General features: G+C 31.5%; 3 protein-coding genes and 2 long non-coding RNA genes across 6 annotated transcripts; all 5 read left to right on the forward strand.

Moving 5' to 3' along the window:
* The first annotated feature begins 26,321 nt into the window (after window positions 1-26,321).
* On the forward strand, window positions 26,322-27,802 carry LOC132753367 (uncharacterized). The gene is made up of 3 exons (XR_009628944.1): window positions 26,322-26,409; window positions 26,915-26,977; window positions 27,500-27,802. It is a non-coding gene; the product is annotated as an uncharacterized LOC132753367 (long non-coding RNA).
* A 4,514-nt stretch (window positions 27,803-32,316) lies between these two features.
* LOC132753363 (nephrin-like) lies at window positions 32,317-47,902 on the forward strand. Its single transcript, XM_060743822.1, has 13 exons — window positions 32,317-32,392; window positions 38,845-38,970; window positions 39,627-39,947; window positions 40,185-40,484; window positions 40,768-41,058; window positions 42,505-42,780; window positions 43,006-43,296; window positions 43,768-44,070; window positions 44,648-44,944; window positions 45,110-45,221; window positions 45,485-45,537; window positions 45,945-46,043; window positions 46,309-47,902. The coding sequence occupies exons 1-13, from the start codon at window positions 32,317-32,319 to the stop codon at window positions 46,503-46,505; spliced, it is 2,742 nt and encodes a 913-aa protein (XP_060599805.1). The 3' UTR covers window positions 46,506-47,902.
* A 5,491-nt stretch (window positions 47,903-53,393) lies between these two features.
* On the forward strand, window positions 53,394-54,515 carry LOC132753368 (uncharacterized). 2 transcript variants are annotated; one of them, XR_009628946.1, is made up of 3 exons: window positions 53,394-53,642; window positions 53,962-54,082; window positions 54,263-54,515. It is a non-coding gene; the product is annotated as an uncharacterized LOC132753368 (long non-coding RNA). The 2 variants fall into 2 exon arrangements; XR_009628945.1 differs by having other exon boundaries at window positions 53,978-54,082.
* A 7,296-nt stretch (window positions 54,516-61,811) lies between these two features.
* LOC132753364 (uncharacterized) lies at window positions 61,812-64,283 on the forward strand. The gene is made up of 3 exons (XM_060743824.1): window positions 61,812-61,818; window positions 62,914-63,252; window positions 63,943-64,283. Exons 1-3 carry the CDS (start codon window positions 61,812-61,814, stop codon window positions 64,281-64,283), a joined length of 687 nt encoding a protein of 228 aa, XP_060599807.1.
* A 2,127-nt stretch (window positions 64,284-66,410) lies between these two features.
* Window positions 66,411-70,973, forward strand: LOC132753365 (hemicentin-1-like). The gene is made up of 5 exons (XM_060743825.1): window positions 66,411-66,703; window positions 66,966-67,256; window positions 67,445-67,735; window positions 68,063-68,377; window positions 69,115-70,973. The coding sequence occupies exons 1-5, from the start codon at window positions 66,445-66,447 to the stop codon at window positions 69,450-69,452; spliced, it is 1,494 nt and encodes a 497-aa protein (XP_060599808.1). The 5' UTR covers window positions 66,411-66,444; the 3' UTR covers window positions 69,453-70,973.
* The last annotated feature ends 1,116 nt before the right edge of the window (window positions 70,974-72,089 follow it).

The raw sequence follows: 72,089 nt of genomic DNA on the forward strand, positions 1-72,089 counted from the left end.
GGGAGCATATAGTCGTTGGGTTGTCCGTCCGTCCGTCCGTCCGTGATTGGTGATGATCAGCAGATGACCCCTATTGATTTTGGGGTCAAGGGGTCAAAGGTCAAGGTCTCATTGACCTTGTAGGTAAAAACGGTTTCCGATCAATAACTAAAGAATGCTTAGGCCAAGGAACTTCAAACTTGGTATGGTGATTGGTCAGGACCAGCAGATGACCCCTATTGATTTTGAGGTCAAGGGGTCAAAGGTCAAGATCACATTGACCTTGTAGGTAAAAACGGTTTCCGGTCAATAACTAAAGAATGCTTAGGTCTAGGAACTTCAAACTTGGTATGATGATTGGTCATGACTAGCAGATGACCCCTATTGATTTTGGGGTCAAGGGGTCGAAGGTCAAGGTCACATTGACCTTGTAGGTAAAAACGGTTTCCGATCAAAAACTAAAGAACGCTTAGGCCTATGAACTTCAAACTTGACATGGTGATTGGTCATTGGAGCATATAATCGTCGGGTTGTTCGTCCGTCAGTCCTTCCGTCTGCTCGTCCGTCAGTCCGTCCGTATGTACGTCCCGAATTCGTGTCCGGCCCATAACTTTGTTATTTGAAGTCGGATTTTAAAACTATTTCTCAGAAATGATCACCATATTGAGACAATGTGTCGTGCACAACATTTGGGTTGTTTTTACACTTTGAACTTTGTCTGTGACATAACTCTGACACTACAAGAGGTATACCTTCCTGTGTCCAAAACCTATTCGGGGAGCATCACCCGGTTCAACCGGCTCTTGTTTTATATATCTATAACATTACAAATTTTGTTTTAAAGGTATGACATTACAAGAAGTAAAGCTTGAACCAGAAATTATTAATGTGATGAAAAATTCAAATGTTACATTGACATGCACAACACAATCTTCAGTATCTAGTTGGACAAATTTTGATAGCCACGCTATTTGGCCATTTATATTTCTTCGCGATGGACAATGCGTTGTGTCTTGGTTCCTCAATAATTCTTTATTATACTCATGGATTTGCCATGGAAATGGAAGTTTTTCGTAAACGATACTGAAAGAAAACGAAACACATCATAATCAGTCTTGAATGCGCAGGGATATTAACTCCAATCTCATTAGTAATGCAGTAGTTGTGAACATTCAAGGTATACTTTTTGTCATTTGCTAAAGGCATTTCTCGTTATCAATAAATTTTAATATTATTTGGTTTATAAGCTCGCATATGCTTGCGTGTTTATCATTTTTATCGGACTTTGAACAATAATTATTACTCTTATAATTAGACACATCAGAAATTCGTCATTCTATATACTAACATAACATATTTTTAAGATGAACGAGTCTCGTTTACTTTATCAGAACGGAGTTCATAGCTGAGTTACATTTTTGATGTTACATACAAGAACTTGTTTGATATACGCTTGAGGATTAGGTTAAATATATTAACATGCGAACATGTCATGATCATAAGTAAAAGCAAAAAACGAAAATTTTCCCTGGAATGGCCGATTAAACAATGGCTTTTGTGTTGTTTTGTCTTTAAAAAAGCTCTTAAGAAGTATTTACAAAGTAGGCACAGTTGTATAAGTAAGCATGTTCCGTTTCTTATAAGTATGTTAAACTACTTATTGGCAAGATATTTGGAATTTTCCAATATTGAGCTGCCAGAATTACGAATCTCAAATTACATCCTTAAAATGCTTAAAATATAATTAAAACAAGGTTGTGTTGTACAACTACATTTTCCTTACAAATATTGTCATTTCTCACTGGCCCTTTACATTAATTAATAATATAGTAATTTCTTAGAAAACCCTCTGGCAAATAGGTGATCAATAAAACAATAACCCTCTGGCAGCGAAAGGGTTAAATTAAATATAATTATTATCATTATTTGTTATTAGTATTATAATAATTATACATGTTTCCAAATATGCTAGTATAATAATAATTATTGTCGATGGTATAATTTTCTTTATTTTTATAATTATTTTTATTATTAATTTATTATTATTATTATGATTATTATAGAAACGGCAAAAGCCGTCCATATGGCAAATACGCCGAAAATAACAGGGAAAGGCAGTGATAGGGTTAAGGGCTCAGACAGCGTGTTCATCGGAAATACATTGACATTTTGCAAACGTTAAGTTGTAAAAGACACTGTAAATGGTCATTCCAGTTCATTATCTCGCAATTTCTCGTACTCGGATTTTTACATCAATATGGCCGTGACTCAACCAAAACTCGCTTTTATAACTTATATGACAATACATTGTGAAATAAATTGCACAGAGTTTACTGTGCCTACTTGACAAAAAAGTGTTCCGATTCCTATGTCTGCTTTGGCTGTCTTGCTACCTTCAAACATCAAATGAATTCCGATGTACTATACTTAAAACTACTCAAGACTATAATTTTTCTCAGTATGGGGAATATTTTGATAGGAAACTATTTTATATTGTTGTTTATTTAGCATTAAACATGTTTATAACTCTCAGTTGTAAACTTTGATAACAAGTTGCTTGGTGATTTATAAAGTATGAAAAACGATTTCGTGCTGATTTTTTTCTAAAGTTGAAAGCTTAATAGAAATGATCATTTATTAGTCCCGACTTTAGACTAACCCTCTGTCCTCCTGCCTGTCCGTTTGTCAATCCGTTCGTCCATCCGTCAAAAATACCCGATCCCGTGATAGCGCAAAAGTACAAAAAACATTTTAATGAAACTTATTTATGTGTAGACGGCAGTCAGGAAATAATGCGCGTCTTTTTGTTTCCTTCCTAGTATGTTAACACAGTTGGTTGCGAGGGCAACACATAGAATTTAAGTATGGCAAATATAACACGCAATCTTGATCCCGTGATAACGCAAAAAGTAATGAAAAAGTTTTATGAAACTTGAAATATGAGTGGATGGCAGTCTCGAAAATATGCATTTTTTCTTCCTGTGTTGAAAAAAATCGTTTGCTATTTATTTTTTTATTTTATTTTTTTATTCTAGACTATAATTATCTCTCATTTCTTCATGGAGTTACTTCAAATTTCAAATGTGTTTCTATGACAACTTTCATTCTGAATTTGGAATTTAATTGAAAATTGTTAAATATTGTTTTGTGTTCATATTCTTCTTTGTTACAGTACTATGAATGATATATATTAAATTATTAAACAAAGGAAATAATAAACAAAAACGTTATTTTATCAAGTTTTCAAGTAAAAAATACGTCTTAGAATGGATTCACTGTTGTACAGCGTCCACCGGATATAGCCCCTAAAAACACCGGAAACGAAAGTAGAAAGCTTTATACTGAGTACACCCAAGGTAATGTTTTAACTTATTTCTTCATCATAACTTCATCGATTTTTCCAAACTAAACATGTTTGTGAAGCTAAATGTTTCTGGTTTTAGAGCAATATTTGCTTTTGTCTGCAAATTGCATTGTGTTTACATCAGTGCCTAGTTAATCATGCTTGTATGTTTGAAATGACGTCAGCGTTTATGAATAAGTTTTATACTTAGGATGACGTTAATACGCTGCTTACGGATTGGCGCCGTTTTGTCAAAATATTTATTAACTGTTATGGATCCAATCTGAGGTGTAAATGTATGTGAGATATTATTTCTGCATCAGTATTCTAACACTCCTCTTGATTTTGTCACTATAGACAAAGAAGGAAAATACTGTGTTAAACTGCCAATAAACACTTGTTAGGGAATACTTGTATATGCGACTGTTATGTTTTCTCTCTCGATTATATAGTTTACAAAGCCTTTTAAAGCAACAATACAAAAGCTTTTTTAATTTATATTTTCAGTTCTTTTAATGTTAATGGGGGCGTCCGTGGCCGAGTGGTTAAGGTCGTTGACTTCAAATCATTTGCCCCTCACCTCTGTGGGTTCGAATCCCGACAGGGACTTTGGATTCTTTCACGTGAGGAAGCTATCCAGCTAGCTTACGGAACGTCGTTGGTTCTACTCAGGTACCCGTTCGTGCCTGAAATAATGCACGGAAGGGCACCTGAGGTCTTCCTCCACCAGTAAAGCTGGAACGTCGCGATATGACCTATACTGTGTCGATGTGACGTAAAACCCAAAACAAACAAACAAAAAACTTTTAATGTTTTCTTTTCATACAATACCGAAATTACATCACACATACACTAAATCACATATTTGATCCATATCAGTTAATAAATATTTTGACAAAACGGCGCTACTCCGTAAGCAGCGAAATGACGTCATCCTAAGTATACAACACATTCATAAAAGCTGACGTCATTCCACACAAACATACATGATGTTAACACTATACAATCCATTCAAAGACGTAAGTTTTTATTCTTAGAAACTTTTTTAAATAACTTTTTGTCTTATCATTTCTTTTGTTAATAATTACTATAGCTTAGCAACAGTAGGGCGCGAAATCAAACAGCATTATACGAAAATCGGCACCAGAAGTTATTTCCGATTAAAAAAATAACATTCGTGATCTTCCTCATTTTATCTTGTTAGAAACGAAATAATATCGGTCTGAGCTGTGTTTATCGGCTATTTTACACCGGTTTAGTCATTTTGATGCAAAAATAATAACCACTGATGTATACTGGCTTCATGGTCAATTTCTACGCATACAAACTCAAAACCGATGTTAAATAGCCAACAAACACCACTGAGACCGATATTATTCTTTAAATGTATGAAAAGAAATTTAAACATTATAAGAACTAAAACAGCCGCATATTCAAGTAATCCTTAACCAGTATTTATTGGCATTTTTATACCGGGTTTTTCTTCTTTGTCAAAAGTGACAAAATCACGAGTTTTAGAATTGAAAATGTAATACTTTTAACTTTTGTCTTTGTGATATGAAATTGTATCTTCCTATATCTTAAGATAATTGTTCTCTGTGACCACTCACATCATGTTTGACAATGTTCATAATTCAAGAGTCATCACCTCAGTCTGGTCGTCTCTGACAAAAAAAACTGTTTCTGGATATTACTTTTAAAGACTTTGAAAAGCAAATTCACTTAAAATAAAGGTTGAAACATTAGCTCTAAATATACATCCTGATACAATTGGATATTTTGATTATCTGTTGTTTAAACATAGTTTCCTTATTTTCTTTAAGAGTGAAAACTTAACCCGCTACTATGATACAGACAAACTGAAAGCTTAGAAGATTCATTGCCAATCAATGTCTTCCGCAATGACATAATTGAATTGCCACGTCCCTTTAGAATGTTGCTTGGGTTCTAACCGGTATTGGACCTTTGTATTGCTTGCAATACATTTATAATTTCGTGTTGAATATAACGCTTATACATGTATATCTTTATGCTGTTGTTAAGGAAGTTACATATACATTGTCCCGTTTTTGATTTCAACTGTAAACACTGTATAATGTTATATTTGGAAAATCTTGAGTAAAGATATATGTTTGAAATGGAAGTTTAAATTATATACATTGTCCATTTAAATAATTACCTATATATCATTTAGATACTGTGTTATGTTAGTAAAATTACAACAACGGTTATTTGTTTTCATCAACTAAGCTTCTGTACATGTATAATGTGGTTATAAACTATTAATCCGTATGACTGAGTTAAATTGTATTTCTATTGTCCCAATTTAACAAGCAGTGGCGTACTGTGACGAGGTGGTCGGTTTGTCCGACCGTTGGCATTCAATGTTGTAATCCTTGTAAAATTAGAATTTGAGAAAGTATAGCCAAAGCCAAACATAATACCTATCACCAGTAAATGACTTCTATTAAGTTTTGGGCAATAAGTTCAAACATCAAGGTCACTATGCCGTTTGGTTAAACTTAGAAAGGCCATTGTAAATGACAAGTAAAATAACCTTGTTTAGTTTAAGGTCATTAGGCTAAAAAGATAACAGTTTAAAAACAAAAAAACAAACAAACAAACAAAACAACAACAAAACATTTTCTTATCAGTTACTTGTAAGGTAACAAACTAGGTCTGTTAAACTTCATACAATTCCTATCGGCAGGAAAAAAATATCAGTGATTGTCGCTTACTTCCAGCTTTAGTATTATGGGTTAAGTAACTCAAAGTAATCTGTCTCAACCAATCTCAATCACCCAACTTATATAAAAAAATTCTGAAATATGAAACATAAAACGAGTATTTAATCGAGTTCATTTTAGATAATGTTGAGGGATATTTAATTCTTGTTTATTACGTTGCGTTATGAAAGAACAAAGTCAGGTGAATTCAATGCTTTCGTTCGTAGTAATAAATAATGTCTGTTTGTCTCTGCAAAGATTTTGTTTCACATTACATGTAAAATATTTAAATGTGCTTATTTTCCTTCCTGTCTGTTTTGTAAGAGTCACCTGCTTAACTAACTATAATAGATATCCAGAAAAGCGTCACATGAAGGGATCACGCAATCGTTTATAACATTTTGAAGATACAGTCTGACCCCGGTTATTCGACAACCTTTTATTCGAATACCCGGCATTATCCCAAGTAGATAGGCGGTCCCGTTTTTATCTCCATATAAATCAATATAAATACGAGCGTATTATCCGAAATGCATTATCCGAATACCTCCTATTTTTCGAAGTAAAATTTCGGTCCCGATTTTACAATTATGAAAGAATTTCACACCTATTATTCGAAGCCAGCCTGAATATTATTCGAAACCAGTCTAATTGGCGCAGATCCACTCGATGACCAACAGTCATGCGTGTGTTTAGACAATCATGATAATAACTCTTTGTGTGTTCTTTAATCAACTTTAATTACCGAAAATGAAAAGCAATGCACCGTGTCCGATTTTGTTACTGTTATTGCGTGAAGATGACAGCAATAATTTTCATACATACCGTATAATTATGTAAATTTGTCAAAACATCCAAAACATTTTTTTCCTTAATTGTAACGCTCATGAGAGCCTTTATCCTAATTCAAAACACCAGAGTTTAACTGTAAATATCGTAGTGACAACAAGGCCATTACCAAGGCTTTGCGCGAAACGAAACGATACATAATGACTGAATGTAGAATAAAATGCAAGTATTTATGTCTTCAATGTCAATACAATAATTCTTACGCATCTTTTCTTTAATATTTATTTTGCTCAATTGATTACAGGAAGTAAGTGTGTTGTAAAAGGTAGTTTTGCTATGATTGGTCAAAGTGGAGTAGTTTTCGTCTATAACAATATTCCAGTCCAAGGCACTTCGAATATACGGGGTTGGACTGTAATTATATCGGCCAAGAGTGCACAGAGGCAGTTGGAAATTCAACCATTGTATTACATGAGATACAAAGCAATATTTGAATACACATTTTGTAAAAAATCGCATGCTTATTACTGAGACAAAAGAAAAAAACCTCTATGATTATTAAAAATACAAAAAACGAGCATTTAAGTAGGAATATGCTATTTTTTCAACCATAAATTTAATGACAGCTAGCATTTTCTATCAAGCAAATGAAGATCAGTGTTTTAATTTTTTTATATTAATTACACTTGGTTATCTATGATAAACTGACACTATATCTGAGGATCTCTCTTCTTCAATTGAAGATCTCAAACCTGAGTAGACCTTCTTAAATAGCTTCTTTACATAGTGTAACGTGTACCGAGCGGATGTACAACGAATATATTATAAATGTTTCTTAGGGCTACCTGCCGCTTGATTAGATACAAATGATTATGAAATTATCATATATCATAAACAATCAGCTTGAATCAATACTCCGAAATACACTATTAAATCATCAAAAGTCACAAAACAGTAAATATGTTTACAATATAACACTATGAAATAATTCAAAAGCTATAGATATCACGCTGTAACCCGATAATTTCATATAGTCCAGCACCTACCTCTCTATCTATGAAGCGAGGCTTCTATTTAGATAAAAAGTTAAGGTGCTGGTAGGGATTTACAACAAAGTCCCAACTATACAAAGCTTATTCGTTTTAAATCTACCTCTGGATTTTTAATACCTATATGTTACCAATTCCCTGATAGCGAGGCTTTCAGAAAATGTGGAGGTCTATAAGTACCCAGAGTCAAATGCAATTTCACAAACTTTAATCTATCGACACTATATCCATGAAGCGAGGCTTCAATTGGAATTATTTAATTTGGCCAATTATTCTTTTATACATATGAAGCTAGGCTTCAATTATATATACCTCTATGTTCGAAGCGAGGCTTCTGTTACCTAGAATAACCTGGTCCTGGTGAATTCCTCTGCAGACTGAGTTATTTTGCTGAAATCGCCGTATTTATACTTATTACCCCTCACTTTTTTCGTAATGTTAATTTCCCATAGACCCCTGGGAGTTATTCTTACTATTAATGCAAGACTTTAGTGTACTACGTGACTAAGAATTTTGTACTGTTACATAGGTAACAGTATTTTTTAACAGTATAAAATCTGGTCACGTGGTCTATTTTCTAAATAAAATGAAATAAAATGGCCGACAGGGCATCGCCGAAGTAACTTTTACTCTCATAAAATTTAGTTCTTTGCACCCTAGAGTTCTTTTCGCGTATAAGATATCTTTTTGTTGAGTAGGCAAAAGTTAACATCCGTTTTCATCTAATTGTAATGTGAATAATTTTGTGTGCAGACGATTAAAGCATACAACAAAGGATTATTTAACAATGTTAACCAGTGAAACGTTACAGACAGAGTTGGTGGACAGACATCTTGATATCATCGTTATTTTCTAAATGCACTTTGTCAAAAACCATGCGAAGAATATTCTGGATGCAGAAGGATCATATTTCACAGATCAAAACCTTATAAATGGGTTAGTGTTTTGTTTTCTTAATAAAATACAGCTTATTTTATGTTTATGACTGGTAGATACAGTAGGGTGAACGTTTCGGTTGTCAAAAATAGCGTTTTTCGTGCGTCCGTTTTTCGTGTAACGTGCGTGCGTATATCGTGCAACGTGCGTTTGCTGAAACGCTTTCTCAAGCGTGCATCGTTTACAAGCGTTTAACTTTTATCATTTTGCGTGTATCGTTTTTCGTTTATCGTGCGTTTGAAAGCGTGCGTTTCATATCCCCAGAAACGTTTAGCGTGCGTCTGCGTTCGTCTAAACGTTTAAGTACCGTGTTTTGTGTCTGTTACTATTCAGAGCTTAAAAATATCTTAAACAGATCTGTTTTGTAAATTTCGGGTTTCTTAAAGGTGTTCAGTGTCTCTTTCGAAGAATTAAAATATTATTATTATAGAGAAATATCATTAATTGTGATATTTTCATTTTTAAAAGTTTGTGACCTCATGGTGAATACCGGATTTCGACGCGCTTTACGCCGAAGTTTAGTTTGAATCCTTTTTGCATACGCTTAGGATTTAATTACTATTTAATTGCAACATATTTGATAGTCAATTCAGCAAACATATGTCTATATGCGTACCAATTTATCCGACATCAGGTTCATCAGACATTATATGATGGTAATCAGACTAGTCCGCCCCCTACCCCTTTACCAGTTCATCTTCTGACATTTTCACACAGACTGCCCAAATCCTATTTAGGGTGATATTAAATGTAGACGATTCATTACCATTGTCATATTTCGTTTTCTTATTTACAGATTTTTATTGATATGTAACAGCCTGGCAGGGACTCGAAGCCCTGGCACTGGAATACATGTACATTTGCCATTCCGCGGCTCTTCCCGCTGAGGTATTCGGCCGCTTACACTTTATTCCTCTAAATACTGAACAGTTCTATTTAAACCGTAAAATACTTCCCTGCTATATATGCAAATATTTTCTTGAAATTTCCCAGGGTTACTGAGCATTGTGAATTAAAGTCTAGGCCATATGGCAGTCAAAGGGACCCGAACTCGTGACCCTCAGATTACCTTACCGCTCTCTACCGACTGAGCTGTCCGGCCGCTTACAACTTTTATGTGCTTAAAAGTGAACACCTCTTACCCATGACAGATACTGTTAGATAGCTTTAAAGAAATAGGTAAATTAATTCTCAATTAGCACGCATTGAAGAAAAAAAAAACAATATACATGCACACATTCTTTTGACAAAATTTACAATTACACTTATATTACGAGTATTACAATATATATTTTTTACTGAAACGGGATGAGACGTTTATTGATAGTTCCATTATTTATACATGTATAGTTAAAACTTAACTAATACATTGTACCATTTCTATATATTTGTACAAATAAAATAGTACATAATTCTACGGTGGCTGATTTGTGCCATGTTGTACTTTTGCTTTGGTAGGCACCAGACGAAAACTCAAAAATACGACTAAGTAGTTTGGTTGTATTTTTGCCCGGCGCCCATGGCACTTTGTTGTTTTTCCATGTCTTCGTAAAAAATAATGATATACATGAATATAACAAAAATTGATATTTTAAACTGGTCCGATACATCCCATAGAAAGGTTTAAAGTGTCTAAATGATTGGTCCAAAGTGTCCAATGTATGGGCCGAAGTGTCCAAATATCCGGTTCGAAATGTCCCGAAAACTGTTCTGAAGTGTCCCAAAATCTGGTTTGATGTGTCTGGTAAGAAATGTCTATTGTCTGAAATGTTCCATTACCAACTCAGCCACAATAAAATTTAGTTATGTTATTCAAGATTGCAATAAAACACCTACTCTATTTAAAGTCTGTAGTGGGATTGATTCTGTTTTAGAACTGAATAATGACACCAGTGTGCCTCCATAATATAAAAAAGACATAACTAAATTCTTTAAGTAAATCTGTTCCAAAGTTAGACATGTAATCACAATATATAGGTTTAGCCAACCTTAACAATATTCCCATGACTCTATAATAGAAAAAAAATATAAGCCAGCTCAGACTTGGTTTATACTTATAATTTGGTTGTCAAATTAAGCCATTAAAGCTCCATTTACACTGTCCCGGTAATGGCCACATTATTGCTACGGTGTCTTAAACCGTTGAACCGAAATGTTCCGTGGTGTTTTTTCTGAAAAATCAAATTGAGTTTACACATCTCCGACAAAGCCCAGGCCAGGTGCATTCCTGTTTTAAGTACCCAATATAACACTGGCTATATACGGGTAAGTGCTGATGCTAACCCGGTGTATTCCTGGTTGATTCCTTGGAGACCCGTCTACACATGGTTTCATCACCACGGTTGAGCTACGAGTGATGCCGGTATTGTCCCGAGGACGCCCCAGTAATTCGCCGAAGCTTCCCTGTTCAAGTTTATTAAAACTAGAACTCCGCGAGTCGGATGTGTCGCCTTGCGAACAATATAGTTTAGGAGAAATGGCTAGGACAAAAATGAAAAGAAGGGCAATAACTTAAAAAAGAGAGTGCGGAACAGCAGTTTCTGTGCACTGCACTTGTTATCAATAAGATCTATCATCCTATGAAGTTTCAAGTCCATAGCTTTTATAATTTATGAGAAATGGCCTAGACAAAAATAAAGTATGAAAATTAATAAAAGAAAGAAGTGCAGAGTACCGGTTTTTGTACACTGTAATTTCTTAATGAGATCTATCATCCTATGAAGTTTCAAGTCTATAGCTTTTATACTTTAGGAGAAATGGCCTGGACAAAAAATAAAGTATGAAAATTATCAAAGGGCAATAACTGAAAAAATAAGAAATGCAGAGTACCGGTTCTTTTGCACTGCACTTTTTCTTAATGAGATCTATCATCCTATGAAGTTTCAAGTCCATAGTTTTTATACTTTAGGAGAAATAGCCCGGACAAAAGTAAAGTATGAAAATTAACAAAGGGTAATACAGTCCGGCCCCGGTTATTCGACAACCCTTTATTCCAATACCCGGCATTATTCGAAGTAGATCGGCGGTCCCGTTTTTATATCTATATAAAACAATATAAATACGAGCGTATTATTTGAAATGCATTATCCGAATACCTCCTATTCTTCGAAGGAAAATTTCGAACCCGATTATACAATTATGTAAGAATTTCACACCTATTATTCGAAGCCAGCCTAATTATTATTCGAAGCCAGACTAATTGGCGCAGATCCATTCGCTTACCGGTCGACTTGTGAAAAAAATCAACAGTCATGCGTGTATTTAGACAATCATGATAATAACTCTTTGTTTGTCTTTAATCAACTTTAATTATCGAAAATGAAAAGTTATGCACCGTGTCCGTTTTTGTTATGGTATTGCTTGAAGATGACAGCAATAAATTTCATACATACCGTATAATTATGAATTTTTCAAATCATCCGATACATTTTTTTAGTAATTGTAACGCTACATGAGAGCCTTCATCCTAATCAAAAATACCAGAGTTAAGCTGTAAATACCGTAGTGACACCACGGCCATTGTCAAGGCTTTACGCGAAACGAAATGATACATAATGTAGAATAAAATGCAAGCATTTATGTCTTCAATGTTAATACAATAACATTTACACATCTTTTTTTTTAATATTTATTTTTTCTCAATTGATTACAGGAAGTAAGTGTGTTGTAAACGGTTAGTTTTGCTATAATTAGTCAAAGTGGAGTAAACTCGATATATTTTAAAAAGGGAAATACACTCGTTCCCCTTTTTAAGGCACTATTTTTACATTATTTTCAGCTAAAGTAATGGTATTGTTTTGTGAAAAGTAAAAGACAAACAGCTAAAGTAAACATCCAAATTTTATTTTTTTGTTTCTTTTGCAAATGTTTTCGGGGGAACCGTTCCCTCGAAGAACAAAAGCCATGTACAGAATACAACATGATTCGATAAATAAAAAGCAATTGTTCAGTAATAAGAGATACATTATGCTTACGGGTGAACCATTCCCTCATCAAAATAAAAAGCAAATTTCAAAACTTATCTTTAACACATACTCTAAAATGGAACCATTTCCCCTTAAAAAAAAATAGATATAACAATTTGATCAAATAAAATGCAATAATTAAGAAATAAGAGCCATGTAACCGATAAAAGGGAACCATTCCCCCATCAAAAAATTAAACTTCAAAACTTATTAAACTTCAAAACACATTTTCTAAAGTGGAACCGTTCCCCCTTAACAAATTAACAGATATAACAATTGGACAGAATAAAATGCAATAATTTAGAAATTCAGAGCCATGTTACAAGGAAGAGGGAACCGTTCCCTCATCGAAATAAAAAAACAAATTTCAAAACTCAAGTATGACACATTTTCTAAAGTGGAACCATTCCCCCTTAACAAAACAGGTTAAAAAATTTGATAGAATAAATGCAATAATTAAGAATTTTAGAGCCATGTTACCGGTAGGAGGGAACCGTTCCCTCATCGAAATAGAAAATAAATTTCAAAACTTATCTCTTACCCATTTTCTAAAGTGGAACCGTTCCCCCTTAACAAAACAGGTTCAAAAATTTGATAGAATAAAATGCAATAATTAAGAATTTTAGAGCCATGTTACCGGTAGGAGGGAACCGTTCCCTCATCGAAATAGAAAATAAATTTCAAATCTTATTTATAACACATTTTCTAAAGTGGAACCGTTTCCCCTTAACAAGACAGATATAACAATTTGAAAGAATAAAATGCAATAATTTAGAAATTCAAAGCCATGTTACCAGTAAGAGGGAACCGTTCCCTCATCGAAATAAATGTTTTTTTAAAAAACTTAAGTATGACACATTTTCTAAAGTGGAACCGTTCCCCCTTAACAAAATAGATATAACAATTTGATAGAATAAAATGCAATAATTTAGAAATTTGGAGCCAGGTTACCAGTAAGAGGGAACCGTTCCCTCATCAAAATAAAAAATAAATTTCAAAACTTATCACTTACCAATTTTCTAAAGTGGAACCGTTCCCCCTTAACAAAACTGGTACATGTATAACAATTTGAAAGAATAAAATGCAATAATTTAGAAATTCAGAGCCATGTTACCAGTAAGAGGGAACCGTTCCCTCATCAAAATAAAATTATTTTTTTTAAAACTTAAGTACGACACATTTTCTAAAGTGGAACCGTTCCCCCTTAACAAAATAGATATAACAATTTGATAGAATAAAATGCAATAATTTAGAAATTTAGAGTAAGTTTACCAGTAAGAGGGAACCGTTCCCTCATCAAAATAAAAAATAAATTTCAAAACTTATCACTTACCAATTTTCTAAAGTGGAACCGTTCCCCCTTAACAAAACTGGTACATGTATAACAATTTGATAGAATAAAATGCAATAATTTAGAAATTCAGAGCCATGTAACCAGTAAGAGGGAACCGCTAAATTCCCTCATCGAAATAAAAACTTTTTTTTAAAAACTTAAGTATGACACATTTTCTAAAGTGGAACCGTTCCCCCATAACAAAACAGAAATAACAATTTGATAGAATAAAATGCAATAATTTAGAAATTTGGAGCAAGGTTACCCGTAAGAGGGAACCGTTCCCTCATCAAAATAAAAAACAAATTTCAAAACTTATCACTTACCAATTTTCTAAAGTGGAACCGTTCCCCCTTAACAAAATAGATATAACAATTTGATAGAATGAAATACAATAATTTAGAAAAGAGCAAGTTTACCCGTAAGAGGGAACCGTTCCCTCATCGATATAAAAAACATATTTCAAAACTTATCACTTACCAATTTTCTAAAGTGGAACCGTTCCCCCTTAACAAAACAGAAACAACAATTTGATAGAATAAAATGCAATAATTTAGAAATTCAGAGCCTTGTTACCAGTAAGAGGGAACCGTTCCCTCATCGAAATAATTTTTTTTTTTAAAAACTTAAGTATGACACATTTTCTAAAGTGGAACCGTTCCCCCTTACCAAAACAGAAATAACAATTTGATAGAATAAAATGCAATAATTTAGAAATTTGGAGCAAGGTTACCCGTAAGAGGGAACCGTTCCCTCATCAAAATAAAAAATAAATATCAAAACTTATCTCGTACCCATTTTCTAAAGTGGAACCATTCCCCCTTAACAAAACAGAAATGACAATTTGATAGAATGAAATACAATAATTTAGAAATTTAGAGCAAGTTTACCCGTAAGAGGGAACCGTTCCCTCATCGATATAAAAAACAAATTTCAAAACTTATCACTTACCAATTTTCTAAAGTGGAACCGTTCCCCCTTAACAAAACAGAAATAACAATTTGATAGAATAAAATGCAATAATTTAGAAATTTAGAGCCAGGTTACCAGTAAGAGGGAACCATTCCCTAATCAAAATAAAAAATAAATTTCAAAACTTATCTATGACACATTTTCGAACCATTCCCAAAACAGATATAACAATTTGATAGAATAAAATGCGATAATTTAGAAATTTTGATCAAAGTTAAAGAATGCGGACGGCAATGGAAAAGTTGCCATTGACTGTAACAATACCTCTATTTTTTTCTTTTGAAAAATAATGACAAGCTAAAAATGGTGAAAATACACTAATTTGACATATAAGTTCAAGACCATTATGAGGCAAGTTTAGTTTCAATTGCTAAATTTGAGCCACAAATAAATCACTAAATAAGAAACATTTTGACTGATCTATCATATGAAAAACAAATTTGATTAAATGCCTTGGAACTAAATTTCACTGCAATGAGATACATCTGTCTATTAAGTTTCACTTCAATAGCTCCAATAGGTAGACTGTGAGGCAGACAGACAGACAATCTGATTCTAGTATATCCCACTTATCATCACAGTTGTGTAGGGTTTATAAAAATAATCTAGAACAAGCCGCTTTCACATGTTATAGCACAATTTTGTTTGTTCATTCAACAGTAATTTGCTTGTACTGGTTTGAAAGCCTGTGTGTATAACAATCACTCTCAACATCTCTCTTCACAGACCAGAAACAAGATTTTTTTTTTGGCCTAAGCAAAATACTGACAAAATGTTTTAAATTAGGATCATAAAATTTTGTTGCATGTTAAGAATAATTCTTATATTTTGTTTTTGTGTGAGAGGTTCAAAACACTGGAATCCTTTACAGAATTCTGTAAGATGTACCAAGTTCAGGCTCACCAACTTTATATAATTATATTTTGAGTGCATTGGATTTTGCTCTGCCCTTGCAGAAATTACTGGTAATTTACCAGGATTTTACTAGGATTTTTGTGGGAAATCCCAGGAATATTTACAGGGATAATTCCTAGGAAATGCAAGGAAATCTGAGGAATTTCCAGTTACTGGCTGGCGGTAATTTGAACGACTGAAAACTACTGGAAATAAATAGAAAAAAAATGTGAAACCAGGAATGCCTTAGATCGACTTGTACTGGAAAATCCTAATTACTGAGAATGACCTGCCCACGGTATTTGGAACATTTTTCTAGTCAATCCCAGGCATTTCAAGGCATTTCAAAGACCTATGATAATACCAGTAACTCCTGGTATTTTTATAATCTTAGGAATGACTGAGAATGACCTGCCCACGGTATTTGGAACATTTTTTCTAGTTATTCCTTGGCATTTCAAAGAACTTGGATATCCCAGACGTTCCTGGTATTTCCATGATCTAAGGAATGGCTGGAATAGCCTAGGATTGCATTGTACTGGAAATTCTAGCAACTGGGTATGACTGGACCACAGCTGAATTACTGTTACTAGGGCTACCAAAGGATCATTACGATTAAAATCAAATAATCAGTTTTGTAGAACTTATAAGATATCATTACAAGAAATTTCTGACAATACAAGATGCCATTAGACACAGGGCAATCACATTACTTCACATAAGCACATTGTACTGATGTGAACTAAAATGTGCACTTTTAAATCCAGTTAAAAGACAAGCAGTTCAACATCAGTCATAAGCAAACTATTAAATTTAATAAAAAGCATGATTGCATATGAAACAAAGTATTTTCCTTACAGTTTAATTGTTTTTGTATTGTTTAGACACACTTCTTTAGATATATCATGGTAGTTACTGGAATGCAATGAGCTTTGGCAATAACACTTGACTTAAGATTCCTTTTTTTTAAAACAGTGTATCATGTGACACCTCTTTGAATTTAGCACTAAAAGTTAAACATTATAATACTTGACTAGGTCACTCCTAGATTTTAATTTGCTTTCATCATTTTCTTAACTTGATTGAATGAGGGACATCACTTAAACAGTCTAAGAAACGTCACTTAAACAGTACAAAACATGACGCAAGAAACCTCCAGTATTACATGCAACTCCTACATTTTCTATTGCTGTCTTCTGAAATGAGTAAATCCTTGCTGCAAGATCCAATTTTTGCCGGTTTAATAATTTTCTTGTCATCAAATCTTTCATACTGAGAATCTCAGTAATCCACTGAATTGATGATCTCTGGTAATCAAATGAAATGTTGATCTTTGGTAGTCCAACGACTTCTTTGCATTTTCACAGAATATATATATATATATATATATATATATATATATATATATATATTATATATATATATATATATATATATATATATATATTATATATATATACAACAGATAGGAAGCTCTAAAAATAGATAATAGTCAGATTCAGACCCACAATCCTTTGCAGGCTTCGGTGATATTTGGGTTTTTCTCGATAGTCTCCAATTTTCGCACTCTTGTTAAACTTGGACGATATCCATGAATTATTGTTTACATACCCCGACATAGATTTTCATCAGAGAAATATTTGTATAGAAAAGTGTGTATAGTACTTTTACAATAAATAAATATTGCTTTTTATTTAAGCAAAAAAAAATGTTTCTTCTTCCTCTGGGAATTCAATATGACGGTGTTTGGCTATTTTTTACCCTGGGGATGCATCAATCTCTGAAAATCCCGCAACATATGATAACTTATACGAACACAATTCTGCCAATACTGAATTAACTGTGTGACATCACAGTTTCTTCTCCATGTATATATAGCTCCATGGCATTTTTGTAGCAACTTGCCCCTCTTTCAATTAACTGAAGAATTTATTTTTCTATATCAAAAGTTTTTGACCCGTTTTTATAGATTTAAGCTCTCACTCTCCTCAGCTTTGAAACATCATCCACAAGTTAGTTGAACTCCTCCCTTTGTGGCCTAGTGGTACAATTCTTATCTGAAATCAAAACAAATACATTTCTCTACATATGGAAATATTACAAGATATTTGAATACGAAATAAATAAAAATCACTTGGCAGGACGTGAAGTGGATGCACACTTGGTTCAAGCAAGTAAAATCATTGCAAATTGACAAAATGGTTTCTGTGTCTTAAATATTTACCAAAACTCTCACATATTTTTTTTCAGGTAAATGGGTTTGTATGTTATTTGATTAATAATTTTTTTAAATGGCCATTCATGAAGGAAGTTGTTTATGACACACTCTGTTCTGGGCCTCAGATTTGTAGCTTTTGGTTATACAAAGCTATTGAAGTTATAAACTGGTCATGTACATATTTTGAAATTTGATAAGTGAAAATCCAGGGCGGTTTTTTGTGCTCATTTATTCACATATGTAAGTTTTTGAAGTTCACCAAAAAAGGCAAACTAATGAAAATTATACTGTGTATTTTTTATTATTATTATTTATTATCATTGTTATTCCTGTAATTTAGTGATGTTGATCATTATTTCTGTAAAGTTGGTTGATTCTAACTCAAGCACTCAAGGAACAAATAACACAACATAATGAAACGGTTTTTACGTAGTCAAGGGAAATAACTACAATACGGGATAAATCCACAAGCGGAACCCAAGGTGCACAACTACATATGCTGACCATCCTTCCCGTAAGGTTTAATGACTCTATGTCAAATCCTTTTTGATTTACATGCGACAAGTTGAAAATTGCAAAAATTTTCAAAGTCAAGGTCAATAACTCTAAAAAATAAAATAAATCCACACGAAAATATCCAGTGCACATCTTCACATGCTGATCAACATTCTTGCAAAGTTTCATGACTCTATGTCAAACCCATTTTGAGTTACATGCGACACAAGTTGAAAATTGCAAAATTTTACTAAGTCAAGGGCAATAACTCTAAAAATACTATATAAAGCCAGACAAAAATACCCAGGTGCACAACTACACATGCTGATCAACATTCCTGTAAAGTTTCATGACTCTAGGTCAAATACTTTTTGAGTTACATCCGACACTAAAGAGAACGGACGGATAAGGGTATAAAATCTAAATGCTCGCCACTTAAAGTTATAATACCGTTGAACGATGATATTTTACCCTACAACTTAGTTTTCAGAAATTATCACCTAAAGCATAAATATATCCTCAATAATGATGAACTGCTATACAATTTTAATCTTATTTCGCCGAAACACTTGGATGCAACTGGATATAATATCGCCAGTTTTTGAAATCCCCGCCATTTGTAAAAGCTCTCGGGCCCGGTCGGTTTCATTCGGAATTAACTCATTTGCATACGGAAAAGTTTCGGAAATGCTATAATTAGAAACAAGTTCGGAAATGCTATAATTAGAAACGTCAACAAACTTGCGACCTCGATTTTTAGGAGATATAATATAAATGACGGATGCATTTTATTTTATGTTTTTTAATTAATAAACGATATGAAAAGCTACTTATTAGCTTAGGAATGTAGCTTATATCCTCGTAACGCGTTACGAACAATCGGAAAAAGAACAAAAGTCTGAGACTCTCACTTGATCTACAGTAAACAAGAAGATGGAGCGTTGGGGTAATGTCTATGTCGTACGGTTGCTGTGGTTATTTGAAATCGGTAAAATTACAGAGGGATTCTAAGCCGTTCTTTATGACCGGTTCGTACCAGAAATAAAACGTACCTATTGCAAGGCTTCCATCGTAGTAATATGGCATACAGTAGTGTGCGTCATGTAAATATTATGAAACACAGACACTTGGGGTTCAAATGGTGCTCAATCTGTATTATTATTATAGATGTTGAAATATGATTTTTTTTCAAAACGGCTTATATTAAGTTTTTTTTTATATATATGATCAGTACATCTGCTGGGATTTGACAAATATGCATTTATTTGGATTTTAAAGGCCAACCCCAAGTGTCTGTGTTAGAAAATTATAATGAAAAGAAAGATAATTTGGCAATCTAATAACCTGTATAGGGTGTCACCAGATTAAATAACCAGACAACTGCATGCAAAAGCCAATACATATTTAACATCTACAGACTCAACGATTGATATATGATAATGTATAATTATACTTCAATTTAATAAGCAAACAAGAATGGAAAAAGGACCAAGTTAAAGTTCTGATGCCTATAATTTTGAAAATGATCACTCAAGACCGATTTTTATGTTAGCCTTTTGTAAAAGTGCACATTATGGAGAATAATGTACTAATGAGAATTTTCATTCCAATACAACACAAGTGAACCCTGTCTAATATTATTCTGTTAACAATGGACAGTTGCATTCACTTAAATAAGATTGCCAAAATAAATCCAATCCTCATTGGTAAGGTCATGTAACCGGTTATGATAAACCGATAATTTCACCATCTTTATGTTCAATGGTTGATTCTGCAATCTGGTTCTCGGGGGCATGGAAGGGTAACTTGCACTTTTCCAACAGGCTCACAAATAGATGCCTGCAAACAGTTTCATTTGTCATTTTGGGCTTCTTCAGGGATTCTTTTTTCTTCTTTTCTTGATGTCAAATGTACCTTTTTAAATTCAAATAAGATCAAGATTTGTAACAATTGTTTTTACAAATTACCTTCATGTAAGTTTACACTCATTTCTCTTAGAAGTTTTAGACCACGATTTTGGAATGTTGTTAAAATAACAAAAAACACAGAAAAATTGAAACATGTATTTAAACATTGGCAGTAAAACAACAATAAAATATTTTCAATTGAACAGGCATATCTTCTTTTTCTTACTCTTAAAATTGTACACCAGTGACTTCTATACAGTTATAGTTTTATTTTTTTATTCAATCCATGCTGTCTTAACAGGAAGAGAAAGTGTGAAGATGGCCAATATTGTAGAAGAAAATAAATGATATCTTAATTCCAACCAAATTGTATGAACTTGAGCTAACCCCTTATGGGTTTCTGGTGATGAAGGATATTATGCTTAAGCCATTGTTACCTTAGACCTTATTAACCCCAAACTAATGCTTAATTACTAATCTAAGCAATGTCCCTGGAAATGTTCAAAACCTTGGGACAATGAGTTTACATGTCACTGAGACCTTGAACTTATAATCAAATGGACCCTTCTTAAAACTATTACTAATGGCAATCAGAATTTTTTCTTCTGAGTTACATAAACTATACCTTCAAATGTTACACATATTTAAAGGAAGTTAAACTTTATGCCATCTTGAGCTTTAAATCTAATTAACTCAAAATCAGTGCCATTATCTGGGGAAGGGCAATGTTCCTACCAAGCCTAAAAACTTAGGCTTACGCCTGAATATAAAATATTGTTTGTTCCCCACTACCACGACCTACCTACAAATAGCACAACTACCTAAAATATCTTATTGCCCAGGATTTGTTTACTAAAATGAAATCAGAGTGTCAATGAGAATGAAATCAGAGTGTCAATGAGAATGACATCTTTTTACCTGTCTTGTGATTTTTTAATTGTAAATATACAAATGTTGGGATATTTGTTGATTGAAACTGAAAATATGGTTCTAAATTTTCAAGTAAAACAGATGCTTTCATGCATTCACAATTTGTTTGAACTACATATAATTTTAATGAACAAACATTTGAACTAGAAATGTGTCCATAGGACACGGGTCCCCCCTACGCGCCACTGTTCTGTTAATCTTATGACTCTAAGTCAAATCTTTTTTGAAAACTAAAAATCTTTTACTAAGTAAAGGGCAAGAACTTTACAAATACTGAATAGATTCACAAGTAAACCCCAAGGTGCATAAGTACACATGCGACCAACATTCTTTTAAATATTCAGGCCTACAAGTAATTAAAAAAAAGTTAAATACTTTTTGAGCTATGCATGAACAAGTTGAAAATTGTAAATTTATACTACTGTAAGTCAAGGGCAATAACTCTAACAAAACTGAAAAAAATCCACATGAAAGTCCCAGGTTTATAGCTTCACAGTGATGTAAATCATTATTCCTGTAATTTAGTGATGTTGATCATTATTCCTGTAAAGTTGGTTGATTCTCACTCAAGCACTCAAGGAACAAATAACAACAAATTGAAACGGTTTTTACTAAGTCAAGGGAAATAACTTAACAAATACTGGATAAATCCACAAGCCAAACCCCAGGTGCAAAACTGAATATGCTGAGCAACCTTCCCGTAAGGTTTAATGACTCTATGTCAAATCCTTTTTGAGTTACATTTTTGTACATGTGACACAAGTTGAAAATGCAAAATTTTACCAAGTCAAGGGCAATAACTCTAAAAATCATATATAAATCCAGACGAAAATACCCAGATGCGCAACTACACATGCTGATCAACATTACTGTAAAGTTTCATGACTCTAGGTTAAGTACTTTTTAAGTAACATGCGACACAAGTTGAAAATTGCAAAACTTTACTAAGTCAATGGCATTAACTCTAAAAATACTAAAAATATCAAGATGAAAATACCCAGGTGAACAACTACACTTGCTGATCAACATTACAGTAAAGTTTCATGACTCTAGGTGAAATACGGACGGACGGACAAGGGTAAATCTAAATGCCCGCCACTAAAGTTGGGGCACAAAAATAAATATTTTATCAGCCCACCGTAACCTATCTAACTGGAATGGGATATGAGGGAGTAAATACAAAGATAATTTTAAGGCTTGCCTTGTTTGATTGAACAAGGATTCAACATAAAATGCCCCTATGTCATTGGTCTAATAAACTAGATTGGACTACAAACAATTCATGGACTTATAACAGCTTAGATCTCCGCAAGTCGGATGTGTTGCCTTGTGAACAATATAGTTTAGGAGAAATGGCCAAGACAAAAATGAAATATGAAAATTAACAAAGGGCAATAAAGTTAAAGCCACTAATAGCAAATAACAAGCAAAGCCAAAATTTAGACATTTATCCTTGAAGGTCAAGGTCAATTATGAATGAAGACCAAGGTTAGTCATGTCTACTTAAAGATCTTGTTGCAAGGGTTGTGGTGACCAAGTATGTAGACAATACACCAAGAACTTAGCTGAGCTAAAGTGAATGACATAGTACATGTATATCAAAAGATATAATTGAAAAATACTTTTAACTTTTTTACTACATTAAAACTCATAGCAGCACTTATAGTTTAATAGATTGGATAATATTTTGCACTTTTATAAAAAGTAGTCATTTTTTCTGACAAAATATTAAAAACAGACCTTGAGTCATGACAAATGAATCAAGAGAATTTTTTTCGAAACAAGATAGATACAGTGCCATATCTAAAAAAAATCTTTCATAAAACTATCATGAATACCAGGTATTCAATGTCAGCTTAAATATGTTTGAATAGTTGGGCAATCAGTGTAACACACTATTTATCATTCTTTTCCATAAAAAGTCAATCATTTTATTTGGATTTTAAAGGCGTTTTGAGCTCCAAACCCCAAGTGTCTGTGGATCATCTGTCATTATTTTATTTAATCTATATATATAGTGGGAAAGGAAAAAAATTGACAGAATCCCCTGTGGATCTAGCAGTATATTGCATCGGCTATCTACTAGATCTATACTGTTTATATAATAGATCTACATAAAAGAATACGGAATAAATCTTGTAAATAATATAGTGGTTGGGTTGGGGCACAGGGATAAGATGCTTTCTCCAACTGCTAAACAAAAATCAATTACTAGAGGTTTTTTTTGGAGTGTAGGACAAAAGCCCCCCCCCGGCCGAAAGCCCCCCCCCTTCTAAAAATGAGAAGGTGGACAAAAGCCCCCATAAAATTTACACATAAGACAAAAGCCCCCCCCCCCATCAAAAATACAGGTAGGACAAAAGCCCCCCCCCCCCAGTACAGCAAACAAAAGCCCCCCTAAGGTTTATAGACCAGACTGATAACTATCTTTTATCACACGCCCAGTGTTAGGGAACTTTGGTTATACTTCAAATAAATCTGGACAAGTATGCGCCTTCCACTTTTATTTCCTTGATAAGCGTTGATAAATGATTCTCTGAAAATATTCGGTGTACGGACATAATCCCCTTCGGACAAAATCCCCTTCATGTATTTTTGCATATCTGGACATAATCCCCTCCATGGGTGGACATAATCCCCTTCATGTGTGAAATTTTGAAGTGGACAAAATCCCCTTCATAAAATTGCTACCTAGGACAAAATCCCTCTCGGTGAAATTTTCGGTTTATTAAGTAGGTATGAGAGCTTAATGTATAAATAAGTAGAAAATATTTCAGCAGAAAAGCACATTCAATTAGCACATTTTAATCACATTAAAATTGCTTTGTTAAAGTATTCATAACAATCAATTAAGTAGTGCAGTGATCTTGGTTTGATTAAATTATCACGTTTTCATCAATAGAAATTGTAACAATGGATAGTATAATTATATCAATTAGAATTATCAACTTATACAATCAATGAAACAATTATTGGCTAATAAAAATGTTTTTCATACTAATCTATTTAAAACAATTAAAGAAATTGCCTAATCAAATATGTGTTATGCAGTTGATAATTAACCATAATTTTAATGAAAACTTCTAAACTAAATAACTATTGATACATAATTTTAAATAAAAAAACAAAAGTTCATTATTCATCAATTTTAGGGAGTATAATTATACATTATTCATCAATTTTTATGGAGCATAATATTATAATACATTAGAAACCTATGAAACAAGGGGATTTTGTCCGGGTAGTGAAGGGGATTTTGTCCAGCCTTGCAAAAACATGAAGGGGATTAATATGTCCACCCATGAAGGGGATTTTGTCCGGGTAGGCGAAGGGGATTTTGTCCGAAGGGGATTATGTCTGACATTCAAAATATTCATTTACATTAATTTTGTACTGTACAATATATAATAAACATAAAAACATTCATATCATCAATGAATTATACAAATTACACAATAAATCAAATTAGAACTAATGTCTCAATACATCAAGTTCTGGAATTAAACTGACAAGATTCTCAACGGGGGGGGGGGCTTTTGTCCTATGTGTATATTCATGGGGGGGGGCTTTTGTCCACCTTGTCATTTTTAGATGGGGGGGGGGGGGGGGATTTTGTCCGTATCCCAAATTACTATGCTACGGGTGGGTTATTCCAACCATTGAAAATGGAATTTACCCACACATTTTATAAAATTTTCAAATTTAAGTTCAGTTTAACATGCATGCTGGTATATAGCAAAGGCTATCTATAGGGACAGCTTTCTGTCTTCTAGCTTAGATCTATGTTATTAAGTTATGGTGCTGATGAAGAAGTGCACAGGGCATTTCTATCAGAGGAAAATATTAGCATTTTAGGGGATAGGGGTGGGGGTATAGAAAGGCATATATATCTGGAAATGGGTTAAATAGCTGCCATTTTTTTCAAATACACATGTATGTCTGACTGTGCCCTGATGGCTGACAAATGACATAATACTGGCTTGACTTAAATTCTATTACACTATAATATAAAGCATATATGCTAAGTTAATACAAAAAAAAACATGTAGTTGGAATATATATCAAGCTTATGTGGAAACCATAGGAACTCTGGAACAGGACCGCATAATATTGCGGCGCATAAATCCGAATCCGTACCGGGCTTTACAAGTCATATTGTTTGTCCGACCTTTGAATATCTTTTCATATTATGCGAGCGGGTGGTCTTTAATCACCTAATCTCAATTTAATGTTATCTGCTAATTTAAAAATCAGTCAAATTTACGGTATATTGAAAAAAGAAAATGAGTGACACCCGCCTTTACCCCAACGTTCGGCGTAAGTAATATAATCCCCCTTGATAAGCTTGATTTTTGTTTTGATTTTTCTAGTACTCTCCTTATGTCACTCAATACATGGAAAACTTTCACATTTCCTAGTAATGAATACCAGATGAGTGCCTAAAATATTTATCTATGGATCATGTTTTAAAGGGAGGCACAGGCAAAATTTTCATTTCTTTATAGTTTTGAATTTTTCATTCATTACTCTGTAAATGCCCTCAAAATGAATACTTTAGACAGTCAAAGGAACAAAACTTTCTCCATATAAAGAATAAAATGGTGGATTCCTAACTTGACCCGCGTGGGTCAGGTTAGAGCGCTAGCATTTCACAACAGTTGTCAAAGTGAACTCTGGAAATGTTACTCTTGATGTTTACTCTTATTATTTTCCTAAAATGTAAATACTATAACACAATTGAATTAGTTTGTAATGGTACAACAGTTAAAAAATAGTTGCTTAAAATTTCAGGGTCCAAGCCTGTAAACTGAGCCAAGCAAAATAGATGTGATGGAGGAGACAAGTGATAACAAACTAATCAAAAGAAGAAAATGTAAGTGAATTGACTATCAAGTACAAAGTTGTTGTAGTGTTTAAGGGATTTTAGGGTTTTAACTTCTGCATGAATGATAGAATTTCAAAATGAATTGGCTAATGCAGCCACCATTAGTAGATGATGTTTTGCATGCTGTATTTAAGTCCCTCGGTCAAAGTCATAGCAGTGATGCATTATGTCAGGCATGAGCAGGTACCTGAGTAGATAAACCAACATTCTGTAAGCTTGTTTGATTTATGTAGTTTCCTCACATGAAAGTACACAGAGTCATCAGTGGTATTCAAAACTCGGAGCAGTGAGTTGCAAGTGATTTGAAGTCAACTTATCTAAGCCAAGCACACCCATTGTCTGCTTTATCTGAACTCTGTTATTTGAATTGATTATACATCAAATATCTGATATTGGTTGAGACAATATTGTTCCAGTTACTACAGTATTCCTTTGGACCACATTAAATATGCATTTGTTAATTGTTATAATGTAAATATTAACCACATTTCAGGTCATATCTTGGATAAAAATGGTTACCTTCAACAACTAGATATATTGGTCACAGTTAAATTAAGTAAGTACTTGTACAATATCTACAAAATGTGCTAAAATGATACTTTAGACAGTACTTTACCAAATACAATTCTCTTTGCCTGTTTTGTTCATCAACCATGTGAAACTTTATAGTCATCACAGTCCTCTTGTCTTGAGGAAATTTAAGGATCAATTACTCTTTTATATATCACCTCTAAAGAGATCATATATTTTGTTAAGTAAAAATAGCTTAGCCCTATAAAAAAATTTGTTAATGATTCCTGTCCTTAACCTCTCACTTACACAAAAAATAATGATGCAATAAAATAATTTTATATGGACTATAATTAATATGCAATTTTAGATATGAATAATTATTAATCTTAAGTTTAGTTAGAAAATTTGTTTGAATAATTTGGCCTCTAAATAAATGTCTGTCTTTTAAAGGCAATGCATATCTTATTCAGAATTTAAATTTATTTAAGAATTTTCATATGAAGTACTTTATTTATCAAATTTTGAAATATAAAAAAAGTAAAATAGTTTTTTTGTTTATTTTCAGATATTGTTGTCAAGAAGAATTTCCCTATTCATCGTAGAGGAGCAGAAACATGTTTGGATGGAACATGTGCTTAAACTTTGCATAAGTTTTGTTGAAACTTTCATTTGATATACTGTATTCCTAGAAAAGATTTCGCGCATTTTAAGTTAGCGCTTTTCGCGGTATGCATGATTCCGCGAATGTTTATAGCCGCGAATATGTCACTCATAACAAATCCGCGAACATTTCTAGCTTCAACCAAATAAAAACATAAACGAGCAGAATTTTTATAATAATCTACTTTAACACAAAAACATATAAACACAGGTGCTATATAAGTTTCAAAGTATTTCAGAACTCAATTCATGTACACACATGTGCCATAGAAATGTGTAAAGATTAGAATAATGTATGTATGTGATAGATACCTTGTTTAGACCCTGAAAAAATGTCAATCATCAGTAAAATATCATGCTTATGACGTTATTCGCTAGTCACGGCGTATACAAAAGCATTTACAGTTTGCATACATCTGAATGACTTGGATTTAATTGCTTGGAGTAGGTGTGATCCTTTGTAAAAAGTACAATAGTGATCAAGTGCTACATTGATAAAATTGATGTACAATCTGATACTGTGTAAAAAATACGTATCGACATTTTGAAGATAAAATCAGTTATGATTCATATGTTAATTAAAAGCTAAGGTCTTACTTAATCACATAGAGAAAAAATGTTAGGTAATAAGTAAAAAGTGTTTACGGAACAACCGTCCGTGTTAGACAAGTCAATAGATGAAAAGGTATCGAGTAGCATAGCGCTTTAGGCGCCACTTGTCAAAAAAATAAAAGAATTAAAAGTACCAAACAGGCAAGGTCATGCATCAAAAACGTAGCCTCCAAAAACTGTAATTTAGGCCGTAGCGACTTAATATTCGCGGAATTAGCGGTTACTACAAATCCGCGAAAATTTCTAGGAATACAGTACTGAAGATGGTTGTTGAATATTGTTTGTTAACAATATCTATATGACTATATGGCTGTAAAGAGAGATGTTGAAAGGTGCAATTTTAGTGCAAAGATGTGCATGTTTAACAACATGTTGAATGAACAAACATTATAATGCAGTAAAACACTAGGAATCATTATGTTTTCAAAACTTTATAACAACTTAGTAAATGTGTTGGAATGTCCATATATCCATCCACCAAAAGAAGGTATCTACATGTTAGTGAAACTTAATACATTATAGATGGATAAATCTCATTGGGGAGAAATAATGTGTTGAATTTTAATATGCCCGAAACAATTTTGGGCATATTATGTTATACCCCCTGGCATCTGTTCCTCCGTACGAACCCAGAGGTACTTGTGTGACTGGGTAACAGTATATAAATAACACATGGGTTTGTTGGTAACAGTAAAAATATCGTCCTGAGGAAAATACTGTTACCCGAGGATGATTGTCCATATTATTATAAGGTAGAAGACACCTATTGATTTTGAGGTCACAAGATCAAAGGTCAAGAACTGAAAACAGTTTCTGGAGCATAACTTAAGTTCCATTTGGCACACAGTGTTCAAACTTCATAGTATGATTGTCCATATTGGGTAGAAGACCCTATTGATTTTGGGGTCACAAGGTCAAGGTCACTATTGCCTTAAAACTGAAAACAGTTTCCGGAGCATAACTTAAGTTCCATTTGGCCACAGTGTTCAAACTTCATAGGATGATTGTCTATATTGGGTAGAAAATCCCTATTGATTTTGGGGTCACAAGGTCAAAGTCAAGGTCATTATTACTTTAAAACTGAAAACAGTTTCCAGAACATAACTTTAAGTTTCATTTGGCCACAATATAAAAATTTCATAGGATGATTGTCCATATTGGGTAGAAGACCCCTATTGATTTTGGGGTCACAAGGTCAGAGGTCAAGATCATTATTGCTTTAAAACTGAAAACAGTTTCCGGAACATGACTTAAGTTCCATTTGGCCCTGGCCCACAGTATTCAAACTTTATAGGATGATTGGCCATATTGGGTAGAAGACCCCTATTGATTTTGGGGTCACAAGGTCAGAGGTCAAGATCATTATTACTTTAAAACTGAAAACAATTTCCGGAACATGACTTAAGTTCCATTTGGCCCACAGTATTCAAACTTTATAGGATGATTGGCCATATTGGGTAGAACACCACTATTGATTTTGGGATCACAAGGTCAGAGGTCAAGGTCACTATTAGTTTAAAAGTGAAAACAGTTTCCGGAGAATAACTTAAGTTCCATTTGGCCCACATTAGGCCTAGCGGTGCTCTTGTTAGTTTTCGGCTCAATTTTTTTTAAGAATAAAAGAGTGTGAGCTATTGCTATGTACAGTCATGCCTTACTTTCTTGTTGTCATCCTAAAACTTTAACATTGGCAATTATTTCATTACAAAATGGATTCAATCTTCTTCACAACAACCCTTTTGACAAGACTTTCAAGTAGACCAGACATTTTTACCTCAATCATCATCAAATTTGTCACGATGCTTGTCTATGTAATTGCTTTATATGCGTTTTGAACATGGGTCATCTCAGATGAAAAACTAGGTCACAGGAGCTAAAAATAGAAAAATCTTGTTAACACTCTAATGGCTACTGTTTTTCATCCAAATATCCTGGACTGAAAGTCTGGTTTTTATGATTTTTATGTCAAATTTGAATATGGGTCACTGGGGTCAAAAACTAGGTCACACTGCTCAAATATGGAAAATCCTTGTTAACACTCTAGTGGTCAATGTTTGACTCACCTGTCATGAAACTTGGTCAGGATGCTTGTCTAGGTAATCATTTGTTCGGATGAGTTCGAACATGTGTCATCTCAGAATGAAATACTAGTCACAGGGTTTAATATAATATGGGTTTGATGGGTCAGGTGAGCGATCTAGGGTCATTTTGGCCCTTGTTGGCTGTAACTTGTAAGTAATCAATGGAGTATTTCAAACTTAGACAAACACAACCATTTGGACAAGACATGCTGAAAGGTTGAACAGACCTTGACCCTGAGCTTTAAATCACATTGACTGTCAAGTTCAAATTATTGAATTTGGTTAAGTTGTCATGAGGGAATGGTTCCCTTCTTACTGGGTAACATGGCTCTAAATTTCTTTATTACTGCATTTTACTTCTATTCAAACTGTTTTATATTTTGGTTGTATTTTTTGTAGTTTTGTTAAGGGGAACGGTTCCACTTTAGAAAGTTTGTTATAGATATGTTTTGAAATTTATTTTTTATTTTGAGGAGGGAATGGTTCCCTCTTACTGGTAACCTGGCTCTAAATTTCTAAATTATTATAATTGCATTTTAGTCTATCAAATTGTTATATCTATTTTGTTAAGGGGGAACAGTTCCACTTAAGAAAATGTGTCATATATAAGTTTTGAAATTATGTTTTATTTCGGTGAGGGAAGGGTTCCCTCTTACCATTTACATGGCTCTCTATTTCTAAATTATTGCATTAATTGTTATATCTATTTTGTTAAGGGGGAACGGTTCCACTTTAGAAAATGTGTCGTAGATAAAATTTGAAATTTGTCTTTTATTTCGATGAGGGAACGGTTCCCTCTTACCGGTAACATGGCTCTAAATTTCTATATTACTGCATTTCATTCTATCAAATTGTTATATATATTTTAAGGGGGAACGGTTCCACTCTAGAAAATGTGTCATAGATAAGTTTTGAAATTTATTTTTTATTTCGATGAGGGAACGGTTCCCTCTTACCGGTAACATGGCTCTAAATTTCTATATTACTGCATTTCATTCTATCAAATTGTTATACATGTACCAGTTTTGTTAAGGGGGAACGGTTCCACTTTAGAAAATTTGTTTATAATAGATAAGTTTTGAAATTTATTTTTTATTTAATGAGGGAACGGTTCCTCTCTTACCGGTAACATGGCTACTCAATTTCTATATTACTGCATTTCATTCTATCAAATTGTTATACATGTACCAGTTTTGTTAAGGGGGAACGGTTCACTTTAGAAAATTTGTTATAGATCAGTTTTGAAATTTATTTTTTATTTTGAGGAGGAACGGTTCCTCTTACCATTTACATGGCTCTCAATTTCTAAATTATTGATTTTATTCTATCAAATTGTTTTATCTATTTTGTTAAGGGGGAACGGTTCCCCTTTAGAAAATATGTTATGATAAGTTTTGAAATTTTATTTCGATGAGGGAATGGTTAAGCATAATGTATCTCTTATTACTGAAAAATTGCTTTTTATTTATCAAAACATGTTGTATTCTGTACATGGCTTTTGTTCTTCGGGGGAACGGTTCCCCCGAAAACATTTGCAAAAGAAACAAAAAATAAAATTTGGATGTTTACTTTAGCTGTTTGTCATTTACTTTTCACAAAACAATACCATTACTTTAGCTGAAAATAATGTAAAAATAGTGCATTAAAAAGGGGAACGAGTGTATTTCCCCTTTTTAAAATATATCGAGTTAGTAGTTTTCGTCTATCACAATATTCCGATTTCGATTATTCGAACCCATCGATTATTCGAAGTAAATATTATAAACGGGGTTGGGCTGTAACTCAAAAATATGAAATGCAGAGTACCGGTTCTTAGACACTTCACTTTTTCTTAATGATATCTATCATCCTATGAAGTTTCAAGTCCAAAGCTTTTATACATTAGGAGAAATGGCAAAAATAAAGTATGAAAATTAACAAAGGGCAATAACCCATAAATTAAGAAGTGCAGAGTACCGGTTCTTGTGCACTGCACTTCGGGTCATTATAAGAAGCATGCATACCAAGTTTGAAGTCAATCCAACTTATAATGACTGACTTGTGCTCCGTACAAGCTTCAGGGGACGCCGACACGGACTCCGACAACAACGCCGACGCTGACAAAAGTAACCCCTATATATCGCCTTTTTCAAGGCGACACAATAAAACTGCTTGACAACATTTACATCAGTCATTTGGTGAAAAAGAGGGAGGGCTGCAATAGAAAAGAAAGGGGATGAAAGTTGGGGAAACTGTGCATACAATGCCTACAGAGGTTGAGGGCAGTCAGGAAAGCTCGCCACAGAAGAAATAGCAATGAATGGCCATTCTTGGTTTTCACTTAAAAAAGTTATCCAAAGTAGCACTTCAAGTTCTTTAAATTGCCTGTTATCAGCATGAGGTCGTGACACCACAGTCTATCACCAAAGCTAAATTTTATTAACAATCTGAATATAAAAAAATATTATTGGATGAATCCTATTGCAGGATACCTTTAGGTATGGACTAATTGAAATCAACTCTAAAGTATATTATACAGCCAGTCACACAAAATATCCAGTATTTCATTCTATTTATAATAAAAAATAATAAGAAAGTTTCTGTATAGCCTGATAAGCACACTGCAAATAACCTAATTGTTTACAAACAGCTAGAATAGTCTGTCTGAGATAAACAGATAAGGACAAACAATTTGGTAAACATGTGTTGCTTCCCCTTAAATTAGAGACAAAATGGAATTTATTGTTAAATACATGCATGCAACATGCTTGAGCTCAATGAGCTGTCTAGTACTTACTGTATTAATTTAAATAACTTAATATAGGGGGATTGACATATTTCTAGAGATATTTTTTTAATTTTATTTTTGGGGAGTGGCCTTGCTTAACTGGAGCTACATAGGGATGCTGAATATCTTTTTAAAACATATCTATGGCCATATTATTTTTTTCACTCGACTAACATACCCGAACAGTAAGTAAGTATTCAGAAATTTACAAAGAAAATAATGAAATTCGGAACATTTCTTAGATATTAATTTTTTTTATTCAACACTTTTAAAATATATCATTTTAAACTTCCTTGCCCAGTTGTCTGCCAGTAATCAAGTCGCGACGCATTTTCATCACTATACCACAAGTGGGTGGGGTAACGCCCGCAGAATTATCATCAATGCTGTCGTACTAATGCTTGGAGAAATCCTTTATGTGATGTTGTCTACACGACCTCTTATTCTTTTGAACCGATCTCCTTTTGAACATTTATAAATATCTATTCTGTATTATTTACTCATTATTTGCTTATAGCCGAAATTTAAACACTTATCCGAATACTATTCAACTTGACCTTCATTTGAAGAGTAATTATCCGTGATTATCTTTCTTGGAAGCGCATAACGATGCGCACAGAAAACTACCGAAAACGTCTTTAAACGATTTATTAAAAAATCTGAATTATAACAATTGCATACTGTCGACTTTTTTCACATCATATCTTTGTTCCATTCACTGAAAAAGTTAGAATCATATAATAGGGACATTGTTCCTACTTTTTTTTTCATTTCAAAATTGGGCTAATGACATATTTCTTTTACCTTTTGACACGTATTTATATTTACTTGGTCCCAGAAATGTATTATTTTGAGGATTGTGGTACAGTATATTAGTTACAATAATTTCACAAAACAAATTAGTTTTAACTTACTTTAACTTTAGCTTATTTAGAAAATGTTTCATTTATGTTACACCGTCTATATATGGTATATGTTTTGCGAAAACTTTTCGAAATTACATCACTATTATTTTATTTTGTAATAGACTCATAGAAATGAAGCTATAGCGTACATAGTGCATGTTGAATAGTAATATTAAAACGTAAATCTTCAATTCTTACGTTTGTTTAAAGTCCTTATTTCAGGCTTGTTTTAAGTTAGTAATATAATAATATTAGTTTCAGGAAATGTAATGAAAATTCAAAATAATTTTAGTCAAATATAAAGTATATAATACTTAAGTAAGTATACAATTATTTAAGGGGGATAACTCTTTTACCCTTTTGACCCATACCGTCGTAACACGTTTTTTATTTTTCACAGTAACGTTTTTAATACTATTTACAATTGCTGGGCAAAAATCAAGTTTGATACAGTATTCAATTCATATTTTAATGTGACAAAAGGAATAATCTCTTGCATAAACTATTTATATGATTTTGTTACTTTAATTTTTCTTTCTTCTCAAAAATTTGGAAAGATAATTTTAAGTTTACATTAAAAATCCCTTGACTTTTCAAATTATCTAAAATGTAAATTGAACGAAAAAATGTGTGTTTTCAATATATCTTAAATATTAATATTTCATTCGGTACACATATATATTAATAGCTAAAATATTAGCTCATTATAAGATCAAAATGTGTTGAAGCTATTCGCGCGCAATATTATGACAGAAAATGATTGAAAAACAAAACTAATAGATTACGGTTGTTACATAAACATTTATGTTTAATTTTGTTATTCTGAATAAGTTGCTTATCAGCGAAACTTTAACTTTTTTTCAATGAGACAAAAAATTATATTAAAAATAGTTTGTACTATTACAAATGAGTCATATATCAGATTTCGAGTGTGTAGGAGTATTGACTTACAATTTATATACGTTTAGTGTACCCATCAATACATACGAGGAAGTTAATTTAAGGTTTGCAAATCATCTTTATGAACAAAATAAGTATGATGATACTATGAAAGGAAAGTTTAAAAAGGCGAGAAATGGGTTCACTTTACTGGTTATGTTTTGTGATTTACATGACAGTTTCTAATGAAGGTAAATATAAAAGTAATTGTGGCTTTAAAATTTATTAAACGGTTATATAAATATAACCTGTTATTGAATTAATATGTTTATTGTTAAACTTGTCTGTAAGCAAGATATATATAAATATTTAATGTCACTCGATCACTCCTTTAAGTTATACTTTGCAAAAAGCGGGAATGTGCAACATGTGTCACTTTAATAGAAGGTCATCTGCTGTTTTTATTATCTAATCTTTTTATCACGTATACTAAGGTTTCTTAAACACCTATTAGAGTAAACTGTCATTTGGTGAGATCGTTCAAAAAGAATTTATAAAACGACGAGTTGAATTTTCAAGTGTACTGTTTACCTATATCAATATTAATAGCAGTGTTGACATGGATACATAATTACCATATTTCAACATACAAACATAATTATGTTTTGGTTTTATAAAAGATTTAACCCAAATTATTGGCAAACAGTTTCAGTAAACAGCCAATTTGTATTTTCTCAAAAACACTTATTCATTTGTGATTTTTCTATTCCTGTGTAATTACAAACTTTATGTTTCATATGCCTCATTCTGAGACGCTTTTGCATACAAATAATCCAGGAAATAACAATATATGGATAAATGTATGACATTAATATAATTTACATTTTATACACAAGATAGTGTTGTTTTGTTTCAGTTTACTACACGTAAACATTTTTCTTTTCTAGATGTTATTTTTATCTATCATCCAGGAAATTAGTAAACAGGTGACGTTTTTGCAATACTCCCCACTTGCCCGCCTATTTACCCGTAAACCAGTTTAAAATATAAAAAATGTTTTGACTAAAAAGGGTGTTCTGTAAACAATAACACTGTCTCTCAGGGTAAAAGTGCATTTTAGCAACCATTGAACTGCAATAAACCTTCGGTTCCCGCATCGGATGTTACTTCAGTTTCTCGGGTTGCTTTTCATGCACTTTGTTACCATGACAGACATGTTTTGATTTTTCATATTATTACTAACTCTTTACCGTTATACTTTGATTATATTATGATGTAAAGATTATACCCATTTTCATTACAGTTCATTTATGTAAGAATTATTCCCGTCAGTTGTAGATGAAAAATGAAGGGCAATCAGCAAGCTTCAGATGTTTAACAATGGTACTGCGGGAAGAATTCGATGGGGTCATTAATGGCAATAACATTTGCTACTTTTGACATAGATTCGTGCATTTAATTTTTCGCTTCCAACAAATAATAAATTCAACTTGCACTGTCTCAAAACATTTAGTGACACAATACTGACTTTACAAATATCGACTATTTCAAGGAAGATCATAATACGTCCTTTAGTGTATGATACTTTCCTTAAGTGGTTTAGAGAGCAAAGGGCCAGTACTTTATGTAAAAAAGGTAGGTATAATTGATGGGGGAAGTGTTATTTCCATTTAAAACACTTATAATGTAAAACATAAATAATGATTTTTAATAGATTATAAAATGTTAAAAAATAGCAAAATTATAAAATAATGTTAAAAGTGTTTAAATAAAACCTGTAACCAAGAGAACTTTAATGTTGCATGATAACAATACAATAAGCATGACGATTCTGTTGCTGCGCAATTTCGTTCCTGTATTTTTTCCGCGAACTACATGTGTGCAATATATACCTAAATATGTCCAATCTTGACTTTATACCAAACAAATGGAAAACAGTCAAAAATGTTTTTGACCATGACATTTAGGAATATAAAAATGGATACAATATACTTTTACAAAACACACGCAGCGTTTACATTTCAATATCGACACGTGAATTCTTCCCAACACCGGGAAGTACAAATGGAAATAGAGACAAGGAATAAGTTACGGGGCCTGAAATAAGTTTAAAGCAATAAAATTTTTGATGTTTAAATTCCCAAAAATAAAAACTATTCGTCCTTTTTACCAAGTCCTTGTGTTAATTTTAAACAAAAAACCAAAAAAATATTTTTTAAATTAAATTTTAAGCAATCTTTGTCGACCCAGTACTTTTTATAAAAATTTGAAAAAAAATTTTTTTTTATATTAAAAACACCCGTTTCGAATACACTTTAGAGAGATACAAAAAAAAAAAAAAACAGAGAATGATGTTTATGTAAAAACCTTCTATTTATTACCTTGGGGGATTGCTTTTGCTATTTTTTTTCTTATGTCATGGGGCATTATAATTTATTTTTTAAAAACAAAAATGAAAGAAGTGAATAGTTTTACAATATGTAGGAGGTTCAACATCAAAAATTATATATTTTAAAATTACATAGATGTGCATTGTGAAACAAATTACTCTCTTTTGCATGATGTGTAGGTAACTGAGTCTTAAAATTACTATTCGTTGTATTGAATATAATTATTATGTAGTATGCTAAATAAACTTAAATTCATTAGTTTGTGGCGTGCAAGTATTCATTTCATGTTTTCAAACATTAAAAGTTAAACTGTTATGTTTTAAACACCGCATTGATATAAGTCACTGAACCTGGTATATGCGTGGAACAGACTGCCACTGCGATTATGTTGAATAGTCGTCATAAAAACAAAACTTTGAAATTTTCCCTTTAATGCAAACCAGGAAGTTTGTGAACAGTATTTTTAAAAGCTTTATAACAAAATTTCATGACCAGGACGAAGTGTTTAAACCTATTGAAAAGAAGGTTTAAATAATCTTTGAAATGGATTTACATTTCAATTATTGGTTATGTTTTGTGATTTATATGGCCGTTTTAAATCAAGGTAAAAAATTTAATGTGATTTAATGTGAAATGTAGGTATGACCTTAAATACATTTATACTATCTTACATTGATATCGGTCAAATTAATGTTAATATTCAATGTCATTGATTTACCTAACATTTATTATACTTTTCATTGGAAAGGGGTCTTGTAGTATTTGCGACATAAGCGGAGGTCATGCGCCTATCAAATACCTACATAGCACCTTTCATGTCAATGTAGTTCTTAATAGTCCGCATCATATATTTGAAATTGTATTTTGATAATTGTTGGCAGCAATTAATCGAACAAGAACTACTGTTTTATTTCCAATATAAATATCTATGTAGTATGATGGTAACTTATATATTAATTATTTGTTCTGTTTATGTGTGTAGTCAAATATGTACATTTGTGTATTTTCTTCTTATTCAGTTAACTTCGATTAAGTTAAAAACAATATAGGTCAACATAAAAATAAACTCCGCATTATGTAAAATCAAGAAATAACATGGTTATATGTGATGTGAAAATAAAACTATGAAGGTACTTACGAAGATCCCATTTCATAGCTTTCAACCATTTTTTGTTTCATATTTTTGCTTTTGCTTTGATATTCTAATTTTTGGTGTTTTAGTCCTGATTCCTTCTTTGCTGGATAATCAATTTTGATTGCTTCTGATCACATAAACATAAAGAAACAATTTTATATTTTCATACTTTTAGTACCTTTTTTCTTTGAAATTATAATGGTAGTGATCTTCTAACACAAGTTACTCCTATCCTAATCCTTTTTTTTTTTAAATTCCAGCATCATAAACCTTATGTAAACGTAAACAATTCAATTCAATTATACGCTCGCCTCTTTATTTTGAACGCTTTCAATTATATTAATATTTCATTCATTAAAAGTTGACAAATGAGTTGCACATTCGTTTTTTTATAACATAAACAAGGATGTATTGCAGGTGCTTAACTAATATACGTTTGAGACGTATTTAACAATATTTTGTTTTGTGGTTCATGAATTAGGATCTCTATCAATAGATGTCATGATAATACCAAAAGAAATTGATGATTTTGAGGAAAGCAACATTTCCTTCAAATGTGTTCACAGTGGAACAGGATTAATGATGTCATGGCAACGAAAAGATGGGAGTAATATATGCGCATTTACAACACGTGATTGTGTTGTTCTAATGGCAACACAAGGCAATATCGCGTGTACTTGTGATAAAGATTATAAGAACGAAACAACCGTTTCTTTACAAATATTAAACATTTCAAGTGCTGATCACAATACTTCCTGGTTTTGTACAGTGGTAAATATGACACACAGCCTAAATCAAAGAGCATCATTATTTGTCAAAGGCACGTATAAAAAAAATTATAATCCAATATTTATAAATGGATTTATCGGTCTGTTCCTAATTAAAATAACCTGACATAATCAAAAGTTTCAACTGTAATTTATGTTATATTTTTGTTAAAAAATATAGAAATGGTTAATAAAATCTGTAAAGCACAATTTGAACATAAGAATATTCTGAACTCAATATTTCTCATTTCAAACCCAATTGTTTATGTCAAATGAGGTAAAAATGAATGTCAATAAATATACTTTTACCTGGCAATTCATACTGCCAATGACCATAGGGTTAACATCAATATATATCCTCTAAGGAAACAGATGCATTTTGATGTTTATTAAAGTAGAATACAAAGAAAATCAAGACTGGAGATATCGCAATATTCTTACAAATTTCAATATCGAATGTGTTATATGAAGTTATTGATATCTAATGTACGTTTAGTTCCAGTCAAAGCATTGACTATCACGCCTACCGAGAAGTCCATACAGATTTCTGAAAACAAAACCACAACGTTTACTTGCAACACTGCCTACAGTCGACCGATTCCGGAGATCCAATGGATTTTAAAGAATCACAGTCATTTGCTATTAAATGGAGAGCAAACAAATACAACTAACAATATAGGTTTGACTTCAGCGGAGAGTACACTTAATTACAAACCTAGCAGAACATACAACGGATGGGAGCTTTATTGTATTGTCATCAAGTCGGAAGTGCAAAAGGAGGAAATATCATCAAATTTAGTTACACTTAATGTCACATGTAAGTCTAACAAGCTCAATCAAACTGAGCATACAATATTTTAAATTGTGCCGTTTTTGCCATCTGTTGGGATTCTATTTATCTCTATTTTACATTTATATAGTGTAACTTGAAATTTTCTTTTCATAATGGCTATGAATTAATTGTTTAGCTTTGAATTCCATTGTTTGGTAGTTTGCATTCTGTTTTTTATTATTTTCTTTGTTTCAACAAATATCATTTAATTTATTATTTCAGATCCACCGGATACAACGTTAATGATAAATGGGTTTCTCTCAAATGGAATTTATTATGTTATTGAAAATAACACAGGTACTTTAACTTGCAAAATCACTGGAGGAAATCCAAAGCCTTTATTGACATGGACTAGATGTTTTGGTAATGAAATTTATATTAGTTCTGGCAGCTACTCTACAGCAGAATGTACCACAAATACGTTGACTTGGCGGGCAATGTCTTACACTGACAGATTATGTACTTGTCAGTCAATACAAATGGAAAGAAATGACTCTGTGTCTATCAATGTCAAAGTATTATGTAAGTTTGAACGTAACACTTGTTATAACAGAGTAGTTAAAATATTCAGCAGTAATAAAACAATTACATTAAGATAATAACATTTTCGTTAAAAATAACACGGGTTATTCATTTACAAACTTACAAAATGAACATTGAATTAATACTTACAAGCAAGGGTTTGAAAATTGCATTTTGCAAGCTATATATATTGAATGTTATGATTTTCTCATTTACCTTTATTTGCGTTATATCATTAAGTCATTTCAATATCAACTTACTTATCTATTTTCTTTGTTTGAAGATCCTCCTACTATACCAATAGTCACGTATAACTCAAAACGTGTGTCTGGAGATATATATATCACGCTAAACGAAAAAATGTTGTTGGATTGTTATAGCAATAGTAAGCCCCTTCCAACTTACCAATGGGAAGCAAAACACATACCAGTGACTTTCAATAGAACATTGCAAATTCTTGAGACGAAAAAGATGCACCAAGGACATTTTACGTGTCTTGTTACAAATACAATGAACGCAACCGAAAAAATACAGAATGGTTCAAGTAGAAGCACTGTTGAAGTCCATGTTCTTTGTAAGTATTGTACTACTTTTTTCATCGAAATTAACTTAAAACACTCGTAACAAAAACTAAAATATATATTGACATGTAGTTCCATGCTTTAATCAGCTCTCTAGAACTTTTGTAGAATGAAGGTCGCTGATTTCAAAAAATTGTCCTTTCCGCTATGGGTTTAAATCCTTTCAGGGATGTTGGATTTTTTCTTATGTGAGGAAGCTACGTGTATCTGGCTGGCTAACGGAACATCGGTTGTTCTACTAATGTACCCGCTCGTGCCTGAAATATTGTAGGGAGAGTGCCTGAGTATTCCTTCTCCAGTTTAACTGGAAGTTCGAAATTTGCTCATTGTTTGTTCAAAGAAACCTCGATTCTGGAAATTGTGTTTATATATACAAGAAAACATACTAGTATGAACACTATATTATACGAACTAATTCGAAAAAAATAAGTTTACAAAACAAGCATTATTATAATAATCATAATGTTGATAAGATATCGATACTTGTAGCCGCAACTTTTAAGATAAAATCAAATGTATACAATGTATTTATTTTTATTATTATTATTTCTAAACTTCAATTTTTAAATGTTTCTATCCCTTAATTTTTTAAGTCAGAAGTTTATTTTTAACTACTGTAAATGGTTCATATGACATGTTCACTGATATGTTTAAGAATATCAAATATTTGAAACGTAATGACCTGTTAAAAACGCTAAAACATGCCGTGACTTAGCTGGCTGTAACAAAAATTATCAGAAGAAATTTAGAACATGTTCAATATTATCAGAAGAACTCTAGGACAATGAAATTAGGGCAAACATTTGTTAGCCGGACATTATGTTTGCAACTTTCCATTTTAATTAGGTAATTATGTATGGCAAGGAAAAATATAACAAGTCATGTCAACATGTACAAATGAGCAAATGTTTGGAAAGATGCTTCTCTAAAGATTAAGTATGTTTAAGACTATTACATGCAAGTATTTTTATCTGTAACTTCAAATACAAATCGTTTTAAAATAGGGCGTGTGTACGAAAATAGATGATTGAAAAAATAAAAAATAAAACATCTGAACAAAACTATAGGTTGATTTGAAAATAAATAGAAGTTTGAAACGTTTTGTTTATCCGCTTTCAAGCACGTTAGGAAACCTTACATAAAAGAAGATGAGCATATACAGATCTCAAACTTTATGTTATGGCTATGTACCTCAGTGGAGCTCAGCCTTCAACACAACTGGAATGATATACCACAACAACAACAACAACAACAAAACAACCCCGCCCGAAAACAACAGAAAATGAAAAAAATAAACAATAATTATCACACCCCTATCCCTTCAAAAAATAAATAAATAAATAAAAATGAAAAAAAAATCATAAGAAAATAAAAATAAAATGGAATGTCCCCATGATATAAATAATAAATTATTTATTAGACGTTTGAAACGTTTCTAGATCCGCCTGCAATTAACACATTAGAAAACCTGACATTGGTAGAAGGAGATCATCTTAACTTTTCATGTTCGGTTACTCATGGAAACCCAAAGGAAACGGTATTTTTGTGGACATCTGAGAGGCACATGACCTGGTCAAGTCAATATCTAACAAAACGTAACATTTCAAGGGATGACGACATGAATTACAACTGCAGTGTTTACAACATTATGACACTAACTGGAAAATCACCTGTTAAAGGAACAGACACTAAAATGTGGCATCTATCTGTAGAATGTATGTACTATCTTTTTTGCATGAACCATATAATATCATATACATGTAGTTCTAAAAATTGTCTTACAGGTATTTATTCAACACAATAAGTGAAATGTTGTTTATCTATCTTATCTATCGCAAAATTTTAGATTCTACATACTTATTAAACTTCTATTCTTTCCGTTTAGTGATTGAAGAGAAATTCCCATGAAGTTAATTCATAACAAAATGATTCATTTTCAGACTCTGCGACAATAAAGGATTTTTACGTGAATGGATACAAATCTGAGCGTAATGTGACAGCAACTGAATATGACAACGTCACCTTTATTTGCGACATTGACAGTAAACCAATTTCGAATACGAGTCTACGATTCACGACGGACAAAACTTTGGTTTGGACTCATTCAAATATGCTGAGTTTCACACTTAGCTCTGCCAAATGTACAGATTCTGGAACCTTTTCTTGTTTCGGCAAAAACAAACACAACATCGGAGTCGGTTCAACAAAGCAACTTGATTTATCGATAAGATGTTAGTATATAACAACTTACTTTCTGTTTTTACATGAAATCAATATAAGTTAAATATAATTTATTATCAGGTAACTCAATAATATGAGATAGCAAAACCGTTTTTCCTTTGAAATAATATAAAACAAATAAGAAGACTTGACTGTTTGCAATATAGTTAATGAACGGTATTTGCAATATGAATTGTAAACCGAGGAAAGTTTGCAAAATTTATTTCAATACCAACCGTTTGATATACATATGTAGTGAATTAAAAGACCATACACACATATTACTTGTCAATGTCAGCAAATAATAGAAATAAATGACACTGAATGATCTTATTAATGCTATTATTCAACACAACAAAACATCATCTCATATTTTTAATTAATTTGATTTTACAAAATTTTATAATATATGCTTATTTTATGTTTGGTTTGGTATAAAACAAATTAAGTTGCTCATATCATGCTATCTTGATTTGATATAGGTTCACCGAGAGCTAATCCAACGGTTCCATTCACTACAAACTTAACATTAGCAAGTAATGTTACTGCCGTTCTTTATTTTCCTATCCTTGCCTACCCTAAACCAGAAAGTGTTATTTGGCAGAAATATTCAATGTCTAATTGGATAAGTGTTACATCAAACAACAATATCAATATATCAAATAATGAGTTAAATGTAAGTCTATCTATATACAACTTGATGGAGACCGAATTCGGGCGATATAGGCTAATTATTTCTAATGATGTTGGTTCATACATACAAAACTACTACATCAACGCTGAAGGTAAAGTTTTAATGCACACTTTCTGTTCTATGCTTATATTACTTTCCAAATTATCTTTGATAAAATGTTTATTAAAAAAGGTAATTATTGATTTATATTAAATAAAATATGCATGTAAACACAAAATTGGTCATTATATAACGATATATTATTTAATATGTAATATCCATAAACGTTTAAAATTTATGATGTAAACAAAAGTATCACACTTGTACCCATTGTATTATTGACTGCCAATTTTATCATTTATGATACTAAGTACAAAATAATGTAAATGATATTTTGTATGTTCTTAATACTAATGAATTAATTGGAACTCATAAAGCATTTATGCAGTATAACTTTGCATTCGTATTATGCCTATTGACTGGTTAAAGGTAAAAAATACAGTAAATTCTGACGTTTGTTATTTTATTGATATCAAATTATAATATAGCTTTATAATGTTTTAATTACTATACAAATACAACTTCCATTGACCACTGACTTAAATGCAGGATATAACACAGCACTGATAAATGTAAGTTTCTTTTGTTTAATCGCATAATCGTGGTCAAATGCCGGTATTTATCATTAGAAAGACCAAATCCTCCGACGGGCTTTCGTGTTCTCAACAAATTAACAACAGCTTCAACTGCAACAGTACAATGGTTTCCTTCTTTTAATGGTGGAAAACCCCAACATTTTGTATTGAACTACTCCAAATCACTACAGAAACACTGGGCACAAGAAGAAATAGAAGACACAGGGGAACCAGTACTTATTTATACGATAAATGGATTGTCAAGCAATTCTGTCTACTACATCTTTTTACATTCTGTTAGTATGTTAGGATCATCTAAGTTGTCTGCACGTCTTGAAATCAAGACCAAAGGTAATCTCATTGTTTTAAGTGTAACATATTTAAATTTGTTTACTTAAGTCATGATTTATACTCTAATTTCATACAATGTCACCTATTTTATCTGAAACAATCAACAGCAAAACTTCCAGCTTTTTAAACGTTTAAGATATTAACTATTTCGTGCGTTTTCTTCAGAGGGGATGCATATAGATGGTAACACCAGTTTCGTCGGGACAACTATAGGGATTAGTATCGGTGCTGTTCTGTTGTTGCTTGTAATATTCATTAGTATATACACATTAAGAAGGTAAATTAATTTAAAAACAGTTGATCCATGTAACGTGCCAATCAAAAAAATACCTTTGGTACAAACCTCTTAAATATTCTTGAAGTGCATTTATTTATTTGACTTTATATATACATTATTAGAACAGTACTTATATCGCAACTGTTACACAAATGTATCTATAATTGTTGAATCAAAGAATTGTCAAGCAAATAAAGATTAACAAATGTATTGTTAATTTAATTTCCTATATTGGATGTCTAATAATTGTGCATAAATTTCAGGTTTAAGCTGAGATATCAACACACAAGAAAAAACGTATATCAAAACTTTATTGGTTTGTAATCTTTATTCATTTTTTTTATAGTTGGTTACCTTAATTGATGTCATAAATGTTTCATACAAATGTGCAAATATATTTTATTAAGATGCATACTTAATTATAGGTGTATGTTTTTGTCACATATAAACTGGTGTGAAATATCGTTTAATACCAATGTTAGAGGTATTGTAGCAGTTCTATGACAGTTTTGTCTAGCTTTTTTATTATGATATTTTGTTGCAGTAATTTTGTAAGCAAGCTGAAATAAAAGGACTTGTAATCATTATAAATAATTACATTTTTCAATTGGATTTATGCTTACATTGTCGTTGTTAAATAAACGAAATTCAAACGAGACTGTAATGAATTAATTTTCATACTCAATCAATCTAAAATCAATTTTATATAATCTAAATGTGTAGGACCATCAACACAAAAGATAAATTCTGCAACTGAATACGAAGGCATTGATCTTAATACAGTTGGAGCAAACATAGAACCGAATGACCAAAACAACACAGGTATTTCCATTGTTTCTTTTGTAATTCTAATTATAAGTGTATGCTTATTGAAGATACTATTATGATATTATATTTAAAGAGAATAGGTAATGTGATTTAATTAAATGTTCGTTTTACATGATTACGTTTGTAATTAAGGTATTATGTCAATAAATTTGCAACTGGACCCATTCGGTAATTCATGAAATTATTGATACGTTTAATGAAATATTATGGTAGCTTTTTAAATGTAATATTGTTAATCATACTTTGGATTTCACTTAAGACACAATTACAGACGCTCTTCCACAAAATCCTTATGAGAAACTTGATAACATCCTGAAAGACAGTAATCAGTACAGTGAACTTAAACCAATGGATGACAACCGTGAAGATATTTCCAGGAAAAGTAATGCTGATTCAGCTCCAGAGACCTTGCAAAAAGACTTCGATAAAGCAATATATATGAATATGAAAATATGAGGACCAAAATCTTAATGAAATCAATACTGGTTATTTGTTGTTATGTTTGTGATTGTTTTTAACTTCCAGCACAGTTATGCTGTGTAAATACGAAATAGTGATATCTATAAACGATGTATATAAAATATAATATTAACAAATACTGAAAACAATCGTACAAACGCCAAGAAAAACGTACATTGAATATTCTTAAAACTTTTAAAATTCACTAGATGTTCATGCAGTGAATTCTTATTTATATATGTATATGTCTTTAGCCTTTCGACTGATTAAATAGCAAATATTACTAAAAGTAAGAGTTACTGTACTTTCTTTTGTTAATTCAGATTATATTGATGCTAGAAACTTTGCTTTATATTGATGCTTGAAACTTTGCTTTATCAATATTGGTAAATATTTGTCATTTTTGTTTTTGCTTTTATCATTTAGCATGTGATATATAGCAAAAATGTCTGCTATGTTCTTTTGTGGTATGTATTTGATTATGCAAACAAATACTGATTCAGAAACAAATGTTATAAATCATGTTTTCATTTGTACTAATGTAAACAAGGACGGACTCACTCGAGTGTTTGCATAGACCCTATACACATTATTACCGTTCAGGAAGTATTATTAAAATACTTGAAGGGTTTAAAAAAATATATTGTACATCCTGAATACTTTATCAAGAGTACTTTAATCCCGATGGATTTAACAATTTTTCTTCACATCCTGAAGAGTGTAACAAACAATCTTTACACTAGATTATGACATTGTCAATCAAGCAGACGTAAAGAGCAAGATATACAAAGTTTAACCACACGTGTTGTGTGACATTCTGTCAAGTTAAAAAACCTTTTGTTTGTCTTATTTTGGATTTATATTCCTGTCTAGTTGCAGTTGTGTCATATCTCGTCAGCAGATCACTCAAAAATTTTTGTCGGGTACACTAACCATTAATTACTCATTTCCTCCAAACATAACCGATTACTTACTAATCCCAAGTGATTTCTGAATCAGCATTGACAGACTTATGTCAACTTTTAAATTACTCTATGCGCAAGATCAATTGCGACAGAGAAATATACACCGTGTATTTTATGAGAATTCGTTAAAACTCAGCTGCAACATTGATGTAACACATTTGTAATGAATTCACCGACGTGTCGTTTTAATTTACTAAATAGTATTCTTTTTTCATTTGTAAATCTTGTGCATTAGTTTCAAAACATATCAAATGCCTTTTGAATAATTTATGCCGTTTTTTGTGACCTATTTCTTTTATTTTTACCAATTTCGCAATTAAGAAAATTAGGGACGTAGATTGCAGCTTTCATGCTTTTTGTGTCCATGAGCAGGCCTTAAAAATGTTTCATGAATGTGAGAAGTTAATGCAATCGTCGTTCCCACCTACCATTTACATACTTTTTAAAATAAAATAAGCCTGGAAGTAACTGTTCAATTGCTTGATAGTATGTTTATGTTTTCAATTTAGTTGTGTAAAGTTTCTTAAGGGCTTATTTCACTATAATTTATAATATACAAAGTTGCACTCAACAATTATATTTATGCTCAAGTGGTGATTTTATTTTAGAAAATTAGTAATTGAAGGGCGATGACGGAGGCCTGTATGTACAAATGACGTCCATGTTTAATCTCAGCAAAACAAGTTTTGAAACTTTCTTTTTTTTTGAGTCACTGGTAACAAGCTGGGTTTGAATTACAAAACACGTCACTATTGTTAGTGTCGTTTGTGGAGGCTGTTTTCTCATGCAAATATACTTGTATATTTTTTATTAAATCCTACTTTTATTGTATTGTTACACACATATATTTTGCACTTCAAAATAGATCTGTTTACAAAGTGTTCTTCTAATTGGTATATCTATATTTCTAAATTAGCCTCCTGGAGATAGTGCGTCCACTTTCTTTGCCAATTTTAATGAAATAATACGTCGGATTGCGTTTAAGTTTGGTTATTCAAAATATGCGTTTTTTTGGCTGGAATGTCTATGCGTCCGCTCAGTCAAAAATGAAACGTTTGCATACATTTATTTTTTGTCCAAAATCAAAACTCAAAAGTATTCAAGATCTGAACTTGAAAATTTACTAATAATTGAAATTTTTCAATAGAAGTACAATGTTATTATTCATAACAAACTCATATTGAAGTAATTCAGTCCAATATTTTATAAAGTTAAATGCATGTGTTATAATAAATTATCCCTAATTGCGACAAATAAAAGGCAGTGTAAAACATTTACAAGTACTACGGTAGTAGAGTATCGTTAAAAATCAATATAATTTTTTACATAGAGAAAACCGATAGAAGATTGTTTATTTGACTGAATGACCTGCATTGTATTTTTCAGTTCATTTTATGTACATGTTAGATATTGTTTACACAAATTGTTTAAACCAGGAAGTTATGCAAACCTTTTCACAATATATAAATACGGTTTACCTGTGCCCATTTAAAGTACAAGGTTACAAATAATAGGACAATGCTTGCATGAATTACTACGATACGGTTTTAGGCAAGTAGAGCTCTTTTTTCAATTGCATGTACATATTAAATAGCAGAAGTTATTAATCATTGTTCAGGACATCACTCATCGTATGCGACGAGCAACATTTTGTTGTAAATGTACGTTGGACTTGGCGGATCTTAATTTAAGATATTGGCAATGTAGATGTGTACCTGTCAAATAACATCAATAATATATAATTCATAATTATAATATTTATTACTTACTGCAACCAACTATATAATTATATTTATATAACCCCAAGCAAATATTGATAAATTGGATCAAATAATGATTTGCACGGAAATTTTATTTTCTATAATTGATGTAATTTTATAAAAAAATCAATACGTCACAGTTGAAGCACTATGTACATCCGGTCCACAGCAATTACTTACATCTACTCTTAATTCAATGAAGATTTCAAAACAGTGACGTATCCGTCTTTTCTAATACGTACAGAGAAGAATTGACTTATATTGATTCACGTACCCACATTGGGCGCTGAACATCAAAGCAAACTGATATAGACTCGAAAACGGTGTCCTTGCAATAGGTTTCCTCAGCTCTTAAAGTTGTTTATTTTATGTCTTGTTAAACCTGACCCGTAGCAGGATATATAATATCTATACATGGGTAAACTGTTATATGCAATTAAATATTTGTTTAAACATATTTATTCAACAAAACATTGAACAAGTAGACAATATTTTCAAAGTACATTTTGGGATTGGGTCTAAGAAAACTATAAAGATTATGAGTGTCCTCTCTCTATTATAAAAAATGTTTTGAAATTTATGAACAATAATAAATACTGTCCCGAAATCTTATGGACAAGTTTCGATGGGAATTTAAGATAATATGTCTCTTTTATTTAGCACATATGATAAATATAAGAGGTAGACAAAATAAATTAAAAAAGAGGATGATAACCGTTTAGCATTGATTTTGTGCATGCAACATTCGCTTTTGAGAAAACATACAAATATATTTCTTTTAAACAGGTATTGTAACGATTTGTTTTTTTAATTGTATATAGCTTTAGTTTATGCATTTATCGTTTTAAACTATTTAAACTATTATTACCAAATGAGTAAACTCTTGTTATATCCAATTAAAAAAAATGAATTATAATTTATAAACAGTAAATATATGTTCCGAATTCTTATGGACAATTTTGATAGGAATGTAGCATACAATGCTTCTTTAATTAAGCTCTAATGATTAAAGTAGACAAAATACATTGAACAAAAGAGGAAAATAACAGTTTAGCTTTTTTGTGTATGCAAAATTCGCTTAAGGAAACATACAAACATATTTCTCTTTTACAAGTATTTAATTTTGTGTTTCAAAATTTTATATACCTAAGTTTATGCACTTTTTTAAACTAGTGTTGCCAAATATTGTTATTTTAGGTAAATGTCTTGAACACAGCGATGACTTTTAGATTGACAATTTTGACAATTTGTGTTTTAAAAAGAAGGTATACTATCTGATTAGTTTAACATAACAGTGCGTTTTTAATGTCACTAATTACATACAGATGAATAAATACCTTTACATAAACCTGGTGTTGTATGTGCACTGTGGATTGAAGTAATGCAACATATTTTTATGATATAAAGTAAAGGGGATCACAGGTTTAATATATATCACGGACCTTGATAAAGAGTGTATAACGTTTTGTGACTGATTACAAGGAGAAACAAGAAATGTCGAACGACACATATGCCCCCTTTTCTAGCCATTGAATCACATTATTTGTAATTTTGTTATAGGAACTTGCCAAAAATGGGTATATTGAAGTGTTCAGTTATGGAAAAATAAATAATGAATACTTTGTGATAAATAGTATTCAAGATAATGAGAAATTTAAGGCCCCTGTGACCTAGACCTTTGAACTAGTGACCCAAAATTAATTAGGGTCGTCTTATAGTTATGACCAATCAATATAAGAAAAATGAGGACTTTGTGATAAATAGCTTTTGAGATAAAAGCGGAACCATACGAACATTCAAGAGCCCTGCGACCTTGACCTTTGATCTAGTCACCCCAAAATCAAAACGGGTCACTAACTAGTTATGACCAATCAGTATGTGAATTATGAAGACTTTGTGATGAATAGCTTTCAAAATTATATGCGGAAACCATTCGGACAGTTAAGGCCCCATGTGACCCTGACCTTTGATCTAGTGACCCCAAAAGCAATACGGGTCATTTGTTGGTAATGACCACTCACTATGTGAAATATGAAGACTCTGAGATTATTATTTTCAAGATAATGAGCTGTCATCATACTACCATTCAAAGACCCTGTGACTTTGACCTTTGCCCTGGTGACACCAAAATTAATAGGGGTCATCTATTATTTATCACAAATCCAATTTTGAACTTAGAAGACTTTGTGATAAATATTAGCCAATGTTATAAGCGGAAATCATATTGCCATTTAAGGCCCCGTGTCCTGGACCTTTGACCTAGCGAACACAAAATTAGTATGGGTCATCTTCTAGTAATGACCAATATGAAGACTTTGTGATGATTTGTAACGAAGATAATGAGCCGAAACCATTCTGACATTTAAGACCCATGTGACCTTGACCTCTGACATAGTGACGGCAAAATCAATAGGGATCATGTACTTGTTATGACCAATCAATTTGTGAAATATAAGAACTTTGTGATTAATACTTTTTAAGATTATCAGCGGAAACCATTTACACATTTATGGCTCATGTTACCTTGACCTTTGACCTAGTGACACCAAAATTAAAAGGTGTCATCCACTAGTCAGATCAATCAATATGTGAAATATGACAACTTTGTGGTAAATAGTAATCAAGATAATGAGCAGAAATCATATTACCAGGCCCTGTGACCTTGACCTTTGACCTAGTATTCCGGAAATCAAGAGTGTTTAACTACTGGTTATGGCAAATCAATGTGTGAAATATCAAAACTTTGCAATTAATTTTAACCAAGATAATGAGTGGAAACTAATCTGACATTTAAGGCCCCTGTGGCCTTGACCTTTGACTTAATACCCAAAAATCAATAGCGGCAATCAACTTGTTACGACCAATCAATATGTGAAATAGGACAACTTTGTCCTGAATACATTTCAAGAAAATCAGCGGAAACCATTTTGACATTTAAGGCCCCTGTGACATTGACCTTCGACATTATGACCCGAAAATCAATAGGTGTCATCTATTATGGCTAATAACTATGTGAAATATGAAAAGTTTTAAAGATAATCAGCGAAAACCATGTGGTCAACCGACGGACAGACCGACAGACAGACCGACATTAGCAAACAATATGCCCCCTCTTCTTTGAAGGGTGGGTATGATGATGTCAAGCATGTAAAATTGTCTGTTATGTAGCTTTGCGTAAAAATACATATTTATCAAAATGCTTATAAATAAATTAATTGAAAGCTACATTTATAATACATGTAAGAGATACAGCTATATTGGGTGTATCTTTTAAAATAACGACTTGTGTAGTATTTGGTTAACATAAGCCCTATTAATTTTTGAGCCATAGTCTAAAATCATGATGTAATGATATCATATAATTATATGTAAAAAGGAATAAATAAATGCATACATAGGTAAATGCTAATAACGTTAGGTACATTCGACACTCGTAAAATTTTTACCCTGTAATGTAAAAAATGAACGTAACTACTAATTTGTTTTCCAGTTGTCTCAGACACTCATCACGTTACAATCACATCTTAATTATGAAATTGAATACTTAAAGTACAGAAGCAGATTATGAAAAATATACTGGAGGCTCGTTTTAAATTACATGAGATAAAATATAGTTATTAAATAAATTGTGATTTCTTTATTCATATAATCTATTTTTCTACATTTACGCTTGTGGTTGTATTAAGCCTATACCATCGGATGGTGTTTTTGTTAGAAAACAATCGTCCAATCCGAAAAAAACATCGCCTGCGAGGCGGCTAGGCGATCCCCGTGATATGACTTCTTAAACTCAATGACCCCAAAAATAATCCTCCGAATGCCATTAGCTTTTAAGTAGTACTTGAAACCCGACGGCGCCTGCCCGATGAGTAACGGACGGACATCGACATATATTTTATTGAAACTTTGAAACATGTGTATACAATCTATTATTTACTTTTATCAGATAAGGTGTTCTTATTTTTTTACATTGTATTCCTTTATATTATGTTTGAAATTATTTAAGGGCACTTAGAGTAAGGCACTGGGCCGCATATTTGATTTAATGTGCCGTTGAAAATAAAAATAAGTTGACTTGACCCTCCATATATCTTTTGAGGCGCAGTTAAGATATCTTTACAAAAAACACGCGCATAATTTTGATATTCGTTAAATTGGAATGCAACATTGTACCAATATTATATTTTACAATGATAATCAATATTTTGTCAATGAGAGCTTATATAGACAGGTTTGTAATGTAAGGCCACCCTGGCCACCATGATTTGTTTGTTTATTTTTGATTGCAGACAAAGCTCATCTTCTAAACTATTCAGTTTTGAACATGATTCCGTGACGGGTGAAGACATTTTTTTAAAAGAAATCATGAGCAGACACGGATGTTAACAATTCATATCAAAACGTATCAGGTACGATATGGTCAAGGAATTTTATCACGTGTTTAAAATTTAAAAATGATATTAAGTGCATTGTGTTTTAATGCATCTATTGAAGCTTACAAACGTCTTTTTGAAAAGCATAATACTTGTTTAAAGTGTCAACAGAAGAACGGTCTCATAAAATTGTTAACCATTTAACTGATTTTTTAAATATAAATTAAGACTTTGATTTGATGCAGACTGATAATATGAAAACTAAATCAATATTATTATTATTTCACACATTGTTTTGATATTTTCACACTATATCCAGTTATTTTTTATCATTTGAATATTATCATTCTTCAAGTTTTCCTGCTCATTAGGTGCAAATACTCAACATGATGGTAATGACAACGAATATGGAAAGATCGGATTGAATGTGAAAGACGCAGAAAACATAGTCAATTGAAGCAGTAAATGTATTGAAGGTGAGGCAAAAATAATGGCCAATTAAGCAGTTACTTATAAAAAATAACAAAAGTCATGAGCTTTCATATTTTTCATTTCCTTGATTGTTTGATTACTCATGTGTACCAATAGCAGGTTTTTGTATTAAAGTGCCATATTTGTGTCAGGTTCAAATACAGAACAAAACACTTAAATTTCAGATATTTATAGAAGAAAACAATGACATTCCAGTAACATATGAGAAACTATGGAGGGCGATCGTTGCCAAAATTCCAGACATGTAATGTGTTCCTTTTGAAAACTACTTTTGAAAATGCGAACGGGTATGTCTAGCATTTTTTATTATATTCGTGCAAAGCAAATGATATGCCTCTTAATCCCGTCTTTAAATTGAAGGCACCCGCTTTAAAATAACAAGTTTACATGTAAATCTTAACAACTGACCTAACATGGAGAACAACAACAAATTTACAAGTTCGTATCTTCCACATCAGCATTTTTGCACACTTGTAGATATCTATATGTACCTGAAAAATACAAGTGAAATGTAAAACTCGAATACAGAAAATAGAATTTAATAAAACGTGTTTCCAGTCGTAGAACTACAACAGTACGTTTACACAGTAACATGTTTAAAATGACAAAAGTAGATTCACAAAGTTAAACGATTTTAACTCATGCATGACGCTCCGCCCCTCTCTGAGTATTTACGATCTTCTATTACGGAAATGTACGAACAGGTATAATACCGTCGCCTCTCTCCTATTTCTCAATAAAGTGAATGAAATAGATAAATACAGAATCCCTAAAGAAAGCCCAACACGGCAAAATTGAAAACACGGCGTCCATTCTAACTTTTTTTATTTCTATAAAAAGTCAAAACATTTTGGTATCAGATGAAAGATTACTCCATAAGCTTTCTATGAGTGCCTCAGAAATAAAAATGAATTATATAGATGTATTGAAATTTTTGTTTCAAAATTTATCATTTTTCCTCTGAAAATGACACTTTCGAATTGGTTAGAAAAACACGGCGTTCCCTCCAAACTTTTTTTTTTATCTCGTAATCAATTTTGATAATTTTGGATTGAAATAAAAGTGTGCTTCATACGACTTATGATATATAATTATATAATGCCTAAAAATAAAAATGAATTAAATCAAAATGAATTAACTTTTCGTTTTAAAGTTTATCATGTTACTTTCTGTAAAATAGAGAAAATAAGAATGCCTAAAGAACGCTCAAAACGACAAAATTGAGAATGTTGCAGTTGAGCCTGTTCATGGACGGTAATGGAAAGTGAAAGTTACTGTCCACGCCCCCTAGCACCGGCTTAAGCAAAGTTCAACATTTAACATGAACTGATACAATTTTGAATTTTGAAACATCCGCAGAAGTGTTAATATGGCGATTATCATGGAACCTTCAATGTGACACGTAAGTGCCATTCCATGACAAACGACACATGGTCCCCAAGAAAAAAAAACAAAACACACACTCTGAAATTCAGTAAGAGAAACATGTCGCCCCCTACTAACTTTTTATTTTATTTCTTGGTCAATTTTGATAATTTTAGACTCAAGTAAAAAAAATCTTCATGAACTTTCTAGTGATGCCTAAAAATGAAATTTAATTACGTAGACGTATTAAAAATTTTGTTTCAAACTTATCGTTGTTTATTTTTTCTCTCTTAAAATAGAGAAAAACAGAATCCCTCAAGAAAGTTTAACACAACAAAATTGAAAATGTTGCAGGCTCGGTTTGACTAGCACCGGCTCATGCAGAATTCAACATTTAACCACACTCATATATTCGGCAAGAAAATCAAGTCGCTTCCTTAAGATACTTTATTCAAAAAAGAAAATGAGAGATAATGAACAAGTGCAACATCCCTAACGCCCCCTAGCCCCGGGCTTGAGCGTACTCAATTTTCAACCCCCTTTTAATAGCGCTGGCATTCCCAAAAAATCCCGAAGGACCAGAAAAAAAAATAAAAAACCAAATGAAAAGGAAACGGGCGGCAACTTTTTACAGGGGTGGGCCACAAAAGGCACTTGACACCGCTTTATGAAGAAAAAAAATCTTGGGAAAAAAAAGTTGATCCCCCGAAGCCAAAAAATTTAAAACCAAAACCCAAAAATTTCATTAAAAATTTTCAGACCCGGTTTTATTGATCTGTAAAAATGAGGGATAATGAACCCAAACCCGCCAAAAAAAATTTTATTCAAAACTGAAAAAAACCAAAATTTAAAAAAAATTGTACATTTTGTTTCTAAAGGATAAGTATTTTTTTGATTTCGAAAAGGGAAAACTCATTGGGCCCCCTTTAAAATTTTCCCATTTTTGGGAAAATACTTGCATAGTTTTTGTTGAAAATGAAATTTGTGCCAATATAATTTTTCAATGATACCAATAAAAATATTGGATGGTTTTTAGATTATCAATAAAATTACTCCCTTGAAGTTGGGTCATTGTTTCCCCTAAAAATTTCCTAATCGCCGATGTTTCTCAGGAAAATACAATTTAAAAATAAGTTCATGCCTAAGTTTTCTTCATCATAAATTGGTAAAATCAGCAATTTTCAGTGATGTTGCTATTGACAAAAACTTTTTGTAACAAAAGTAACAAATATACATGTATGTTATGAAAAATGCCGTATGTTGTCCCTTAGTTTTATTTAGAAATACAGGAGAGGCGCCGTTTTTATACCTGTCCGCAATAGAAGTTTGTAAATACTCAGAGAGGGGCGGGGCGTTAATGCTTGACTTAAAATCGTTTAACTTTGTGAATCTACTTTTGTCATTTTAAACATGTTACTGTGTTAACGTACTGTTGTAGCTCTAACAACTGGTAACACGTTTTCTTAAATTCTATTTTTCTGGGTAATTAAGATTTACATTTCATTTGAATATTTTCAGATCTATAAGTGTGAAAACATGCATTATGTATTGCATGCAATGGAAGATACGAACTTGTGAATTTGTTGTCGTTTTTAGATGTTAGGTCAGTTGTTACGATCTATATGTAAACTTGTTATATAAAGGCGAAAACATTCGATTAAAAAATGATTTAAGAGACATATTATGTGCTATGCACGGGTACAATAAAAAATGGTAGGCATACAAGTTCGCATTTTCAAAAGTCATTTTAAAAAGGAACACTTAACATGTCTGGAATTTTGGCAACGAACGCCCTCCATAAGAAACTAGCAGATAATCGAAAAGACTTAAACCAGTACAGTCAGCTTCATTCCATGGAAAAAAGAAAAAAAGATGATAAATTTAAAACCCCCAAAAAAAAATGTTTTCTAGTGGCCCAAAGGGCGAACAAAATTAAAATGTTCGAAAAATTTATATCAATATTTAAAAATCTTTAAAGGGAAAAAGGGGAAGGGCTACTGTATATTATTTTAATTGTGTACATGAGGTGGAATTATTACACACAGACTAAAGAAGTATATACTACTGGTTAGCAATAATTAAATTTCTTGTTGAAAAATACATGTATACACACATACAGATATTTAATACTGTTTAATTAAAGTCTTATACATATTTCCGTATTCTAAGTTGTATATATGCAATTTAATTTACCGTTAATGAAAGTTACTTTCATTAATATGTTATTTTGTGTTTTGAGTTGCACGAGCATTTACATATTTATTTATTAGAATCATCTTATATTGTTAAACTATATTCTAGTGTGTAATTTTGTAAGTAATGCTGTATGAATAGACTCGTTAATCTATACTCTGATAATTTACACACATTCATCTTTGCGAATATGTACATTTATATCAAAGAAACTTTATAAATGTTGAAATGTTCTGGTCAACTTTATAGAACATTTGCGGTATTTAGATATAACACGACGAGTCTGAATATATCAAAAACTTTTACAAACATGTTTACAATATAAATAGTTTCAAGATGACAAATTTAACAAAAACATATGTTCCCCATTGTTTGAGCAAATTTATAAATCATCGATAGCATATGTGGTTCTCTAGTGCATGTATTTCATTTTCTGAAACCGTAACAAAATAATGTAAATATGTCATTTAGTTTATGGGACCATCAATACTGAAGATAAGATCTAGTTAAGGACTTAAATATAAAAGAATTATGGATAATATAGACAGTTTGTACTTCAAGGATTTTGAAGTATGTGCAACTAAAATAAACAGTTTGACCAAAACGCAAAAAAACTCTCATAATTGTTTTTTGACAAAACTTGCTAGAACGAACAGAAATAACTTCTTTATCAGATATGAAGATTATCAAACAGGTAGACAAATCTTTAACGTACTTTTTATGATTTAACAATTTGTAGTCGTTTGTGTGTGAATAAAAAACTATTGGCGGTATTTTTGTATGTCACTTTTGTAGAAATTTTTTTAAGGGGGTTTCTTTCCTCAACTATAAATTAACAAGATACGTAGACACACGTTTTCGAAAATATTTGTCTCCTGTTTAAAAAATTGTCAATAACCTTCTCTCAGTTTGTATAAAAATTAAACATATCATTTCTCATTTAAATGCTGATGATTTACTATGGTGTGTGCTTCTATAATTATGTTTATTTCGTTTAACTGAATCAAAACTCATGTTAATTTCGTTTTACTGAGACATTTTGTTTGTCCCATGCATCACTTCAGATAAAGGGATAGGTAAAAGTCGCCGACTTAAAATCACTTACTAATCACTACTTGTGTCCGAAGTCCGCTACGGACTTTGAATTCGTTTATGTTAGAAGGTTTTCGAGCTACCTTACAGAAGACCGGTGGTTGTATTAAGATGAAAGTTTGTTCCTTGAATAAAGGTAAAGCTTGTACGTCGTCCTATGGCTTCAATGTGTCAAGTTGACTTACAAATTGACAAAGTTACAATAAATAATCATACAAGAAGTCTTTGAAACCATAAACAATGTATTTTCGCTATGACTACAGTATTAACTACATTGATAGATACCTTTCATCACGTCTTAGTACATCTCAGGAAATTCATTTTGACCTCCACGTGATTTTCCTTCTTCTTCTTAAAATTTATGAACAGTGTAGTCCAACGATATTGCCTGCTGACTAATGCGTGGAGAAGAATTATTTTCATTTAAATCTAAACTCTGTTATCGCTTAAATAAATGGTGAAACAATCATTCGTAAAAAAAATGAATGCTTTTGCATGGATCAATTATATATAAAAAGAACCTATCAAATGGAAAAAGAATGAAATGAAAATAAACTGTTATAATTACTAATACGTATGACTTGTAAATCTTTGATTGCGTTCTATTTATCTGTTAACCTGTTGTTTTTATTCTCCTTAAGGAAAGCTATTTAGTTTTGAAAACGATATTTATTTAAAAGAAAATGGTTTAAAAGCTTAATAAATCATATAATAAACATGTACGGTTATGATAGCCAGTGTACGGCAAGTGAATCAAACAATTTATCCTTTTATAATGTACATCTGCAAACAACACAGTTATGCAGAGAGGAGAGGATAATTATAGTATATTGTTGATTGGTACAAACAAGAAACAACATCAACAACATCACGAGTTTACCTGTAAAGCTGCATGCCTCTAGAATAATCCGACTTAATTACGGAAATCATTAAAACATTTATTAATAATTAAGATTTTAAGAAAATTAAAACAAAATCTCTAGATTTATGACTAATTTTGGTAGTATTTATTACCATATTTCTGGTTCAATATTAAGGCAATGTTAATAACGATTACGAAATGTTGCGGCTGAGTCTACATTTGAACATTATACAAGGCTGGCAATTAAAGGGAGAACAAGATGCTAATGTGATAACTTTACTAAGCACTAGGATTGAAAGAGTTATATCCCTTTTACGTTTATGGACGTATTACTAAGTAATATAGATTGAATAAGAAACATTGCTTTTGATTCTATACTAGATAAACTTTAAACTGAATGCACATGATATTATATCGTATGCCAACATGTATAAGTAGTTAGCAACAATAATGTATGACAATCTAATATATGCACTAGTTTACACAATGCGTAATCAAAAATGAATAATATAACAGGAAAAACCCGTCCAAAACGACAATATAAAAATAAACAACAAATCAATGGATGTGTGGTTAGTACACTAGAGCCTTAAAATCCGATTTTTTAAATTCACAAAAATTCGGCAATTTTACTAAATATTTAATATGCAATACCAATGATGGATTTGATAACAATTAACATTATAAATCATATAAGGGTATTTGTATTACCGTAGTAACATTTTAATATCTGGAACCACTGTGACAATTTGTACTGAACTGAAACTGTTCACTTAAATCTAAGGCTTAAACTACAATCCCATCAACATAAGAATAAGATTTTAACAGCAACATGACAACGATTAATGGGACAATAAAATTATTTTATTTACTGAACATTTATCTTTTATGATACTTAATCTAACAAGCACATATTTTTATAGTTTATATTTAATTCTTAAGGTTTGGCACTTCTTGGCACCTTTTTTAGTATTTTTGGAAGTTAGATACTTATCGTTTTTATCTGTATAATAATGACAGATAAATATCCAGTAAGTATGATAAATGTATGTTATTTATCGTGTTATCACAACAATTAATTAGTTAGTCAGATATTTTTATGGTTCACTGTTGACAGAAATATGCCACAATATAAAAATATATAATTTTGTTAGCCATAACATCAATTTGTATATTTTGTATAAACAATGCGGTGAAATTTAATCTTTGCACTCGAGAATGACATTTTCTAGGTCATTTATTCTTTACAACACATGAGAGCATAGTGATTTATAATACAAATATTATCAAGGACGTTTTTATGCCGTGTTTGCAAATTTGTTTCGATCACGGAAGTAAAATTGTAATCTTTTAAATGAATGCAAAATACATCCGAAAATAACATAGATAAATACACAGTCATTCTTTTCATGGGAGCTTATATCAAGGAAGTTTTATAAAACAACCTAATCAAGTTTAAAAATTTCAAAAATGTGCGTGATTTTAAGATTTAATTTGATTTTGGTTTTGCTTGCAGGTAAGAAACCACATTTTTTAAGATAATATACAATTTATTTATATATACAAGGAATGCTTAATAAGTCCTGTATTATATTTCTTATTACATGTTTGTTAAACGAGCAAAGAAGCAGGGTAATACAAAAAGGCAGAGTTAACAATGTAGTGTCATTTTTTTCCGTTTTAAGTACTTGTAAACAATTTTAACAATACGATTATTATTGTACTTTGAAAGAAAGGAATTAAATTAAGTTGTATTGTCAAAAAATCGAAATGTGGTTCTTGATTAACTATATTATATTAAGTAAGACACATTCAAAAAGCCAACTAGGATGATGATTTTTCGGTATGACTCGGTTAAATTTCCTATATACCTTTGATATAGTTACCCAAATGTAGTGTCATGTGTTTACTTACTGCTTTATGTAAATAACCAATATCAATTTATTAAGGTCAAAATGCATATGAATAAGGCTCTTAGAAAACAACTTAAAGCAGCATGCCTCCAGATGAGCGAAAATATTTCAATAACTTAAACTTGTGAAAAATTTAATGCAAAGTAGAAATATAAAATATTCATGTAATTATTTACATGTTATGAGCGATTAATTGTGAAAGTTCATTTTATGAAACTAGATTTTTATCACGTTACTTACGCAGTTAGGGCATTTTTTGCATATGTTGACCTCTTTTTTGTCATAAGCATGGATTGTGAGTGCCATGAATGATGTGTAAAATTATTCCTTTTGGTTACTTTACAATAGTATACATTTGATTTCATTTTCAAAATTTTCATGAAAATCAGCATTAATCTGAAGGCGCGCTGCTTTAATACAACAATACAAATAGTTTCGAGTCAGAAAGAGTTCGTGCATTTGTACAATTGACATTGCTTTGAAGAATATGTTAATCTAAAACCTAAGAAATTATAAAGTACAGAATATGTTTGAACCATTTGCCTTATCTGTCAAACATGCAAAACAATGATGACCATCGTCATGTAAATAGTAATTGTATATTGTGCTTGTTATTACTGTGAAGTGATTAACGTCTTGTTCAATTTAATAACTTTCTTGAATTAGTCTATATCTAACACTATTTGCTTGTGTGATTTTTTTAATAAAAAAGTTTTTTTTTCACTTTCGGTCATATGTTGATGACCTTTATCAATTAACAGTACATATTAATTGTACTTACTGCAATACAAATTTGAGCTGCATTCGTTGATTGACATTCATTAAACTTTATTTCTAATTTGTGCATAATTCTGCTTCTTAAAATTGAATGAATATAATATATAGTATATTTTCCTTCCGTAACAATATGTCAATAAGTAAGCGTTCGGTATCTAAAATTATAGCCCCTTGTAGAATAATTAACATTGTATAAGATTTGCGAATGCTTATTTTTAACTGAGAACCATAATTAAAACGTCATTTTAAATGAAAAGAAAGCAATACTATTTATAAAATCAATTAAAAGTAAGGGAGGCAAGTGTAGTACGATATTTATCAAGTTTAAAAGGATTTTGTGCACACAAATTAAGCTGCCTTACATGAATCTGTTTTTCATTTCGTCTTTATTTTACAAAGACTTGTGTGATAATTAGTTCATTAAAATAGCAATACATTATAAAAAAGTACACTGTTTTGATTAATATTTTTATTGAGCTACAAATGACAACACTTTTTTTAACCCAGTTAATCACAATTGGCAAATAATTAATATCTTTTACAGGACTGGCATATCTATAAATAATATATTGAGCAAGTGTCATTATTATTAATTCTTTTTTTTTTATTTTAGATTCTTATATGACTACACTTAACTTGTCTCCAACACATGTGTATGTTGTTGAGAACTCGAGTGAAACGTTAACATGTTCTAAAGAAAATGGAAACTTAGTAGAAACACGTTGGGCCAACTCGAAATTTGAAAATCAGCTAGCTAACTTGTATATATCTCCTAACGATGGATCATGTGTATCGTCAAACTTTCTTTTACAAAACCGTTTGTTTACTGGAGTATGTGGCGACGGTGTATATTCAGTAAAATTAAATAGGATTGACCGCACACAACATGGTGCTGAATGGCAGTGCACTGAATATTTAACAACAAGTAATAAAGTTGTCATAAATGTATCAGGTATGGAATTGTTACTGTATATTTTGGCCAAAAACTAACTTTTTGAATAGCTTCTTTTCTCTTTCATAGGAATGTCTGTGATACATAGCAAATACAATGAATATTCCCAGTTATTTTTTGGATTTTTTTCTAAATACAGTATTATCATTAGTTTGGTATTGTAAATACCTTATACTAACTATAACGCAAATTCACATATTTCACAAGATGCAATTCCTAAACATATTGATATCTCAAGGAAAAATAAATGAATATTGCATATTTCGTATTGTCGGCACAATGTTTTAATTTTTTGAATCTTTAATATAACTGTCAATTAAGTAAGCCAAAGTACTTACAGAACTGCATTAGTATAATTGCAAATGAAATACTAAAGTTGCACTTTAAAGTTAAAATTGTGAATCACTGCGGTTGCGACATGATACATAGCACGCTTTATAATTGAGAGCTTGTAGTTTTGATACACAACTTTGAAATGTACTATAGTATGTTACGAACATACATAAAAGTCGGTGATACACGAACAAAGTATACTGGACTTATGCCCATTTTAAAAATCCCCAGAAAACGTCTGAGTACTTGAATACGGAAATCAGTACTCGTTTCTAGCTCTGCTGTTGTTTCTTTAAAAGTTATAATTATAAAATAATAATAAAGATAAAAATTATAAAAGTTATCTTGTTGTTACAGTCCCTGCTTCAGGCGTAACCTTGAGTCAACCAAGTGGAGAATATATGAAAGAAAATCAGACAATAAAAATAAAATGCAACACTTCCGCATGCCGACCAGATCCAAGAGTACAATGGTATCTTCGAAAAAGTACTGGTGAAGTTGTGAAAAACTTAACACAATTTTCCACTGGCATATACGATAGAAGAGAATATGGTCTCGTGACTGTTGAAAGTATACTTAACTTTACGCCAAATAGAACAGTAAATTATATGAGTTTGTTCTGTGAAGTATGGACAAGGTCAAAGGATAAAGCTGATATAGTAAGCAGGGAAGTTATCATTACTGTTGCATACTGTTAACGTACTGTCAATGATTAACACATATATTTTTCTTTCAATTAAGTTTGACACGAAGCTAAAATACTAAGCACCATTCATGATGAGAATCATCCGATTGTTGTCTATACTTATTGACAAATGTAAATACGGACCGTTTGGTCTAAATGTGTTTGCGAAACATTGATTGTTTAAAAGATGATGGCATACCCATTCATATTGCGCTGAAAGTCTTTAACATGTTCGAACAACTGTGCATGTATAATCGTTTGTTGGCTTGCTATCCGTTCGAAATGAGCATGCTAAGGAATGATAACTTGAAAGAAAGACAAACAGAAATTAAATGAGGGTGATGCCCTTTTTTACATCAGATTCTGCATAATCAGCTGTTTTACTTGGCGCCCTGACAAAAGCTCATCAAAAAATGACAACAACAAATATGCATCAACGTATATGTATCAGTTAACGCAAGTTTTTCTCTCCGTTTATGTATTCCTGCGTGCACAGTTTTATATAATGATTTAGTTGTTAAATAACATCATCTTAGGATGTAATTATATATAATTTTATTTGTGATTGAAATATATTAGTAGGCCATTCATTCTAAATACTTTTCAAAGAATAACAGTTTACGATAAGAAGTGACGCATGCACATGCACATGTATTCTCATTCTATAAAACAATCATTATTTACAATTGCGCCAGAATTATTTAACATGTAAGTGTGATTTATTTGTCAACGACACAGACACATATCTACTAGTATCACATGTTTACATATTAAAAAATACTAAGTTGGGTAAGATTTTTTTTTGCAAAATATATTTTTTGTTATAAAATCAATCAAAATATTTCATTATTTTTAAGTACTTTAATACAAAAATATAAGAGTAAATTGGGTCCCTGATAAATTTATTAATTATTTAGGTAATAAATTCACCAATCCAAAACCGATACATACATAACACTGTCAATTTGAGAAGATGGCTATATGAACGTTTGGGTTTAATGCTGATAGGTTTCTATTTAGATAAGAAAGGGTCATAACTCACACACATACATGAATTAACTTATTTCGTCAACAATTCTCGTCAGGATCTATTTAAATCTAACATATTAGATGTAAACGTCATTTTACAGATTAACTAGTCTTATCATTCAAATGCACAACACATTTTCATAACTACGTTCACGCTTAATTTCAGTTCTTTGTTATCGTCCATTTGTAAAATATAGCTGCAGATGGACATTTTTATCTCTCTCGAAAAATGCTACTTTAAATAACCAAAGTAAACATATCATCTCCCCATTTGCAGAGTTTGTTTGTAATTGGTGAACCGATTTTCGTATAAATATATACATTAATGCCAAGTTTCCATGGAAATGTGGGAAAACAGACACACATTGTCATTTAAATATATTCCAATGGCTTCGGCAATGTATAAAAAATAATAAACACCAAATTCTTAGTCTATTCTTAGTCTGAAATTAACCAATTCATATGGGAATTTGTCGCTTATCAATATCCATTTTGAAAAAAGAATGTTGCATCCAAACTCATATCTTGAAATGTGTATGTTACACAAATAAACTCGAAAGTATTTATTGACGAAAAAATCACTTCAAATACCATCGAAGTATACTATCTATGTGCATATATTATCTATGCAAATCCTATTATAAACAATTTAATATAGAAACATGTTTCCTTTCCAGAATTTGCATTAATTTGAATAGAAATTTGTACAGCACATAATTTATTGAGAGATATATCAAAGGGCTTGTCTGTCTACATAATTGAAACATGCCTTTGATGTATGTGTCGATAAATCTGTAAGCTTTATAATGCCATCACAACTTTCACACGCAAATTTGAGATTTCGACACGTGTTTTGACTTAATTACCGAGTAAAGCGTAAGAATTTTTTTGGTTTCAGCATATTTAAGAATCAACTTTTTGACACAGTCATATTGATATGATATATTACAGATTTACATATGAAACATATTTGAAATAATAATAACTTTAAGAGTCAAATATTAGAAACATATAAAATAGAAAATGTATTAAATTGAATGAAACTGTGTTTCATATACAAATACATGCCAGTTGTGTCAATTAATATTAATTTAATATAATTTTTTGTTTTAGATCCCCCAGATAATTCACCATTAATACAAGGAATGGACACTAACGAAGTCTTACAGGTCATTGAGTCTGATACAGGCACATTTGTTTGTTCCACTGACGGAGGAAACCCTCTTGCATCTTTGGACTGGAACTGTTTTGGCAGTAAAGACATAACATCGAAAACTCAAGGGGAAAGAGTATTTAGTACTGTAAAATGGACGGCACTGAGCAAATTTAGCACATGCTCCTGTTCGTCTCATCACATATTAAGTAATTGGAAAAGCACAACGAACGTAACAGTTAATGTACTGTGTATGTTTTATTTTTGATTTCCATTGATTCTGTCATATAAGTTTGCATATAAGGCATTGTGGATTGTGTATTTGTACACAATGGTTAATGTTTAATTACTCTTTTAGAATGTCAATGTATAAATGTAATGATTAACATTGTTGTCTGTTGTTTTAATTTAGTAATAGTGTTTACTTCGCAAATAGCTTTTGAAAGTAAAAAAGTGAATTAACAAATTGTATGTATTTTTTCTTGTTTAAGATATCAATATTTACCATTTAAGATCCACCAACCAAACCACATTTCAAAATTGGACAATCAGGTGTTTTTGGCGATGTCCATGTTATAGAAAATAACACATTACGAATTGTCTGCAATAGTGAAAGTAATCCTTTATCAAACTACACATGGACAGGTCCAGGTTTTTCTGGCAAAGGTGACACGTTAGAAATAACAAACGTTAACATAAGCAATCAGGGGCATTTTAAATGCATGGCGTCAAACAGGATGACAAGAACGAATGGATCTTATGAAGACGGGAGTAAATCATCATCTTTCAATTTAACAATATTGTGTAAGTACATATCGTTGCAATGATACAATGAATTATATGAAAGCAGATTGTGTTGATCAAAGACAGTTGTGAAAGTTTTAAATTTGAATGTATATCTAAAAAAGAAGGAAAACGATCTTTATTAAAAACACATATCAAGCATAGCGTTATTTGCTACCAATATATGAAAACGCTTCTGATATTTACAGATCCTCCAAGCAATCCAAAATTCAAATTTGAAAACTCCAGCGGGCAGCTCATTCAATCAAATATATTTTACGTAGTGAGAGACGATACGTTTTCTATTTACTGCGATGTAAAAGGTAATCCTGTACCTGACATTAAATGGGATGATAACAAAAGCAATCCGACTTTGAAAATATCTAACATCAATTTGGACATAAATAGTACATGCAGAGCAAAAAATTTGATGAAAGAAACTGCGAGTCAAAAAGAAATAAGTTCAACATCGGAAGCATCGTTTTCAATCGTCGTATTTTGTAAGTTAATATTTTTCATATCTTTGAGAAAGTAAACACATATATAAGAAATAATAAATAATATTTGGAGAAAATTTTATTAATTGTTGGAGAAAATTATATTAATTGTGTTTTGCCCATTAAAACATTCAGGATTCTGAGAAATGAATTGGTTATCGTTCATATTGTTTGTCATATGACTAACTATATCTGACATTCTACTTTATAATTATTACATTGGAAAAAGAATTAGCGATAAAACTTGATATACGTAACAAGTTCATTCAAAGCATATAATGTCACTTAAACATTTATCGCAATACCCTAATTTTATAATGTTTATTCAAGATCCTCCAGGGATTCCTACAATACACGTTTCAAATTATAATGGCTACAGCGTTCAAGTTCAAAATGGAAACGTCAGTATTATTGAATCAGAAACAATCAATGCGACATGTTTTTCACCAAGTAAACCAATGCCGGCATACAAATGGACAAAGGAGCAGTCATTTAAAACACTTTCGACAAACGTGTTGAAGTTTGTGAACGTCAGTCGTTACGAAAGTGGGGCATATTTGTGCAACGCTGAAAATACTATGAATAGATCAATAGGAAAAACTGTAGTAGGAAAAAATAACTCTCAACTAATTTTGAACATATTATGTAAGTATGAAATTATATACTTTATTTATCAAAGTCTGGAACAAGAGTCTTTCAAGGGATTTCACTTCAAAGGTTTTCTAATTTCAAAAATAAGTATAGGGTCTTACCTGCGATTTATTATGTTTATATTTTTATTTGGTATTTACAATATTCGTTTTCCATATAATGTCGTTTTTGCTGAATTCCTTATCTTTAACTTGTAGAGAAAAGTTATTTAATCATCTTATTTCATTGCAAATAACATGTTTCTTAACTCTCCTTTAAATTACTAGCTAACCTATTTTTATTTGTATTTTTCCCCCAAGGACACATTTTCAGTATTTTTGCCCATTGTCTTACAATATATACTTATTATATTTGAAACGCTGGTCATATCACAAAATGTTGTATAACAATTCAATGGGTATTTATTATAACACTATTTGAGTTAGATATTGAAATGATGCACACCTCTGATATTCTTGAACACACTTCAGTCCAGTTCACTCAAAACACTTCAATGCTTTTCCAGACGTTTAAAAATATCGACTTCTGATATCATTGATAAGCCTAGCTATGTATATATAGAACATGTTGTCCTTAAACATCCATCGTTAATAGTGTATTTATCCAATATATAATAGCACGATTAATATTATAATTGTTGTGTTACAGCATATGCATTTGTATTTAGAAATGTTCTAATTTCTTTATACAAATGTTTTGTTTGTTTAAAAAATATAATTTGTAATTTATAGATCCAGCTATAGTGAATGATATATATGATATTAGTATTGTTGAGGGATCACAATTGGAAATAGTATGCCCTGTAGTACATGGAAATCCTTTAACCTCAATAGTAACATGGTACAGACAAAGTGTCGAAAAACGATGGAATAACACACTATTGTTTATCAAGAATGTTTCAAGAGCAGACGATGCAAACTATATCTGTAGTGTAATAACAGACATGTTTCCTACGATCGGTACTTCTTCAAGAATTGAAAAAAGAAAAACTCGATATATTTTAAAAAGGGGAAATACACTCGTTCCCCTTTTTAAGGCACTATTTTTACATTATTTTCAGCTAAAGTAATGGTATTGTTTTGTGAAAAGTAAAAGACAAACAGCTAAAGTAAACATCCAAATTTTATTTTTTGTTTCTTTTGCAAATGTTTTCGGGGGAACCGTTCCCCCGAAGAACAAAAGCCATGTACAGAATACAACATGATTCGATAAATAAAAAGCAATTGTTCAGTAATAAGAGATACATTATGCTTACGGGGGAACCATTCCCTCATCAAAATAAAAAGCAAATTTCAAAACTTATCTTTAACACATACTCTAAAGTGGAACCATTCCCCCATCAAAAAATTAAAGTTCAAAACTTATTAAACTTCAAAACACATTTTCTAAAGTGGAACCGTTCCCCCTTAACAAAACAGAAATAACAATTTGATAGAATAAAATGCAATAATTTAGAAATTTAGACCAAGGTTACCCGTAAGAGGGAACCGTTCCCTCATCAAAATAAAAAATAAATTTCAAAACTTATCTCTTACCCATTTCCTAAAGTGGAACCGTTCCCCCTTAACAAAACAGGCTCAAAAATTTGATAGAATAAAATGCAATAATTTAGCATTTTAGAGCCATGTTACCGGTAGGAGGGAACCGTTCCCTCATCGAAATAGAAAATAAATTTTAAATCTTATTTATAACACATTTTCTAGAGTGGAACCGTTCCCCCTTAACAAAACAGAAATAACAATTGGATATAATAAAATGCAATAAGTTAGAAATTCAGAGCCATGTTACAATGAAGAGGGAACCGTTCCCTCATCGAAATAAAAATATTTTTTTAAAAACTTAAGTATGACACATTTTCTAAAGTGGAACCGTTCCCCCTTAACAAAACAGAAATAACAATTTGATAGAATAAAATGCAATAATTTAGAAATTTGGAACAAGGTTACCCGTACGAGGGAACCGTTCCCTCATCAAAATAAAAAATAAATTTCAAAACTTATCACTTACCAATTTTCTAAAGTGGAACCGTTCCCCCTTAACAAAATAGATATAACAATTTGATAGAATAAAATGCAATAATTTAGAAATTCAGAGCCATGTTACCAGTAAGAAGGAACCGTTCCCTCATCGAAATAATATTTTTTTTTTAAAACTTTAGTATGACACCTTTTCTAAAGTGGAACTGTTCCCCCTTAACAAAACAGAAATAACAATTTGATAGAATAAAATGCAATAATTTAGAAATTTTGAGCAAGATTACCCGTAAGAGGGAACCGTTCCCTCATCAAAATAAAAAATAAATATCAAAACTTATCTCTTACCCATTTTCTAAAGTGGAACCATTTCCCCTTAACAAAACAGAAATAACAATTTGATAGAATGAAATACAATAATTAAGAAATTTAGAGCAAGTTTACCCGTAAGAGGGAACCGTTCCCTCATCGATATAAAAAACAAATTTCAAAACTTATCACTTACCAATTTTCTAAACTGGAACCGTTCCCCCTTAACAAAACAGATTTAAAAATTTGATAGAATAAAATGCAATAATTTAGAATTTTAGAGCCAGGTTACCAGTAAGAGGGAACCATTCCCTAATGAAAATAAAAATAAATTTCAAAACTTATCTATGACACATTTTCTAAAGTGGATCCGTTCCCCCTTAACAAAACAGATATAACAATTTGATAGAATAAAATGCGATAATTTAGAAATTTTTGAATCAAAGTTAAAGATTGGCGGACGGCAATGGAAAAAGCTGCCATTGACTGTAACAATACCTCTATTTTTTTCTTTGAAAAAAAAATGACAAGCTAAAAATGGTGAAAATACACTAATTTGAACATATAAGTTCAAGACCATTATGAGGCAAATTTAGTTTCAATTGCTAAATTTTGAGCCACAAATAAAATCACTAAAATAAGAAACATATTGACTGATCTATCATATGAAAAACAAATTTGATTAAATGTCCTTGGAACTAAATTTCACTGCAATGAGATACATCTGTCTATTAAGTTTCACTTCAATAGCTCAATAGGTAGACTGTGAGGCAGACAGACTGACATCTGATTCTAGTATATCCCACTTATCATCATAGTTGTGTAGGGTTTATAAAAATAATCTAGAAACAAGCCGCTTCCATATGACTTTATAGCACAAATTTTGTTTGTTCATTCAACAGTAATTTTTTTGCTCGTACTGGTTTGAAGCCTGTGTGTATAACAATCACTCTCAACATCTCTCTTCACAGCCATACAGGTATTGGTTTAAACAATTTTTAGCTACCAAATCGAAGTTACAACAGAATATGCCCATGTAAAATCCAATTATTTTTCTGCCATTTTTGAGTCTTTTTCAACAACAGTATCTGAAAATAAATAAGGATTCATTTAACTTTTTTTCATTTCATTATTTGCTTGCATCTATCATTTCACAAAATAATCTTTTCAAATTCTGGGACTTTGTAAGATACAAGTGAATGACTTAAAAAACCCAGATAAATACATGTATATAAGGCCAAAAAAACAAAAACAACTTGTTTCTGGTCACAGTCCCCTATTATGAACAGGGTCAGTAGGTAGGGATTTTTTTGGGGGGTTGACTGTTAAACCGATGACATATATGCAAAGTGCTGCATTAAATATAAATGGATCCCATGTCATTCTGACATATTGGTCCGGGGTAAAATATACAGTCGGTCGGC

Source organism: Ruditapes philippinarum, unplaced genomic scaffold, assembly GCF_026571515.1.
Source record: "Ruditapes philippinarum isolate M1 unplaced genomic scaffold, ASM2657151v2 ctg3990_1_1_1_1, whole genome shotgun sequence".
Classification (NCBI taxonomy): Eukaryota; Metazoa; Mollusca; class Bivalvia; order Venerida; family Veneridae; genus Ruditapes; species Ruditapes philippinarum.

What these genes read in the sequence shown, in the direction of transcription:
- LOC132753365 (XM_060743825.1), top strand. Translation starts at nt 66,445, where the DNA reads ATGGACACTAACGAAGTCTTACAGGTCATTGAGTCTGATACAGGCACA. An exon ending in CGTAACAGTTAATGTACTGT is followed by an intron (nt 66,704 to 66,965) that starts GTATGTTTTATT and finishes TTACCATTTAAG; the next exon opens with ATCCACCAACCAAACCACAT. An exon ending in GTTTTCAATCGTCGTATTTT is followed by an intron (nt 67,736 to 68,062) that starts GTAAGTTAATAT and finishes TGTTTATTCAAG; the next exon opens with ATCCTCCAGGGATTCCTACA.
- LOC132753364 (XM_060743824.1), top strand. An exon ending in AGTTGTCATAAATGTATCAG is followed by an intron (nt 63,253 to 63,942) that starts GTATGGAATTGT and finishes TTGTTGTTACAG; the next exon opens with TCCCTGCTTCAGGCGTAACC.
- LOC132753363 (XM_060743822.1), top strand. Translation starts at nt 32,317, where the DNA reads ATGACTGACTTGTGCTCCGTACAAGCTTCAGGGGACGCCGACACGGAC. An exon ending in AGTATATACACATTAAGAAG is followed by an intron (nt 45,222 to 45,484) that starts GTAAATTAATTT and finishes CATAAATTTCAG; the next exon opens with GTTTAAGCTGAGATATCAAC. An exon ending in GAATGACCAAAACAACACAG is followed by an intron (nt 46,044 to 46,308) that starts GTATTTCCATTG and finishes ATTTCACTTAAG; the next exon opens with ACACAATTACAGACGCTCTT.